General features: G+C 40.9%; 3 protein-coding genes across 3 annotated transcripts; 1 reads left to right on the top strand and 2 right to left on the bottom strand.

Annotated features, from left to right (window-relative positions):
- The first annotated feature begins 509 nt into the window (after window positions 1-509).
- Window positions 510-15,355, top strand: ankha (ANKH inorganic pyrophosphate transport regulator a). Its single transcript, XM_033639078.2, has 12 exons — window positions 510-1,061; window positions 2,107-2,323; window positions 2,534-2,652; window positions 2,920-3,003; window positions 3,111-3,281; window positions 3,456-3,590; window positions 4,316-4,408; window positions 4,505-4,597; window positions 11,349-11,478; window positions 11,614-11,737; window positions 11,950-12,049; window positions 14,460-15,355. The coding sequence occupies exons 1-12, from the start codon at window positions 966-968 to the stop codon at window positions 14,586-14,588; spliced, it is 1,491 nt and encodes a 496-aa protein (XP_033494969.1). The 5' UTR covers window positions 510-965; the 3' UTR covers window positions 14,589-15,355.
- A 4,650-nt stretch (window positions 15,356-20,005) lies between these two features.
- LOC117264810 (uncharacterized) lies at window positions 20,006-37,344 on the bottom strand. Its single transcript, XM_033639080.2, has 11 exons — window positions 37,028-37,344; window positions 35,511-35,848; window positions 32,757-33,383; window positions 31,134-31,331; window positions 30,459-30,812; window positions 27,627-27,694; window positions 27,376-27,479; window positions 27,129-27,272; window positions 24,133-24,264; window positions 21,393-21,662; window positions 20,006-20,812 (listed from the first exon to the last, which is right to left on the bottom strand). Exons 2-11 carry the CDS (start codon window positions 35,657-35,659, stop codon window positions 20,603-20,605), a joined length of 2,256 nt encoding a protein of 751 aa, XP_033494971.1. The 5' UTR covers window positions 35,660-35,848; window positions 37,028-37,344; the 3' UTR covers window positions 20,006-20,602.
- Window positions 37,345-38,846: 1,502 nt separating this feature from the next.
- On the bottom strand, window positions 38,847-41,805 carry otulina (OTU deubiquitinase with linear linkage specificity a). The gene is made up of 3 exons (XM_033638508.2): window positions 41,583-41,805; window positions 41,230-41,351; window positions 38,847-39,475 (listed from the first exon to the last, which is right to left on the bottom strand). Exons 1-3 carry the CDS (start codon window positions 41,691-41,693, stop codon window positions 39,055-39,057), a joined length of 654 nt encoding a protein of 217 aa, XP_033494399.1. The 5' UTR covers window positions 41,694-41,805; the 3' UTR covers window positions 38,847-39,054.
- Between the last annotated feature and the right edge of the window lie 13,856 nt (window positions 41,806-55,661).

Raw genomic sequence — 55,661 nt, forward strand, 5'->3', positions numbered from 1 at the left:
AAAGTAGACTCATTTCATTTCTTTTGCTCTGTCCACCAGGGGTCAGTGTTTCACTAGATATTGCTACCAGGGTTGATTTGTTTATCTGACATATTTCTGTCCCCAAAGCAGGGAACAGTGTAAACATTAAAAAAGTTTAAGACTTCTTTGGGACCAAACTATCATTTTATGTGGTGGTATGTTATAACTTTTAAGTGTATGGGGGATTGTCACCATGTAAATCCAGCTGTGCGCTGTTTTATTCAGACTTTGCTCCAGAGTCAAGTTAAATTTTAACAAAATTTTGGTGTCTTGTACAAACAGAAATAATAAAAAATATATGTTTATTCACCATCTGAAGCAGTACCCAATCAGAACAACAGTGTTTCTGTGTGGCTGCTGCAATGTAAACACACATTATGCGGTGCTGTGTGTTCAGGCAGTAATAATAAAAGCCAGGTTTAGACTTGCTGATGATGTCACGGCCGGGATGCCTGGCCCACGTGCGGGCAGCAGTGTGTTCCAGCCTCGGGGAGGGTCGACAACAAGCGGCACAGGCGCAGTCTAATGCGGAGCGAGATAACTAATCCAGACCAGTGTCGGATTATCGTTTTCATCCACAGATATTTCATCGTGAGATACCGCGGGACGCCTCCTTCGCTCCAATCCGGCGCTGTGTTTGATGTCACCTTGCGTCTCCCCCCACCCCCTTGATGATGATTCGCGAGGAAGATGCGCCGGTCTGAAATTTCCGTTGACCTTCGCCTCCGCTCAGCAGCATCGAAGCATTGTGAAGCGCTGCTGCCGCCGCCGCCGCCACAGGAGTGCCCCGGCTCCTGCCGCTGCCCCACTTAACCTCCCCTTCTCTCGCTAGGAACACCCACAGGTGCTGTGACTGCCTCCTGAAGCCTGCTCATCTTTGATTTTCTCTTCAATCAATCAAGACCGAGGCAGATGCCCCTCGCTCTCTCATCCCGGCTTGTACTATGGTGGAGTTTCCATCTCTCAGTCCTTACTGGCCTCTCATCCGCTTTCTGGTGCCTTTGGCTATCACCAATGTTGCCATCGACCTCGGGGAACAGGTAACGTTTGTGTTTTGCTAACCGTTGTTTTTCGCCCAGTAACTGTAGCGGTGCCTGTTTGCTAGCAGCGGCTAAGGGTTATTAACGGTTTCCTTTCCCTCGCTGTGGGAATTATGTCTCAGTGTGTCAAACACTGCTGTTGCACAGCGGTCATTTTTTTAACACACACACACACACACACCGTTTGTCCAACACGGACACCGGGAAATTTCCCCGTTAAACACGGCTGGCTTGTGTTTGTAGCTATAGCTAGCTTAGCTGGCAGGCTGAGAGGCACTGTGAAGACACCCATTAGGTTTTATATACATTATTTAGGAGGAGCAGAGACAGAAGGAGGCCCTTGTTTATTCTGAGAAATGTCACTTCTGTCACCAAATGAGCCACTGCGGGTTTTTATGTATCACCCAGTCTGAACAGGACAAGCAGCTCACATACCTGCCTGTGATTTGTTTGACATTTGATTAATCAGTACATCTGACTGAGGGCCTGTTTTGGGATCATGGCGGATCATGTGCACACATTAAACCCAGTGTCATGTTTCCTGCTTTGGCCATTTCCTCTTCTTTTCTCAGCCATATATGATCTGCTGGCTGCCCTCTCCACAGAGACCCCGAGCAGATAGTGTGAGAGAGTACAAGAAAAAAACACATTGTAGCCGGGAGATGTTGGGATTAAGCTTATGTAATGTCTCTGTTAGCCGGTATAAATAGCACACAGTCCTGCAAAAGGAGAAGGGCAGCTGGAGTAGTACTTGTGAATGGAAATAATTCAGGGATAAAGAGTTGTAGGTGTTTCCTGTTCAGACTTCTGCTTTGCACTCAGTCAAAGGTCTCTTTTTTTTATTGTGTCTGCAAAGCACATGCAGGCATTCAGTTTTAATGCAGCACCATTTGGTCAGAGATAAAGTTAGGCTAAGTCATGGTCATGTGGGCTGGTCACGCTGCCATACTGAACTTCTCCCCCCCCACCCTCCCCTCCTTCCCCATGTGCTGTCTCATTCCCCTGTCACCTCTCCCTTGCACCCACTCTGTAATATCTCTCCCAGGCCCTCAACAGGGGCATAGCCACAGTCAAACAGGATGCAGTGGAAATGTTGGCCAGCTATGGCCTGGCCTACTCCCTGATGAAATTCTTCACCGGGCCCATGAGCGACTTCAAGAATGTAGGTTTGGTGTTTGTCAACAGCAAGAGGGACCGGAGGAAGGCTGTGTTCTGCATGGTGACGGCCGGGGTCATCGCGTTCATCCTTCACATCTTGATAGGTGTGTGTTTAAAGGGTTGTTTGTGCACATGTGATGACATGCTGAGCTTAAACCGCATCCTGTAAAAGTGGAGTTTTGGAGTATTTGTGGCAAACCTGAAGTTTCATTATTGTGTGGCGACCTGTGACAGCTTTCTTTCAGCTCAAAACAACGGGTAGAGACGATCTCCTTAACCTCCACTCACCCGTTGTTTCCTCTTTGTTTCTGTAGCTTACACAGATTTAGGATATTACATCATTAATAAGCTCCACCATGTGGATGAGTCTGTGGGGCACAAGACAAGAAAGGCCTTCTTATACCTGGCTGCATTCCCTTTGTTGGATGCGATGGTGAGTGGTGAGGATGGTGAGAATTATTCTACATGAGAAGTCTGACGTTTTATCATGCAAGCATGGATTTAAACACACCTGACCTATAAATAGCTGGTTTTTAATCCTCTGTCCATGCTGGTGACAAGTGATAGTGTATTCACTTCTTTTCATATATAGCCAGCCATCCAGCTTGTGGTTGAGGAAACGGCCAAAATAGAGCTTTTGTTTTTAGTTTAAAGCTTGGTGTCTGAGGATAACATCTCTGTCCATTGTTCTGTTCTGAAGGCATGGATTCATGCAGGGATACTTCTCAAGCACAAGTACAGCGTCATAGTCGGCTCAGCCTCAATCTCTGATGTTGTGGCCCAGGTAATGAGATCCATTCCTTTCTTTGTAATGTAACGCAGAAGGCGACTATGGAAGAGTTTTGTAGTCAATGATCATTGGAGTTGAATTGCCGCTGTTCTGTCCCGCAGATTGTGTTCGTGGCCATTCTCCTCCACAGTAACCTAGAATGTGTGGAGCCTTTACTCATCCCGATCCTTTCCCTGTATATGGGTGCCTTGGTCCGTTTCAGCATAGTGGGTCTGGGTTACTACTGTAACATTCACGACAACATCCCAGACTCCAGTGGACTTGATGTGGGCGTAAGTGCTGCCTCTTTATTGTTAAACCCTTTAGTCTTTGGTGAGGAAAAAAGACAAATATGACAGAAATACATTAGAGATATGGACGTTTTACCTGCACTAAAAGAGCCAGAGGAATTAGTTGAAAATTGTAGTAATAAAATAAGGAATTAAGCAATGTATTGATCCCTGCAGGGCGATGCCACTATCAAAAAGATGCTGAGTTTCTGGTGGCCTCTGGCCCTCATCCTGGCCACTCAGCGTATCAGCCGACCCATCGTCAACCTTTTTGTGTCTCGCGACCTCAAGGGGACCTCTGATGCCACAGAGGTGGGTGTATCAGGAATTTAAATCCACCAGTACTGTTTATTTAGAAAGCATTTTCCTGTCTTTTATGTATACTAACTAACAGTCATGCCTGATTAAAAAGAACTAAAGTTTGTTTTTTTTACATTTAATCTGGATGTTATTAATAAAGCTGCCAAAAATCACTTAATAATAATGCTTGTATAATTATAGGCTATTTTCCGAGTGCCAGTAAGAGAGACTTTACAGCTTTGTGAAGCCAGTGGACTAATTTTTCCCTCAAGTTATTGCAGATGAAAAGCCAGATGCTAGCAAACTCCTGCTGGAGCTTTCTGGCTTACAGAGACCCTAACTACTAGAGACAATACAAAGCTGTTTACCAGAATGAACTGGAAATCATTGACAACACTGGCTGCCAGTGGTTTGGGTGATTCACCATGTACATGTGGAACTCAGGGCATGATTACACTGAGTGAAAACATTCCTACATGGCCCTACTGTCCCTGCGTAAAGCCTCACACTGCCCGTTGTTGTTTGGGGCACAATGACGAGCTCAAGGCTGTTATCCAATCGTAAACTTGTGAAAAACCACACGCCGCTGGGAAAGTGAGAGACACACATGTTGCTTTCATGTCTGCTATTGTTAGACACCTGCCATTAATTTAGCTGTGTGTGCCGCGTGCGGTATTTTCAACATTAAAGTGGTGGTGTGCCGATGACTTATAGCTGCTGTGTCTTTGTCATTCCAGGCTGTGGCTGTCCTCACAGCCACATACCCTGTGGGTCACATGCCCTACGGTTGGTTAACCGAACTGAGAGCAGTGTACCCTGCATTTGACAAGGTAATTCAGACTCCCCCGACTAATGTGTGCTGCACTGCTAACAGTTGATCACAGATGGGTTTCTTTATGGCACTAATGTTGCTCTCTTACCAACAGAACAATCCCAGCAACAAGCTGAATGCTGGCACCCCCGTCACCAAGTCACATATTAAAAAGTTTACATTCTGCTGTCTGGCTCTATCACTTACGGTAAGACAAGGATGAATCTTTGTTTTTCTTCTTATTCATGCACTTTTTTAACCCTCAGAATGTGGTACGAGTTAGCTCAGAAAGAAGGTGTGGTCAACAGTTTGTTTTTGTGGGCTGTGTGGAAAACAATGCTGAATGTCTGGCTGGAATTTTTGAAGGAAAAAAAGGAGGTTGGTGATGAAACTATAGGCCAATTGACATAAAATGAATCAGCAACAATTTTGATGACGGTTTGATTTTTCTAGTTCAGTGGTTCTCAACCAGGGGGATCATAGAAAAAATAGGGAATAGTTTATTTTTGCTTTTTAGTTCACTATAGATGTGCACTGTGAGTAGGAGTCATAAGAGCGACTACTGTGATCATAGGTTTCAGTTCCTCCACAGTTGCCTCATAAGCTGTAGTTGACTACTGTAGATTTCTGGTCTTAATCATATCTAATGACCAGAATCTTTCAGATGGAGGTCCCTGAAGCAAAATCAAATGGGACTCCTTGAGCTATTGTGTATCATTTGAGGGGTCCTTAACACAAAAAAGACTGCGAACCACTGTCACAGATGGGAGGCTTTGACATTGTGCTTGCTCACTGGAATAGCTACAGTGACACTAACTGGAACTGAGCCATCATTAATGTTATCAATTTCACCTGTGCTTCTTCTCCTATGACAAATCAAATTGTCAGCTGTGGGGAAAAAAGGTCTATTATTAAATAAAACTGCCAACTTTTTTGGCCTCCAGCTTCACAGATGTGAAGATTTGCAGGTTTACTCTTTGTTACATCACCAAAAATTAAATTGAATATCTTTGAAGAAATTGTAAGCGGCGTTTTTGACTGTTTTCTGACATTTTGTAGGCTAAACAATTAATTTAAAAGTTGCAGCACTTATTACGTTTGCTGAAATTATTTGTTTCAGGCATTGCTCTAATTTAGATGGTGCTATTTAAACATGTAGACCCAAGCTGGAAGGTGATACAGCTAACATGAAGTTCCAGTATTCATTTCATAATAGGCTTTCCTACACTTGCAGTGTATTTGTTTACAGTCTAAGGTGTCCTTCATTGAGACTTGACCTCCCCTACAGTAGGTGTTAGGTGTCAGTTGCCCTACCAAGGTGTCCTACAACAACCTCATATCCAAAGCAAGTCATTTTTCTTTAAGAAATTCATTTAAAAATGCCTGATTATACAGCATACAGCGTTTTTAAGCAGATGTTTTTTTAGCAAATATTATGGCTTTTTTAGGGTGGGGGTTGTAATTCTATTTCTGTACATGCTGATAATAAGGTAAAAAAAACCCATCACCAACAGGCAGAACATTTTCCCCAAAACACAACACCTCTGCTTTGTTTATCTTTTTCTAATCCCATCATACCACAGATTGTAATATAAGTGAGAGTAGGTCAGGGTTCAGCTGAGCACTGACACAACCAGTTCAGTGTTGTGCCGAAACATGTCTGACATAGTTTTTGCAAAGCTTGCTAAAGGCAATTCCATCAAAGGTTTCCCACTATACAAGCTCTGAACCTGACTGCTTCCTCAGAAACTCTGACAGAACGTGGGGGTTCTAAAAAAAGGTCCCACGTTCGAGTTAATTATGATGGTACAGCTGTACGCTAATGTACAAAGTGATGGGGGCTTAAAGCTTTAGTTGCAGGCGTACTGAATGTACTTTTCCTTTGCCGTCCTGTCGCGGTTTCAGGTTGCAGAGAGAGACACATTAGGGTGGAATTTGTGAAGAGGCTAAGGGGCTTTTGTTTCCCCCTAAACACTCCCACTCAAGCTTTAAGAGCGTATTAAAATAGGCATTCACGTAAAATATATCAGTTAACACATTCCAAAAGCCGCTCGCAGGTGTATTATATCTTCTAAGTAATGAGTGCTGTAGTCACACCATGTACGCTGCTGCTTTGTGTTTTTGTTTTTCAGCATACTGTTTAGTATGCCAGCAGACCTGCATGTACACTGTATGATCCAAGTTCTCTCATAATATTTGTTAAGTGAATCTGTGTCAAGTCAAAAGCAGCCTTTGACCCAGATAGTTGTCGTAACAGCCCGTATAAGAAAAACAGGAAGTTTGTGGGTCTTATAGTAGGCGGGGGAGGAGGATGAGGGTGGCACTCCAGATGTGGAATACCAGAGCTGTACACATATACGTGAGCTTGCGTGTGCTCGACACAGCAAAACAAGCAGATAGGTATGTCCTGTAGCAGCGTTGAAAACACAAGCTGACAGCCCGCATGCCAGGGCTTGTTCTGATTACACACAGAAGAAATCCAACAGAATGAAAAAGAGCAGAGGAGGCAGACGAGGTGTATTTGAGAAAGAAGCTGAGTAATGTTCTGTAACAAAATAATTTCATCTTATGAAAGCAGACTGTGTTTAGGATGTCGAGGCAATGAGTGTGGATGTCTCACCTTGTTTAGAGAAACCACAGCTGAGTCAGGGGAGACGGCGGTTTCGCTTGAGCCAAACAAATTAGTTATTATGTGCCTCAATCTTACTAAAATAATGATAGATGGTAAGGCAATACCAAATGAAATCATCAGTTACAAGTAATCTAGTACTATATTTTGGGCTACGGATCTAAACCCACAAAACCACATCAAAGGCACATCATTTCCTACTACATGTGTAGTTCTTTAAAAAGGGTGAGATGGCGAAATGTTGAAATTACTCTGGGTGATTATTCTTTCAGTGGACTCAAAATATTGTAGTAGTGCTTTCATCTTGTGCTGTGTTAGTCTTTCTCCTCCCCTTAGTTTCTCTTACCGTAAAGTAATCTCAGCAACATAAAATAATTTTACATTTATCCATTTGCAGACTCTTTTGTCCAAAGGGACGTACAAATGATGTCAAATCCAAGCCACATTTGATCAAGGAAAAGCCTCAGAGAATAAGTAATGCAATACTCCATGTCTTGAAGCGATTGTTTGAAGAGAAGAAGGGGTTCTGCTGACTGAATTGAGTTGCATTGAGCGGCATATTCATATAGGACTGAAAGTTTGTGAAAGTTAGCTGGCGTCAAACGGATGTCCAGATTTCTTGCAGCCTTTGTTGGAGAGAGTGAGGTGGAGCTGAGGTGGATGCTTATGTTGTGCTGAAAGACTGGCTGGGAACAACAGGAGTGTCATCAGCATAGAGACAGTGTGCATATATGCTACCTCTCTGGTAGATATAGGGTGCTAAAATAATCCTTTGACATGCTGAAATCTAATGTTTTAGCTAGCTACAGGCATTTCGTTAGCGTTTCAGCCCTTGGTTGCATATTGTGGCGCTGGTTATTTTCCCCTTCTATGGGTGTGGTTTTAAGAGTGTGACAAGTTGCACTTTGACTCCATAGCAATAGTAGGAAAAACCTAGTGAGTGGATAATTGGACCAAGAGAGGGGCTATGTATTGAGGGGACAAGGGGACCAAGCACTGATCCTTGAGGTACCCCAGTGGGGAAGAAGTGATGTTTGACATCTTTCCTTAGCACCACTTTGAACAATCCCCATGAGAACTGAGCCCTGTGAGCTAGGACTCACTCAAGAGTAGTGCAGCACTTGAGATGCCTAGTTCAAATGGGGTGTAGGGATGTACCCAACTCAGAATTGTGTCAGTCAAACCAGATTCGTCCCTTTTCTCTGTATAGAGTTGAAGAGTTTGACAGGGTTCGGCAGGACATGCACGGTGACAGTGACTTTTATAAGATCGTACACAGGCAAAGTTAGCCCGAGCGAATGCAACCAAACTACGCTAACAACAGTTAGGAAACAATGTTTTTTACAAAACTAGTTATCAAACAAAAGTCAGTAACTATCTGTTAAGTCACTGTGAGCTGTGAATTTACCACTTCTGAGCAGAAGGCAGAAGATAAGGTTATCTCAGAGTCTGGCCGGGCAGAGCCTTTCTTACTCCAGCAGCACCCTCCATTTCACTAAGACTTACCCCGGGTTTGTGTCTGCAGCATGAAAGCAGAGGAGTGCAGTTTATTCTGGGAATCTGTCCCGTCCCTAGAAGTACACTGAACATTGACTGACAACAAAAACCCAAACAAACACAAAAAACTGCTTAAAGAGATAGTGCACCCAAAAATGAAAATTTAGCCATTATCTACTCACCCATATGCCGACGGAGGCTCAGGTGAAGTTTTAGAGTCCTCACATCCCTTGCGGAGATCGGCGGGGGCAGCGGCTAGCACACCTTATGGCTGACGGCGCCCCAGACTAACGTCCAAGAACACAAAATTGAAACCACAAAATATCTCCAACATGCTCATCCGTAGTGGTCCAAGTGTCCTGCAGCCGCGACATAAAAAAGTTGTTTCGAAAAATGTCATATGAACTCTGGTGCTTGCACGAGACCAGCGAAAGCATGAGCTTTGCTCACCCGTGTTTACATCACTTGACACATGCGCCGCAGGGGGAGACAATAGTAACCACAGTAGCTAAAAGATAATTTGCACTACGGTCTTTTAGCAAAGGACAGCCCAACATGTCTGAAGACTTTGAAATTGAGGAGGAACAGCATTTCTTTGTTGAGCCGTATTTGTTTGAGCCTGAGTATACGGACGCGGAACTCAGGCTACTGGACGAAGCAGCCGCCGCAGCTCATGAGCCTCAGCCAGCCGCAGAATACCGGAGTCGAGCACTGGAAACCTGGTGGTATACTTGTTTCAAATGCAAAGCAATGAGGAAAGTCTTTGCTGCTCAGACTGGGAATTGGTGATGCCTGCACTTGAGAATCTGGACATCAGTACTGACGAGACTGCTGCTCTTCAGAGACCATGCATCACCGATCACCCTGAGTGCGCACATGTGAGCGCGGAGCACAGAGAAGCAGTCAGAGCTACAGGCTACAATGAGGCTAAAAACAGAGTTCATATGACGTTTTTCGAAACAACTTTTTATGTCGCGGCTGCAGGACACTTGGATCACTACAGATGAGTATGTTGGAGATATTTTGTGGTTTCAATTTTGTGTTCTTGGATGTTAGTCTGGGGCGCCGTCAGCCATTAGGTGTGCTAGCAGCTCCCCCCGCCGATGTCCGCAAGGGATGTGAGGACTCTAAAACTTCACCAGGGCCTCCGTCGGCATATGGGTGAGTAGATGATGGCTGAATTTTCATTTCTGGGTGCACTATCCCTTTAACTGAGAGGTCTCTGACTGATGATTTCAAACTGTGACTTGAAGGAAGCAGCCCTGATAGGGTGGACAGGATGATTTGGCGGTTCAGTGTCTGAGACTGCCAACAGGTTTAGCAAGATGAGACCTCAGCATTCTATCACTGACAGCAGTACAAGTGGAAACCATTTTGATCTGAATCACAGATTATGTTGATGGAGAAAATCTGAGACAGACACCATTTTTCCTCCTTGACACCAATTCTGATACCTGAACCTAATTATCTGCCAATACCGAGTGCCGATCCGATACCGTTGTGTTTGGAAAAAAGCTATATACTTCAAACTCTGTATGGATGTGAAATGATTGCTATCATTGTTGTATGGCATTGCTCAGATTAAAGCCTTTGCAAAAGTAAGTAAATACATACTTGTATCCAATATAAAACTATTGCCAAATTGCTGACATATTGCTCACAGTTAACATTACTCAGTTTACCAGAAATCAGTTTTTCTTCCCTATTCAAATACACAAGTTGCTGTGTAGGCCACTTTTTTAGAGTCACAAAGAAGAATTGATTTCTAGAAAAACTGTGGTTTTATCTGATTGTGACCCTGCTTTAAAGTTTGTCAAAAATGACATGGTATCAGATTGGTGCGTAGACTTGTGTTCAGCATTTTGGGCAGTATTGGAGGCCTTTCTGATATTTTTATCAGTTTCGGACCAACTCTAGTGTTCAGGATCCTTTTTTTTTTTTTTTTCCCAACAACGGGGTAACCTGGGCTTGTACTCAAAGCTTGTGTTTAGAGAGGGAAGATGGCAACATGTCCAACTCATCAACAAAACTGCACAAATGTCTGATGGACAGGAAATTAAAAAAGCGATGTTGATCACAGCTGATTGCATGGTATTCAAATGAGGGTGAATTTCCATTTGTTGGAAATTAGAGAACCTGTCTCACCTCCTCGCTTATATGCATGAGCAGAAAGGATGATTGGTGGAAAGCACAGCTGGATTAGCAGGATTGTTTTTGGATGTATCCAGGTGTCAGTGGGCTTGTGTGTATGATATGTGACTGGACAGCCAAGACAGAGATGAGATTAGGTTTATTGACCGCATACAGGAAGCTCCACTGACCAACTAAGAAGGAGGTACAAGCAAGTGGGGACTGCTGTAAAGTCTGGAGGTTTTAAGGGTAGGTTGCATTTTTGCATCAGAGCGAGATTTGCGTTTGCTTTGAATAACAGAAACACCTTTTATGGGTCTCCAGGCCTCCTGGTGCTCGTTCTAAGTTTGGAGTGCAGAGAAACTATCTTAATACAATTTTAAACAAACTGATGTTTTATTCATGCTCAGATCAGTCGGGTTCATACTAATGCTTAACACTCACTAACTTGCTTTTAATACAGTAATAGCTCTGAGATGCATCGGTAATGTTGCACGTGCCTCGGCAACTGCTTCCAGAAACAATAACATTGTCTGTCATGTGTTTGCTCACTCGCTTGTTTTATGTGAGCTTCAAAGGCCCACATTCAATCCGAAACCCCTTGAGTTAATGAACTAATGAAATCTAATGAGGCGTGCCGGGCAACTCTTTTGTGGTGCAGCGAACGCAAAAATTAATTTGCTTTTGTCCGTTTTGTGTCCAGCTTTGCTTTGTGGTGTTTTGGACTCCTCATATATCAGAGAGGATCCTGGTTGATGTCATTGGAGTGGAGTACGCTTTCGCTGAGCTGTGTGTGGTCCCGCTCCGAATTTTCTCCTTTTTTCCCCTGCCAGGTAAGACACTTGATTTCAGATGTTTTTCAGCATCAGAGTCCAGCTGCATTTTCCTTCCTGCTGCGGCTTTAGCCGGGGCGTAACACGGACCAGTGGGGTGATGTTTCCACTTTGTGTGTGTGTGTGTGTTTGCAGTGACTGTTCGGGCTCATTTGACTGGATGGCTCATGACCCTGAAAAAGACCTTTGTGCTGGCCCCCAGCTCGGTTCTACGCATCATTGTCCTCATCACCAGTCTAGTTGTGCTGCCTTATATGGGGTAAGTCAACACTTCAGAGAACAGTGTCAGGGTCACAAAGGTCAGCACTGTGACTCAGGCTTGCTGTGTTATTTCATGCAGTATTGTGTGTTGTTTCTGGTAAAATACTTGCTTTTTTATATTTTTCCTTTTTATTCCTGAATAGATCAAACAGGAGGATGCACTTCCACACTTCTAAAATAATCATGTATTTATAATCCTTTGTATTTCAGGGTTCACGGGGCCACACTTGGAGTTGGATCCCTCCTGGCTGGCTTCATAGGAGAGTCAACAATGGTTGCCATAGCAGCGTGCTATGTTTATCGCCAACAGGTGAGCACACCTGGGTTGAGGATGTTGCAAACAAGAGTGTACACATCTTACTCGGTACTTTCTGCAAATTCCACGAGCAACCGGTTTTAACGAGGCACATCCCTCATGTATTATGCTCATCCTGTTTCGTGTGAATAGAAATGTAACAGAAACTAATCCATCATGAATATGTGCAAGAAAAAAGACCTCTAAAACCTTTTATTTATGACTTCCTATCTTAACTCATACACGTTTGTTGTATTTGACACATATTCCTCCGTAGTTGAAGAGAGATTGGCACATAATGCTACATGTATACTCCATTTTGGGTCTGAAAAGTCACACGTTTCTGTCCCTGCAGTCCATTGCAAGTCGGGAGTCGATAATCCCTTTTGGTATTCCCAACTTCTAAATAGGTCCCAGTGCAGCTGCTCAGGACAGCATAGACACCAGCAGCAAACTTTTGTCTGTGTGGTGAGGTTATGAGGTTCACAAGCATCTACAGAGGACCTGTTACCACAGTGCCGTGAACATAGAAGCAAGAGCGAGAAACAGCGTATAAAATAAGTCAACTGTTCAGCAGCTCAGAATTGTGTAAACAGGTGTTGCATGAGATACACGTTTGCAAAGACTTCTGTTGAGCACAAATCACCGAAATCTGATGGCAGTGGCTAACAGTGGCTAACCTGGCTAGAACTAGTATTGCTAACAACATCTTGGGTTTCCGACTTGTTGTACTGGAACGTGGTCAACTCAGGTGTGACGTTATTCCCAGCTCCGACCTCTGACGTAATTGGAAAGCAGCATATGACAAAGAACTTGGGCTCGATGGATCTTCCAAACTTAAAGACTTTGAATTCTGACTTAAATGACAGTTCCATTGCACTTGTACTGTCGGTGGTATAGACCGTATAATGAAGATGGACGACATGACAGTAAAGTTAAAACATCTCGGATCGCCCCCTGGTGGCTGGCTTCAGTATGGGTCATAAACGCCACTGCCTCGGTTAGCAGATGGGACATAGGCTAGACATAAAGTTCAAATGTCAAATTTTTCCCAAAGATTTAGGTAGTTCTTGTCACACTTAGGTATGTTCAAGTGTTCCTTCCTATGAAAAGTGGGTTTGATATAATTAACAGCTGTTTGTGCCAATTTGTGTGATCAATGGCGCTGCTCACGATTGTTCGGGCGGGTGTATGGGTGGGAACTTGATACCATGAAGATCATGACTGCGCAGACTTCGGCTCCAAATGACGTCACCAGCACACGAAATCAGCAGCTGTATCCAGAATATTCTGGCTTCATTCTTGTACAATAGGAGGAAGTGGAGACACATTGTCCATCTTTATATACAGTCACTAGTCAGAGGAGTTCTGAGTACAGTGTATTGCAGCATATGCTCCTACTAGAAAAACAGCCAGAGTAATTATTTGGATTTATTTTTTAAACTTCTCCATAAGAACCCTTCTTAATTTACTCTGAGTGCATATTATTAATTTCCCAGTTTTAAGTTTATCGTAATCACATCCAAGTCTTTTAAATATCCCAATTTATGTTTCCAGTTTGTAATTAGTGCTGATAAGCAGAAGCGTAACCTAATGAGGTTATTGTGACCAGGAGACTCTGTGTATATACTTCCTTGTACATTTGACGACTGAATCACTCAGGCCCTGTTTAGACGACAACGTTTTTTTCTAAAAACGGAAAATTCTGTCCTTTGCGTTTTAAAAAACTTCTGCGTTTATGACGACGTTATTGAAACGATCCCCGTTCACACAGAGCCGCAAAATCTACTGGAAATGCTGTATTATGCACGCCAGGCCAATGGGTGGCAGTGTAAATTTGCAAAGCAACACTACGGCATGACGCCATGCGCCTGCGCTGAAGCACCTTCCTCTACAACGCGGTGATTACAAACCGAAACAAAGAAGACACAATGGCGAAAGCACGCACAGATAACTTTGTCTGGACGGACGGCGAGGTGGAGTTGCTACAGTAACAGATCTACACTTCAAATCAACAGGGTGCACAAACAGAGCTCAGCATTGTTGTTGTGACAGTCGACTTTCTCGCGCATGCCTAGTGACTGGAACCGTAATGTGCATGTGTGAAAAGTCTCCGTTTTCAGAGGAACTGCATTTGCAAGTTTACATGACAATGGAGATGCTGCCGTTTCCAAAAAATTGCACTCTGGAACCCGTTTTCAAAATGTTGCGTTTTCAGGCACCCAAAACGCTGCTGTCGTGTTAACGATTGGCCAAAATGCAACTAAAGTTTACCGTTTTCAGTTGAAATCGTTGTCGTATAAACAGGACCTCAACCTGTTAAACTGTGCTCCTCCGATTAGTCTCAGCTGCAGTTTGTCGCAGTGCCAGTTCTCTGTTTCTCAGGGACTTGTAAGGATTTCTTTCTTGTCTTTCGTCTCCACAGAGAAGCAATGAGATGTCCAATGAGCTGGTGGTGGAGGGCGAGGACTCTGCCCCGATGAGCGAGGTGTGCTCCCGGACTCAGATGGACGCCATCGAGGAGCTCCAGGAGGAGGAGGAGGAACAGGAGTGAACTCTGACTGCAGGGGAAGGTAAAGCCGACCTCCATGTGGAACTTTGCTGAAGAGGAGACGGCCGAGTGTTACAGTGCTGGAGAGGAGAGAGGACCCGAGTATGGTTTTGGTTTCAGAGGTTCTCCCCGACGGACTAAACTTTGAATAAGAGTGACGAGGTCTCCTTCACGTTGACCTCACACACCATTTAAACGCACACTGTAAAGAAAGCCATGCACCTCCAAGTGTTCATCCATCAGTGTAAATACCGTTACGTCTTCCGATCTTCAACATCAGCCGGTGTATTAACCACTATCATGTGTTTACTGGTAAACAAGGGAAAATGACACAGGAGAACTTTTCCTCCTCAGCAGCGAGAATGAAACGTCTGTCGAGTGGTAGTGGAGTTGCCAAAATACAGAGTTCATTATTTTATGTTATTTTATCAAGATTAAGCGGCAAGGCCTTGCTTGAATTCAAATATAGACATTTTGTGGGACTTGTTGGGTTGTGCAATCGTATTTTACATACAACGGTGTACAGATTATTGTTGTTTTATATAGGTAATGCAATGTGTATATTTAATTGCCCAGAGGGGTCAGGAATCCCTCGTTATATCATTGCGTGTGTTACCGAATACAATTATGATTGTTCACTTTTAATGCAGTCTGGGAGTCCATCTACTTTTGTTTTGCCAAGCATTTTCCTGGTAGTATTCAGACTGTCGTACGTACTGTATATACTGTATAGGCATTCTTATTTGGCAAATAAATTGCTTTATTATTAACCCTTGTGTTTTGTTGTCATTGGCTGAAGGTTTTTTTTTTCCTTTTTAAAGGTCCAGTGTGTGGGATTTAGTGGCATCTAGTGGTGAGGTTACAGAACTGAAATTTCTCCCATATGCCAACTGTGTAGGAGAACTACAGGGGCCGATGACAAAACACAAATATCTAGAGCCAGTGTTTGATTTGGCCGTTGTGGGCTAATGTACATGGCAGACTCCTTGGTTGAAGACCTGCTCTGTATTGTCACGGCAAACACGACCCTGCGCACTTAATACTATTACTTGAGATAAACGCTTGACTAGGGCTTCCGGGGCTTGGCTGCCTGTACATATATTAGCAGAGAGTAAGCATGCGGCTGCCAAGCTAAAGGTAAGGGATGTGGGCCTACCTGTTGCTTTGCTGTTTTGGCCCTCATCCAAAAGCCGTCACTCAATCAGCTCGCTCTCTGTGGTACTACACTGACAGTTCATTTGTGGACATTAAACACACGGTTAACTAGAAACAAAACTTGAGAGGGAAGGGAGGAAACTCAGAAAATGATTTGGTACGTCCCAATACATAGTATGTCAAATGCAGTATGCCAAAAATACCAGGATATTCTAGCACTACTACTACTGCAACAGCATTCTTTATGGTACACCATCCAAAGTCCTAAATAACATCCAGAACTCTGCTGTCTACTCACCCATTCCTGCTCCCACGATCACATCACCCCTGTCCTGTCCCTCCTCACTCCTAAAGCCCTCCATAACCAGGCCCTCTCCTACCTCACCGATCTGCTCCACCGCCACACTCCTTCCCACAGCCTTCGCTCCTCTGATGCCAACCTCCTGACTCTACCACTCAGGACCAAGCACCAGACCTGGGGCGACAGCATCTTCTCCATAGCTGCCCCCTCCCTCTGGAAGACTGCACTGACCTCTCCTGATTCAGATCACTCATCAAAACTTTTCAAAACGGGTTTTAATGTGTGAATGATGTTGTGTGATTGTTTTTAACTCATGTAAAGTGTCTTTAAGTACCATGAAAAGCGCTCTATAAATAAAATGTATAATTATTATAATCATTACTACATCCAGTCCGATTTTGCAGTAACGTTAAACTATACACATTACAAAGTAACAATAGCAGATCTCCATCTCTTGAGTGGCACTTGTTTTTATCTCCAAGGTAAAGTATAAAAGCAAGAGAGTCTAATTTCAGGGCACAATGTTATAAGAAAGTATGTCCCGAGTGTGTGCATACTGCAGTACATACTAAAAGTACAAAGAAAAAGTATGCGACTGGGAACACACCCCCAGGCTCTATACCTAGCTTAGCCCAACCCACCAACCTGACAGTATAACCCAATATGTAGAGAAGTATCCTCCCCCCTTTGACACAAACCTGTTTTGCACATTTGATGCAGGTGACAAAAACACATTACCATAAAGTGTTCCTGTTTTTTTGAGTTAGGGGGCTATGCATGAACACATTCATCACTGACAGGCAAAGTAAATACAGTACAGTACAGTTTGTTGTCGTACTGTAGTCCTACAGTGACATTACTTACTAAGGGTATACTATGCAGGATTATTGGTTGATGTTAATGAACTTCCCCAGTGGCAAAAGTCAAGGTAAAAGCCAACCCCAGTTTCCCTCTTATTTGCCCTTTCACCTCACTGTATTTGCAGCATTTCGGTGCAGTGTTTCTTGAATGCCTCTTGCTCAGGCACCTGGTCGCTACCTTTTTATAAAGCCAGGACATCATCTGAGCACTGTGGGTGCCACGTCCTTTAGTGTCCTGAGCACAGAAAATAAGAAAAATGCAGGCAGAGGGCAGAGAAAAATACACCATCACACACTTCTAGTGAGTCGTAAGAGATGACTGAGAGGAGATTACATCTGTATGAGTCTATGATGCATTGTTTTTTAAGGAAAATGCTGCATAGTATATCTATAAGTTTGGAGTCACTTAAGGTCCTGAACAGGTTTAACTGCCTGTTACACCTCCTACTAAACTGTAAGAACAGAATGAGACAGGGATTTGAAAGGAATAGTGCAGCTAAGAGAAAGAACAGTCAACACCAGTAACAGATTTAGAGGATAGGAAAATTGTATTCAACCATGTTTTACAGATTGAGTCTGAGACCCCAAACATTTGAAATGTCATTTTCTGTAGCATACTTCTGAAATGTCATCAGCTCAAATTCCCGTTTATAGTTTTAATAAAATTAGGAAAAGCTATAACAAGCTCAAATCAATCATAAAGAGAAAAAAAGACTTTTACAAAAATTGTACTTTGATTTCATCTAAATGCCGTCCAAAAATCTGACAGAGAGAGAGAGCATTCCTGCAAACGGCATCATCGATGTTTTACTGTTAACAGATCACCTTCGCCTGCTCTGGAATTAGGGCAAGAAAATGGCCTCTTAATCACTGATAACCAACATTCATTCTTATTGTGCATTATTTCTAAGGCAACATGGAGGACCAAGCGAGCGTTTACTACTGAATCCAGTGGCTGGTGGTTGGGACTGTTGCCAGTATTTGCAGCAACATTGGCACGTTGTTCCCCACAGAACAGCTTGGTTAAAGGCAACATGTTACACATTGAGTTTGACACACACACACACACACACACACACACACACGCACAGCTGCAAACACACACACACACACACACACACACACACAGTCACAAAACACACCTCTGACACAGAGGCTGCGACTAATCCTCCAAGTCCTCCGATCGGGTGTGAGCTGTTGTTAAACCTGATAAATCATCAAACCCTTCATTGACTGATTCATTCGCTTCACTTAATTTAAAATGTATTTTTCTGACACCTTTAAAAACAATAAATTAATAATACACAAATCAAAGTGCCCAAATTCCAGTGTAAACACCAACCATATAATGATTTTGGCGCTGTTGGCAGCTTCAGTTTTTTACAGAGGAAAATGTAAAACAAAAAAAGGTTGCTAAGAAGATCTGGGCTCCCCCCACCCACCTGAATGTCAAAATGACACCCTGCAAACTAATTGGGACTTAACTGAGATGATCCCGCAATATCGGATGCACAAATATGTACACATACCCAAATAGAAAAACTCTGTATACAGTACAGTGTGTACAGAAGTGTGTAAACCACATCTTGTACAGGGTCTCAAATCAGCATATGTTTTTTTTGTTTTTAAACAAATAGAGCGACATTTTGGGAGCTACGCCTTTTTGCTTTCTTGACTTAAGTTCTGCTGCGTTCACATGGAATCAGGAAGACATTAGATTGAATGGCAATGCCATCTAACATTACTGTTACCAATATTTTTTGCTGCCCTCTCCTCCCTTTACCGTCCTGCTCTCTATCCAGTTTGCCATCTACCATCTCCCTGATTCCACGTGAACTCAGCTTTAGATAACAAAGATCTATACCACTCTGAAGTCTGTGCTCTGAAGCTACTATTAGCAGCCGGTTAGCTTAGCTTAGCACGTAGACTGGTAACAGTGAAACAGCGAGCCCGGCTTTGTCAAAAGCTAATAAAATCTGCCTACCAGTACTTATGAAGCTCATTAATTAACACATTATGTCTTGTAAAGGCTCACAGTGACGACAAGACTCCGGGAAGTGACTGCCAAGAAATACTGTGTAAAGTAATGTTGAATTTTTATACTTAAAGGTTCTGTACGTAACTTTCGGAAAATCCTTATTAGTGGTGACCCCTCTCTCTGAGCCCGTTAAGTTAACTGTGGTCAACATCCTGTTGATAGGCATGAGGGAGCACCTGGGCATCAGTCACAACAGTGACAAACACAAGACTGACTGTGACTGGCCGACATCTTGTTGATAGATTGCTGGAAACTAAATTACAATCGTATTTAGATTAATGTTACTATCTGTATGTTCCCATATTGCATTTGGATCATTGGCGTCATGATACTAGCTTGCTTGCCATTTGCAAATTACTTTATCAGCTCACGTTGCAAAGCAAGCAACACCAGATCCATGCAGATTAGGTTTGAAGCTAGTTAGCTAAATTTAGCTTTGGTTATGGTTAGCTCGTTGGCAGCCCATAAGCTAGCTGTAACTTAGCTATTGATCTAGTGTTGGTTGATCTGAGCTGATAAAGTAACTTGCAAACCAGTCCCAGGAGTCTGAATGCATCAGCTGACATTATCCACTCAATAACGTATGTGCTACATTAGCTAACTAGCAATTCATCTGCGTTAGCAAGCTAAATTTATCTAACGTTAGCTACCAAAACCCACAATATATTTCACATAAGTGTTTCCTCTTCGATGCTTTTCAGCACTGAATTTGACAAATTTACTGTTTATCAGACGACAAATGAGACAAGAATTAAGGCTCATTTATGCTCCCTTTACGTACAACAGATGCGTTCATTTCGCATGTTGTAAATGTCACTGCCCTCATATGTTCATGCTTTTTTTATGATAGCGTAGATAATAGATGGCACTAGAGAGTCAAAAGTTTCTGACACCAACAAACATGGCAACGGTAGAGGGGATCCTAACATTGTACCTTTAAATAGACTGCGCTGTAAACTGCGGTGGTCTGTGCAGCAATGATATACATCCACATACATACATGGATGGAGAATTCTTTCCACCATTTGTTCCATTTTGCCAATAATTAAATTTCTTCATTTCATCATTTCCTTCAGTTGCATCTCACGTGAAATACGCTACACTGCCTCCATGATCTCCAGTGGCTCAGTTTCATTTGTATCCGTAAGCTTTCCGAAAATGTGCACAGATACAGACGAAATGAACTCAGAGTGCAGACAGAAGGCTCTGTCCAAATGTGTCTTCATATCTAACATTGAGCATAAATAAGCCTTTATCCAGTGTACCATGTGGTCATTTCTGCTGCAAGTCACATCTTTTGACTTTTCCTGGAAAATTCGCTCTGAGTCCCTTCCACTGAAATCAGTACACAGGCTGCTGGAGGAGACTGAGAAAGTCTCAGTTTTTAAGTTACCTTACAACCTGTTCACTTATTGGCAACAAAAAGGATGAATACTTGTTAAAAGTAACATAAGGAACCTTTAAGTTTTTGTTCAGATAAAACAAGATATAACAACATTTACTGGACAGACAAGAGTGGTAGCAATCTTCTCATCTAACTCTCAGCAAGAAAGCAAAAGTCCCAAAATGCTGAACTATTCCTCTAAGTGGCGTAAATCTGTTCATCTTGATCGACCTGAGGAGTGTTTTGTTTGTATGGCAGGAGATTTCTCTGCAGTGGCAATCAGCTTGAGTCGAGCTGCTTATGCAGTTCTGCAGCTTCTACAACTGGCACATTGTAGTGGCGATCATCCTCTGTGACGAGGCACACGGAAGGCCAGTCATCTTTATGGTCGTCTGGGTAGTACGTGACAAACTCCTCTGTGTCGGCCTTGTACAGTCTGTAAACTTGAATGGTGCACTGCAAGGCGTAGCCCAACAGGAACATCTCCACCTGCAGAAGAGCGGTGAGATAATAGCACAGTCACACAAGAGCCGAGATTAAAATACATGGTGTTAAATAACCCACTCAAGCACATATTTACAGGCGGGGATTCTTTACAGAGACCGTGCCTGTAAAAGCTTTAATCAAAGGAGTGAAAATAACAATTAAATCACTCAGCAGCTCGTCCTTCCTGAAGTCTCCTCACCCCTGAGGGCGATGAAGTGGAGACGCTGTGGCTCGAAAACAAAAAAACAGAACGAGCGTCAGCATGTTTTATAGTTCAGATCTCAGATAAAAAGAATGTTATTCACCCCGATCTCATGACATCTAACATTAGCGGTTGTTTTGTTAGTTACCAAGCGTGCCACCAGATTATTCAGCAGAAATGCATTTCTGGATTTAAAAGCACAAGACAATCCCTGCAGCTAGTTTGTTGTAAGTGTTGTTTACCATAAAAAGGTTCATGTAAATGCTCCCTACCTGCCAGGAAACTACTGTATGTAGCCTATAAAATGTCTTTATATGCCTGTTAAAGCGAGTCTGCGGTCGGCTGGGCCACAAATAAAAAGAAGCACTGGGTTTCTCCTACCTGCTCCAGCCCGGCGCTGAGGCCCACGTGGCTGAGGTGGTTGTCGAGGAAGGAGCGCGGGCAGTCTGATGAGTCCCGAGCAAACAGCAGCCAGCAGAAGAGCGGGACGTCTCCGCCGGCCTGCATGCAGCTGTGCAGCTCCACCGCTCTGCCCAGCATCAGCAGCTTCAGCGCCTCAAGCAGCCCCAGCTCCTCTTCTCCTCCCTGAAACACTCGCTCGCACAGCTGCTGCCGCTCCACAGCAGAGGAGCAGTCCACTGCTGCCTGCCACTAGAAACAAAATCAATGAAATCAATCTATACTTAATTTTTTAAGCATCTAATCATTGGAGTCATTTGGCATGTACACGTGAAACATTTTGCTGGTTATAGCTTTACAAATGTGAGGATTTGCTGCAGTTTTCTCTTCACTTTCACTTTAGACTGTTGCTGTCAGAGAAAATCTAGTCTTGCATACCTCCATGTGCTGTGTCAGCGCTAGAGAAAGGTCTGAAAGCACACATTCTGCTATAGGGGAAAATAACGCTCTGGCTTGTTTGTCTTTCTTTAAAGCAATTACAGTCATCTTAGGTGGTGCCAAGCACTGGATGCAGCGACTGTGCCCTTGCAAATAATGTCGGGAACTTGTTTTCGTTGTACTTTTGCACATGGAGGCGAGCACCGTCGTTAAAATGACTAATTCTCCACAAAAGAAAACAGCACAAAAAAAACATGTGTCAACTGTGTGACTCAACTTTTGCTAATAAAAAAGATTATTTGATTATCGGTGCCCTACAGGTGAAACCTGAATATATGGTGTAAGCTCAGTACAGTTAAAACCGCAGACAGTATGCTGGCTGAATGAGGCTCTTGATGAACATTATTACGATGCCCCCGACTAAGAATTTTCCTAGTTGACCAATAGTTGTCATTTAAGGTCATGAGTTGACTAGTCGCCCGCATGTTTATGATATCAATTTAATTAATAAATGCTATATTTTGGGCAGGGCAACTCAATGGTTTGAGTTGAAGGTGTGAGAAAAAATAGTATCAGTAACATTGTTAACACTGTGCTACATTACAGAGAAATACAAAACCGTACTAATGAACCTTCATTAATATAGGCCTATATCTTATCTACAAGTGCACGTCACACACTGAGCGAGCTGCCTGTTAATGACACTGTTGGCAAAGCAGTAATGATTGTGCTAAGTGGCTAAAGGACATGTAGCTACTTCCATGTTTCAGATGATATGTCATGTTTGTAGTCGACCAGTGAAGATGAGTTTACATATCATCTTGTGTTCGTGCTTCACCTTCTCAAAATGATCCCACACTCTGGATTTCCTGCCCGACGTGTTATTAACTAGCCTGTGGAATAACCGCAGGTACCAGCCCGGGAAATTAGGGGCCGTACACACGTTATGTCTTTAACCACCTCAAAGCGCAAGGTTAGGCGCTGGGTGCTACCCTTGTGCCTTTTCTGTGCCAGCTTTCAAGTGCACGGTGACAGGTTGCGTCTGAGGTTGCTAAGCAACCTGAACAAGCACCAAATCATAGCCTATGATAGTCTTTTTTTTGTTTTTCTTCCTGGGTCTAAGTGACCAATTAAATCTTGCCGACTAATGACCTTTCTGGTCGACTAACAATTGGTTGACCATTAGGGGGCAGCACTATTACGATGAATTCACAAAAGCTCTTGTTAAGTGAAAAAAATACTTGTATTGGTAAAGTCAATGTCACTGGCACATTGCAATACCAGAGTAACATGATGTGGCAAATTATCTCTGGCTGGCCAAATCAAAATGATGGAGCAATATCTTCCTGCGAGATGGAGTTTAGGCTTTTCTGAGGCATGCTGACAAGTTGTTTTAGTCGTTGTAGATCTTTACAGCAATTCACAGAGAGGAGAAAGCATGTCTTATTGCACAATCCAAATCTTCAGCAAAACTAGCCATTTTTAGGGATTAGGCTGTTAGCTTAGAGGTTGTTGTTTCCTGTAGCCAAGGGAATTTTGAAAACAGTAACATACAGATAACTGAAGGTGGTAAAATGCCAGCCTGATAGCTGCAAATAGCAGGCTTGTAGCTACAGTCTACATCCACTGAGTCAGACTAGACAAAATAAGACAAAACTCACAAAAATATTTTGTTTGACTAAACTGAAATTTACTGATGAGCTATTGGAAGTGTCAGATGTGTTTTTTCCCCATTCCCTGCATAAACATTAGTGAACATAAAAAGTGATTTATGTGCAACCAGCTCTGACCTGAATAACAGCACAGAGTTTATTCTGAGTGCAACTGTATGGAATCCATAATGTCGGGCACAAATCCAGCACACAGCAACCTCTCATAAAGCAGAAGAGGTTGGACTTTTAAAAAACACGTGTGCTGTAAACACAAGAATTCCTCACAAGCTAGCAGCAGCAGTGAGCGACTATAAATTCAGCTCAGGGCCTCATACTGTTACAGTAAAGAGGCACTGTGGTTTTTACAGTTGAATCGGTTTCTTTGAGGCTGAGGGTGCATCTATCCCTCCAAATCCTTTAGAGCACGACTAGGCGGTGTGCTAATGACACAGAGGCAGAGCAGTGCAGCATTTAGAAGACCACCTCCCTTTAACATATGGAAGCAATCACAACTGAAAGCTCTGTGGAAGACTATCAATACCCTCAGTGTCTACGGACAGCAAAAAATAGTCCTGTGGTTTACTCGCTGTGTGTTTAAATACTTTCTCACTGTATGCATGTGCAGCCAGTACCTTATTACGGAGAAGCTCCATGTAGCCTTTTAGCTGCAGGGTGGCATCTCCTGTCCCGTCTCCCTGCAGGCACTCTCCAGGAAATGTCCACTGGCTTATCAGACCTTCCTGTGCCTCCAGTTGCTTCGGGAGCTGTAATTAAAATGATGAGATTTAAAGTGTGTTCAAATGAGCTGAAGCAGTGGCATCATTAATGCATAGACTGTGTATGAATTCATTCACTGTTGATTACATCATTGCTGGTGCATGGTAAAAATATGCTATATAAACATCTGCTCGTGGACCATCCATAATAAATACCAACATGCATGTGAATAACTACGTACTTTGTTGCGATACGCTGCTCTGCTCACATTAAACATTATTTATTGCACCACAACTCAGGGATTTGGATTATGCCTGTCGTGATAAGGCAACACAAACTATATTCCTAATACTCCGTATAAAACAACAACAGCTACAGGCTGCAATCCCATTGCTGGTTTGGGCACCCCAGGTCAAAGTTTCATGTACTGTGAATAGTTAAGTAAGTAGAAGATGGACTTAAGTTAAGGATGAAACATGCTTTTCAACACTTTAAGCAAGATTAGTGTCTTATTTTTGTTTTGTACAATTTTAGGGTGAAAAAAAGGAAAGGAGCACTATGCAAAAGTTTGAGCACCCCAAGACATCTGAGTTCTCAGACAACGTTTCCCAGGGTCTCAGACCTTAATTAGCTTGTTAGGGCTATGACTTGTTCATAATCAACGTTAGGAAAGGCCAGGTGATAAAAACTCAGACTCCTGAAACCTTGTCCCAACAATCAGCAGCCATGGGCTCCTCTAAACAGCTGCCTAAACCAGCTACAAAAAGTGTTAAGGAGCTGTGATGCTTGCTAAGGAGGCGCTACTACTGCAGGGGTGCACTAACTTTTGCTTCAGGCCCTTTTTCTTTTTTGTTAGCTTGAAACTGTAAAAGATTGAAAGTAAAAAGTAATCTTGCTTAAAATATTGAAGAAATGTTTCATCTTTAAACTCCTGCATGCCACTGTATAGTGCTTGGTTAGTGACCATCAGTTGTACACTGGACTACTTTTCACAATGCATTGTGGGATACTTCATACACCATATAAGGCATAATAATTCTCATATCACGATTACAGTGACTAAAATTGTCATAGTTACTGGTAATGTGATTGTATTGTTAAAATGTGCTGAAAAATGCTGACACACAAACTGAAATAATTACACCATGATCTATATTAAAACCACAAAAAAATAATTCAGCAACACTTTTTGACTGCATAAACATTTAAATACAAGCATAACCAACACCTTATGTCAACGTATATAAAACCATATCAAACATGCATTAACATTAAATATAGCCTGTCTCTGAAATGCGTGCTCGAGTGTCTGTATCACTGTACATGAAGACAATAGACCATTAGCATCACTGGGTTTGCCTGCTGCATGCCCACTCTGTAAACAAGGGAAGAGCAAAACAAACATGCTGCAGCCGCAGCTGGGAGACGGCTGCTAACTTTGGTTAATGCTGGACAGTAATTACAGTGAGTTTTTCAAAGCACGGAAATCAAAAACACTTTTAAAGATAATAAAAAATTTGAAAGCGTAAACTGTGAAACCTGTAACTGTTTCATACCTACTTACAGTAAATTTAGTATTTTGGGGTTTGGAAATGTTGGTTGGACAAAACAAGATACCTGCTGAACTCAATTAAGGCCCTGGAATGTAAGTGTTTTCTTATGTTTTGTAGACCAAATGATTAGTTGAGAAAATAATCTACAGATTACCAGTAACAAACATCATCATTAGTTGCAGCCCTTGTATACAAATCCCTTTTACAGCACTCTTATTTTAAAGTCACCCAACTAAACACAGTAAAAAGTCAACGACAGACAGGGTATTAAAATCAGACAGCTTAAAGCTATAGTGCGTAACTTCTGTCACCTTCCAGCGGATAATGTGTTATTACAACTAATAAGCCGGTGGCACTTCCATGTACACAGAGTAACATTCGCCAGTCGCCACACACCGTACACAGAGTAACACTTGCCTTTGTGGTAGGATCCACTTCTGAACCGTGTCTCGGCTACTTCTCCGCCATGTTGCTTTCTCTTTCTACCTGCGCTCTACCTCTATATGACACTCTCCGCTCTTCCTCCCCCTCCCTTCTTGTTGTGAGGATGCATTTCCTGTGCACCAGCGCAGTAATGTCGCTGGTCGACACGCATACTAAGAATGATATATATTGAAAAATAGATGTTAGAGGAGCCGATCGGCTTAATCAGCATTGTGTCATCTCCTCTAGTAGTGGCTTGGGTGAAACGGACATTTACGGACCTGTAGAAGTTACGCACTATAGCTTTAAATATTCAATATGCAACATTTAATATAGCAGCAACTGTTTGCTATGTAAAGATATAGTCGGGTAATGGCATCCTGAGCAGAGAATGAAGTCACGCTACCTCCGTGTGTGGTTTGCTGTGGTAAGCCAGCCTGGCCGCATGTTCATGTTAGTGCATGTGTGTATTCCACTGGTTAATTTATCACCATGGCTTCGCACTGCGTTCATATGGTGATTACTGCTGATAACAGGACGGCTTCTAAGCGAAAGTTTAGCGGCCACCCCTCTGGTTCCACCACCACCCGTTAACACACTGTTCAGCACTGTTTATGGAGTCAGCACCAGTAGCTGCTAGCCGCCGGCTCGGCCACCTCTATGTTGAAAGCTATGTCCAGACACTCTGAATTTCACATAGAGACCCTTAACTTGACTAATAAGCCAGTTACAGCTAATCAAATCTGGTAGCAACAGTTGGACTTTTCAGTCATTGTCTGAAATCAATGATGCATTTGTTAAAAAATTACTAACAAATTCGATGGTATATCTTCACGTTTATCAACGAGAATGGAATGCCTGACATGCATAGCAACAGTAACCAAGGGCCATGGGGCAATGGTCAACTGATACCATCCCATTAACTGAGTATTTACCATATTAATGTCCTCGTCCTGCAGCCATGTGGGCAGTTGGGTGCTGTGGGAGAGCACCTGGAACAGTGTGGCTCTGAGGGCGCAGTAGTTGTCTCCCCTCACTCTCCTCAAGCTGCCAAACCTCTGGGACATCTCTTTATAACCCTGCAGCAGCAGCACACCACAACACCATTAACGTGAAAAAAACAACAACACAGCAACCAGCTTTAATCTGAAACACTTCTTCCCAGGAGCCACAGACACCGACCTTTCTAATGAGAGCACTTTTGGCAGTATTTCCTTTCCACTCTCTCTCACTATAAAACAGAATATCCACCGCCGGGGCCAAACTGCATCTGTCCTCCTTTAAAACTGAGACAGAGAGAAGAGAGTGAGAGGAAATGAGGGGCAAAACAAAAAGGACTATTGTCTGCGTTTTAAATTACGAAACAAAAGTAGTGTTGTTTGAAAACTGTGGTGCAATTTCACAACATGGATGTGTGATTTAGATGTACTAACGTGTAGTTTCTGCTTTATTTTTCTGTGATGCAGACAGCTCCTCTGCTCCTCTGTACAGGTCTTCTTCACTGAAAGGAAAAAACAACATTTATTCTGCAAGTACAAAACTTAACCCATAAGACTGGCAATGATTTATATTTTTCTTATTGTCAACACCTCTCATTAAAAGACCAAAATCATCAATGAACTGATCTGACTAACAAGTGTCTTTGTGTGCAGAAAGACAGATATATCTTACTCCTCTGTGCCATAGAGCTCCATTTTTGTGCCAAAACTGCAAAGCTGCACTGGGTGATGCGTTCCTTTAATTCAATGAACATGGGCAGTGTAGTTTATTTTGAGTTAATCCCACACACACCATCCTGCTGCTACAAATACTCATTAGCGTACCAAATTGGTATTAATCCACAGCTGTAAATAGTCTCCAAAGAATGCACTATTTACTCCTGTTTATGTAATGCTTCCTCACAAACATAGTGCCAGGCTATTTTAGGAAATAACTTGGACTGTTTTAAAAAAAAAGTGAAAATGTGCTGCATGTTTGTAACCCATGTTCAAAGAGTTACAGGAAACCACTGACAGAACAGGGAAGACAGGCAGGGTGGAGAGACAGGCTTTGGTGTTTTTATGGAATTTGTTGACAATAAAAAACATACGGAGAAAAACACAAACATTTTCTCCTGAGCTCAAAATAAACATAAAACTATTTTTCAATTTGTTAATCTTCCAAAACCATGACAGTAAACACCAAAATATCTACATAACTTAGTATTTTCTAATTACAAATTACAACCACTGTCACATCTACTCTGTAACAACGTGATGATGTGAAAGCTGAGGATTGAACACATGGTACTGAGTCTATGTTGCCACACAGTTTTGAACAGTCTCTTCCTGTCTTGTGTCCCACTTTAACATCCTGTCTCAGAATAACAGAGGCATTAATACATTCTGACAAGGGATGAAAGGGTGACCAGTTTCTCAATAAACCACTGTATAACTCCAGATGGTTGGTAGTATGATCTTTTAAACAGCGTTTGATAACCGCATGGGGATCTCAGTCTCGATTAATTTTGCTTTTGACAGTCCGACACCCAATAACCAGAAATGTTAACTGTTACATTTTATCATTGTATCAGACAAAAAAAGAAAGAAAAAGATTTGAAATACAAGACGCCTTTCCTTTTAGTGTGGTGCTGCACTGACACAGTGAGTTTAAGCAACACATTTCAAAACGCTATCCAGTAAGAGGTGGTGAAATTAGGACATTTTGTGATGTCTTGCCTTTTTTTTTCATTTGCTGTTAGATCTGCTGACAGACAGCCGGCTAGCCGCAATAACATGTGGAAACCCAGTGCCCTCCAGTCTCCCCTGGTTAGCAAAAGTTAGCCTTGACTGCTCTGCACTGCACACCACCCATTTGAAGTGGGATTTGTACTTCTGCATTGAATTGACACCGTACCTACTGCATAAGTTCTGCGTCAACGTAGAGCCGACGCCATACTCTACGCCATGGCCTGACGTCTAGCCTTGCATTGCTATGTAAAAATGGTGTTCACCCTCTTGTCCCCCCCATGTAGCCTCGCTGAGCAAGCAGCTTCATTTTGAGCTGCAAAATCCCTTTCGCAATGTTAACTATGTTAGCACCACTAACTGTGCTGACACTGTGAATGGCTCTATCAGAGCTACAGTAGTAACCAAAGCTGAAGGGGTTTGCAGTGTTAATTGCCAAATGAGCTGTGCCACTAGCTTCCACCAGACCCTGGTGGTGCACAGTGCAGTAAACTTAAGAGTTTCAACATAACTTGAGGCCGACATGCATAACTGGTCAACAATATTCTTGGTGGTTAATTTACTAACAGTAAACCACTGATATCCCATGCTTTGAAAAGTTTAATACTGTCCAGCATCAAACAAAGTCAGTAACAGTCTCCCAGCTGCAGGCGCAGCATGCAACGTTTGTTTTGCTGTTCCCTTGTTTACAGAGTGGGCGAGCAACAGGGAAACCCAGTGATGCTACTGGTCCATTGTGCACATTAACAGTAGCACTTCAGCAAGCATTTCAAAGACAGGCTATCTTCAGTGTTAATGCACATTTTAATTTGATTTCATATGTTTATTTTGTGGCTTTGCTATTTCTTTTAGGTTTAGGCAAACAAAAAGTGCGGCTGATTTGATGTATGACTTTCAAAATAGAACTTGGTAAAATGATTTCAGTGTGTGTTTTAGTATTAAGTGGACATTTTATAATAATAATAATAATAATAATAATCTTTAATTATATAGCACCTTTGAATGAATGAACTAAGAGCTGGAGCTGACAAGTAGCGCCAGATCTGAAGATCTAAGGGTGTGAGAGGGGATCTCTGGCAATAACAGATCACATAAGTAACCTGGAGTGAGGCCTCTCAGGGCTTCATATTAAAATCTATTGTAAAAGCAATATGTAGCCAGTGTAAGGAAGCCAGGTTTGGTGAAATGTGGTCATGTTTCCTGGTTTGAGTCAAAATCCTGGCAGCAGAGTTTTGGATGAGCTGAAGGCGGGAGGGATTTTTTTACTGATGCCAGAGAGCAAAGAGTTATAGTAGTCTAATCGAAGGCGTGGATAACACTTTCCAGATTTTTGGTGGAAAAGAAATGGTCTAATTTTTGAAATGTTTCTGAGCTGATGACAGCAGGATCCAAAGCTTTCACCACATTTTAACAACACCATGATAATACTGACATCCGCAATCATTTTTGTGTCTATAGTCATGATATGAAACTTAAACATAGCCAAGACATGACTTGATGTTAACTTTATAAAGCAACTACAAAAGGATCATTACAAACCTGTTCCCTAGGCCGTCTTCAGCAGCAGAGTCTTCCTTCTCTGTGACTGGTATCTCTTCGGCCTTTTCATCAGTAGATGTGCTCCCTGCTGGCTGCTCCTCTTCCCCAGTAACCTCCTGAACTTCAACATCTTTTCCAGCCTGAGTCTTGGCCTCAGCAGGAGCGCTCTCCGCCTCCTCCTCCTCCTTCCTCTCATCGTCCTCCTTCGCTTTGGGAACATCACCATCTTTGTCCTGTCCTTTCGGCATAATTTCCTCCCCAACATCCTGTTTGATGCTCTCCAAGGAAGTGACCTCTTTCCAGCTCGTAGTTGTACACTCACGATCTGGCTGTGCATCCTGATTGGACTTTGAGCTGCAGAGAGAAAATACATCTTTGATACTTTCCCTGACTTACATATAAATCTAAAGTTTACTGCTTATGTCTTAAATGTGCTACTTAGATGACATGTTATATCATAAAACAGCTGTAAAAGGATATAAGAAGGTACAAAGAACAAAAGGATAGTGGCGTGCACTCAAACAAGAGGTGAGTCTGACAATCATTTTGCTAAATCAACAAGTTGTAGTGTCTACACGCCCCCTAGTGGTCACAGGGAGGCTCACAAACACACAGGTTCTCAGTTTATGTAAACAGGCGTCTTGTTTTGATATCACTAACTCTGAACCCACTGACCTCTCGCTGGCGTCTGCCTGAGTTGTGGTCTCTGGCTCCCTGACAGAGTTGGTGGAGTCTCGTTCCTCACCACTGTGGTTGAGTCCCTCAGGCTCTGAACCAGGAGAAGACTCACAGACATCATGGCTTTTTACGACTTCAGGACCAGGCTCCTTGCACAATGACAAACTCCCATTCTCTGAATCCTCTGCCGCAGCACTAGACACAGGACAACAGGAGAGAGATATTAATCATTTATAAAACAGGATCAGTCTGCTGATGCACACCTCTGATCGTACAGAAGAGAGGTTGTGTGATATGAATCTTTTATTTTTGTAACATCACTGTGTTGATAATATGGAACTAATCAGAGTGGAATTTATGCTCAACAAATCAAGGTACTTCATCACAATGGCAATAATGACATCAGCGCTGTTTAGATTGGTTCCCTATAAGCCTCCCTTTCACTACACAATCCTGTCTGCCACTGGGTACTTTCTCCTGGGAAAATCTATGCTTTGATTTACAGCCCAAAGGAAGTGCGTCAGCCATTGCAAAACCAAAACAGGAAGTGGATAATGCTTTTGTTTACCCCGGCTGAAGCTATCCCCTGTTATCAAAGAGTATCTGTCTAAGTTCTTTGCAGTTTCTATCCCCAGTAGCAGAGATGGCAGATCATAACAATCTGAGCCTGTCAGTGGCAAAAACGTAAATTAATGGTGCAATCATGCCCCGACTGGTCACATTGCAGCCTGTTTCACCGCCGCCAGCTGCAGCATTCTCTCTCAACACTGGACTGATTTAAAAAAATGTTGTTCCCATTAGTCAGTTAGACACAAAAACTTTAATATAGCAGCAAACCACTATCTGCTATGAAAAGATATAGTGGAGTAATAAGAGAATAAGTCACGCTCCCTCTGTGTGTGTGTTGTAATCCCAACTTCTCTGTCATTTGCTGTGATAGATGGTGCAGCTGCGCGTGCATGTTAGTGCATGTGAGTCCCTGTGTGTGTGTGTATCCCACTAGATAGCTAATCACCACTGCTCTGTGCTGCACTCACACAGCAGTTATTGTTGATATCATGCTGAAGTTAACACAGAAGTGTAACGTACACCCCCTGGTTTCCTCCTGTTGCTGTTGCAGGTGCTATCTATAGAGACAGTACCATACTGCCAACTCCATCTTAAGAACGACGGTCAGGCGACTCACTCTGAATATCTCATAAAGCTTATCTAAGTGAACTAAAGAGGTCGGAATATGAAATAATTCAACAGTAAAAAAAACAAAGGAAAGTCTGAAAAAATACTCCCACAAACCTGTTGTGTAGTTGAAATGCTTTTTCTTTCTTTTCCTTTTAATCAACCATCCAACACCTTATATTTAACCTGCTAGCAGACCACCATATTTGGAACCACTGTTCTATAGCTGTCAGATTTACAGTATATTGTTTAATTAATATAATTAATTAATTAATATATTTAAAAATATGAAAATGCAAACTGAATGATATGAGATGAAAATAGCTCAGCCCTCATGACACATATTCCATTTCAACCTCATGACGTGCTTTTTAAAATTCACATCCACAACAGCAGCAGCAGCAGAGGCAGAAACTTTACAGTATGTTTTGTTAAGTGACTCACCAGCTCCGAGACTGTTTGTCGTTCTCCTGCCTGACCACAGAGATGGACGACACCTGACAAGCTGCTGCAGTGAACTGAATGTTTGGCACAGATAAGACTTCATTGTTTCGACAAAACTCCCCCGATGGCTCCACGGCGGCGTTTTCAATACTGACTGTGGAGCCTGCTTCTTCATCATCACCATGAGCAGTGTCCAGTGTAATGTGCTCTCTCGTTGTGTTCGCCTCAGTGTGGTTTTCAGGGCAAACTGCCTCGGCTGTTAGTGAGCTGCTGTCAGGGATTCTGTCCTGCACCAAGGCTGGATTTTCTTCTTCTGGCACCGCATTTGTTGCAGTAAAAACTTCCCAGTCAGCTGTAGCATGTTTCTGCAGGGAGTTTAAAGTGCAGTGCACATGTTCGGCTTGTCCACTGTCGGCAGGACAGTTCTTCGTGTCTTCATCTTGTGCTCTGGTGGAGTTTTCCATGAGTTTGGACCGTTTGCTGGGAGAAGGCGATGCTGTTTGTATGACCTCCTTCTGCAAGGGTCCATTCTCCTGAGTGGTGTTGGGCTCCATCTCTGCGACCTCAGGGATCTGCTTCACCTGCACAACCTCCTCCACCTTTATATTGGCCTCATCAGGCATTTTCCTGAGTGATTTAACACAGAGAGGATGAGTAATGTCACACCATACAACAAAATCATCATTTAAATCCCAACTCAGCTGCACTGGTATCTTGAGTAACAGCATTTTTTACGAACAGGAAACCCGAGGAGATACTATGTGATCACAGATAAGATTTTGCTGCAAGATGTTTCAAGGAAGTGGCACATCTATAATCAAAACAGTCATCTTTTATGTAGTTTCTCTGCACTAACCACTAGTGCATGAAATGACAAAAAAACCCGGTATGACATCGGGGAAGTCCCCTCACCCTGTCCTTATGTACTCTTTGATTTGGTCACATAATAACACACCCTACGCAAAGCTTTGGGGGGAAAAACCAAAATGTTATTTTTTATACCTCCTATCTAGCAGTGTGCCACATCTTTAAAGGAAATTTTATGACCTCACATTTGTCTGAGTCAAAACCAGCATTTAAATGCAGACAGCACACACACACTTCTAAACTTCCTTAAAAAGTTAGTTTGGTGTTGAAAAGTCCTTAGAAAATGTTCCATACATCTGTTACTGAGTAAATTCTAACTCCCACAATAATCCAAGTCTGAGATTAGACTAGAATAACCGCCTTGCAGCTGTGTGCCTCCGCCAACCAGTCAAGTTGCAGAGTACATACATGTCTGTCCAGACTCATATGTAGCCATGACAGTTAACAATGCTTCAAATACAGATGTTGCTACAAAGAAGCTACAAATTCTAAAATGTGGAAGCTTCACACTCATCTTCAACCCTGCAGCACAGAAGCTCTATACATAATGTCAAAGTGGACATCCGAGAAAAGAGTCACCAATTCAGTATCTGACCAACTGTCTACCCTTCTGTTCCTGAGGTATGACATTGAGTCATGGAAAGAAAAGTGTCCCTGCAGACCATTATGATGTCATAGCAAAGCTGACCTTTGACCTTTTGGATGTAAAATGTCATCACTTCATCATTTTATCCTGTTAGATATTTATGTGAAATTTTGTCATAATTAAAATATGAATTATTGACTTACGGCCCAAAACATGTATTGTGAGGTCACAGTGACCTTTGATCATTAAAATCTAATCAGTTCATTCTTGAGTCATAGTGATGTTTGTGCTTAATTTGAAGAAATTCCCTCAAGGTGTTGAGGTAACACGTTCACAAGAGTGGGAGGGACGGAAAACCCGAAAACACAATGCCTTTAGCCACGGCTATCACTGGCCTGGAGGCAAATGTGTGTGTTTCCTTGGATAGCGGAGGAGTGGCCCACCCTAACATTTACATCCTAACCCAACAAATTCCACTCCTCTTGCCTAAACCTAACCAATCCAACCAACAAAGGCAACAAGTACTGGCCAATCATTGGGAGAATAGAGCAATTAATGTCTTTGCTATACTTGGATTTACAAATTTATGGTATACGTCATAAAAACTGCAAATATCTACCAAGCAGTCAATGGTGTAAATTCAAATTATCTTTTACCATTTGCATCATGTTAGAGCCACACAAAGATAATATTGCACAATATTATCATTTATCATTATTTGTGCAGCTTATTTTGAGCTTTCCTCGTCTCTTATATGTTTTTTGTTTTATTTTTCTATATTTTATTACCTACTCTACGTGCCTACGTGCTGCCTGGGGACAAATTGTTTCAAACTGAATTGAAAAGTGGCATTAACCGATACATGAGGTATGTTATTTCATTGGCTACTGGGTTTTTTTTAAATAAAATGTGATGTGGCCTGTTAGCAGCAGTGAATGCTGCAGTGTCCTCCTGGTTTCTGGCTTCTTTTTGTAGCCTCATTCTAAAACTGCAATAAGTGACAATACCACCAGTGACAGTGTGTATTTTTCGTATCCATTGTCTTTATTCACTGGTGTATATTTTTGTATTTGGCTGCTGCCTTTTAACCAAATCGACCTTCTGAAACATTGAAGGTTTACTCTACTCTCTACTCTACGTCTGTGGGATCACGTAAATACCTTTGAGGATGTAACTGACTTTGTTTATTTTCCCCTGAAGTTTGCATAAGGAAACACTATGTCACCTGCAATGAATGAAAATGATGCTGGAGGTCTCCAAACTCCCCCCCAAAAAATTTGTTACTGCAGAAGTATTCTCACCTGATCTCGTCATCTCCATCAGGACCGCAGGTGCCCACCACAGCTGTCTCACCAGTGGGCACCGTGGCCTTCGAGTCATCTTTCAGCAAACCACTTCTTTCCTCCGCACTGCCACAGGGACTCTCAGCGCGACAGCAACTGTTCCCCATCTGCTCGCTCCCTCTGCTTGGGAGGTCAGACGGGTTGTAGGCTGAAGGGCGACCTCTGCTCCAAAACAAACGCAAGCGACCAGACGAGTCGCTGAAGCCCGAAGACTTCAGGAGTCCATGATGATGAAGGTCAAGCTGCTGCTAAAGCCAGGTAGCAACCATGTCTATGTCTTGTTACTGGGTTGATACCTAGAAGCACAATGTGCAACATCACCACATGAATGAATGAAAACACTCCTCACTGTGTGGCACAACAGGCAGTAGTGGAATGTAACTAAGTACATTTAGTCAAGCACTGTACTTAAGTACAACTTTGAGGTACTTGTACTTTACTTCAGTATTTCTATTTTATGCTACTCCACTACATCTCAGAGGCAAATACTTGTGTTCCTTTAAGGGTTAAGAAAATCATCTTACTTCTTAAGCTAAGTAAACTCTTTAAAAACCCTCTTGGATCAGCTGGAAAATGCACCGTCACAAAGCTGAAAAGGTGTCTGTTTTTCTGACACCATGAACAGCAGATTTTTTAAAGAGGCATGGTTCTCACAGGACAGTCACGCTACAAACACATGAGGATCCTATAGAGTACGATGCATTGCTGTAAATTAAACTACCCGCACATATATAAAGGAGTTAAAATTTGCAGAACCTTGCACATGTGGAACAGTAAAATGCAACATACACATTGACGCAGCAGCAATATTAATAAAAACCATTATCTATAATACTAGAACACAAACAGGGAACATTTTACTGCAAAAAGCTTCTGTGTTAGTTGTCTGTACCCTATGTGAGCCACCTTTTAATGTGACCATCCCAACTCCCACCTATGTATTAATGTTACTGTTTTAACAGTATCCTGTTATGTCACACCTGTCAGGTGCATGTATTACCTTTGAGCATGGAGAGGTGCTCACTAACACAGATACCAACAAATTTGAGCCCAAAATTTAAGAGAAATATATCTATTGAGTGCATTAAAAGAGTTATAGGTCTTTTGCTTTAACCTGTGAAAATAGGAGCAAAAATTAAAGTGGTGCGTTTGAGTTTTTAACCACTATAAATGCTTAACACTAAGGGGACACAATTCATGGTAACACCTGTCGACATACAGTATGTGGTTATAGTATAAAGCACGTTTGCAGTGACATTATAACTGAATTTATAAACCGGGTCACAGTATTTGGTGTGACACCTGCTGCCATGTTTTTACAGTAACGTCATACATTTAGTGTCAAAATGGCTCAAATCCCTGCTACACCCCATTGTTAATTTAAATACAATAGAGGGAAACACCGACAATGACAGCACACACCGCAACGCACATTCAGCTGTCACTCCCATATTAGTAACGACACAGAAACATACCTCGGTCGAGTTCAGCTAGAGAAACACTCCGCAGGCTCGAGACCATGTAGCTCCGAATCCTGTTTCACTTTTGGTTAGCTGGAAAACAAGCTTAAGTTAGCTAGCAAGCTAGCTAAGGTAAACTTAAAATATAAACACGCGCTACTAAATACGGACCGCCGCTCTTGTGAGTCACTGCCGCCACGCTGGTTACCTTCTATACTCACTACACCGTTACCGTTCAGCGCGTTACACTTCATAAATAACGGGTATTTGCTGGGTTTTATGCGGAACATCTGTTGGTACGGACCCCTAGCATAGCCGGAGCAGCAGGTCACGGCTCGGTCCGAACGCATGACGTCATACTCATGTGCGCCGGGAGTTTTGCTGCGTTCACGTGCTCCTCAGAAACTCGTAACTTCACATTAACTCCTGCTTTTTTTGACGTATAGAAAGAAAATTAATAAGGTGGGTTGATCAAGTTTTCGAAAAGATCACTTAAAATTATTCGATTATGTAAACTAAATCAAGAGGCACAGTTTACAGCTTGGCAAATGTGACGACGCTGCTTTGCTTTACTTTGTATGGCCTTTGTGTTAAATATCCTTGGGCATGGGAACGTTTGTCAGACAAAACCAGGAACTTGAAGGCATCACCTGTTCCTCTGGCTCCGAGAATTACACACAGTTATCTGTTAAAGACTGAACAATAACTTCAACTTTATTATTATCCCGAAGTAATTTTGCTCTACAGCAGGCATCAAGACACAAAACTACATACAGGACAATATCATAAATAAATGTAAAATTCCCCAGCTCAAGTGAAAACTAAGTTAACTGATTAATTAGTTAATTTAAAATGTAAATATTAATTAGTAAATAATTAATTGATAATAGAAATAGTCAGTTGAAGCCCTACAAGATGTGAATATAGTACATTATTGGCTAGAAAGTTTTGGGGGATTTTTAGTCCTGTTTTGTGGTTTGAAGTTGTCATTTATTTGTTAAGAAAATGCTATGTCTTACAGTATATTTTGCACAGTGTCTACATCGTCATGATTAAATGACAACATATATGAGACAATAATAAGAGATTAGAGAGACTTTATTTTCATCCATCCGCAGATAGTGGAACAAAATTGTGTTTCCCTGGTCCCTGGTGCAAAACAAAATAAACAAACATAAACAAGCAAAAACAGAACAAGATACAAGATGAGGTACACACATATAGTGCAATAACAAACAGTTGAAATGTAATAATAGAAAACATTAACAATTAAACAAACAATATAAAACTCATTTAATATCTGAGGTATTATTAGTGAGGGAATAAAGTTGGCCATATTCTCCAGTTGTGGGAAAAGAAACAAGTAAACAAATAAACTAACTTAAGCTGTCTGAAAAATTAGGATTTTAGTTTAAATGTTTTGTATGATAATAAATTATTTATTGATGCTCTGTGTTGTGGTAGGTTTTGTATCTGAAGCTTAACCCTCTCAATGTGTTTTCATGTTAAACTTTGCAAATCTGATCATAGCAAAATATTTAATTTAGATATTTTTTTATTACTGCCACTCAACATAGTTGGTGGTAATTGTTTTGGTGCAGCATGGTTGCTCAGCTCCAATGCAAATCTACCTTGTGGTTTTCTCTGGCACTGGCAATACTTTCATATGCCTTTAAAGAAGGATGAATGTTTTGCAAAGGGGCAAAATATATAGATATTAAAACAAATTAATGGGAATTTCTATTGCAAAAAAAAAGGCCAATAAAAAATAAGGGGTGACAAAAATATTCTTCTCTCTTTTCATGGGGAAACAAAATGGGTGTAAGAACAGAAATGCAGTGAAAATAGCAAATCCATTTTTATTTTCAAACACTCTTGAACCATTTTATACAAATCATAACTGCAAAACTATATTTTACATTATTTACATCAAAAGCACTTCATTTCCCTGTAAGGAATTTACAGTAAAACCTGTTTTAATTCATAGTTCATGTGTCCGTCCAAGTATCGTCCAGCACCACTGCGATGCTAATTTTCAGTCACTACAAATTCTTCAGCTCCTGTATGTGACTGATCAGCTCCTGCGGCAGTCTGAGCTCTGACACTAGATCCATGCAGTGCTGCACAAGGTCGTTCATGTTTGAGTTGGAGGAGCAGTCAGTGGAACCAGAGCGGAGCTTTTGTTGCTGGTGAGGAACGTCCACATCCATATTTTCTCCTTTCCTGCAGCAGTCTGTTTCTTTACACCCCTGTCCTCCACAGCAGTCTGGACCCGCCTGCTCTACCTGCAGCTCCTCCATGCTCTCAGACACACTGCTCACACTGGGAGGAGGATTCTCCAAAGCCCTCCTGATGCCCTCTTTGATTGTGTCCTCATGCTGTGAAACCCGCTGCAGGAGGTCAGTCAGCGAGGCTGGGAAGGGGCTTCCCGGATGTTGGATCTGGCACCAGCACAATATAGCACTGTGACGCAAGACACAAAGAGGCAACAGTGTCAGAAACAATGGCACAGAGAAGTGACTGGGACAGGAATCAGCTGGACAGAAAAGAGTCTCCAATAATGAGCAGAACAAAAGAGGCTCACGATGTTTCTGTGCAAAAAAAGAGACTGAAAGAGTTTTTTAAAAGAGTGTTTTTTTTAAAGAAGTGAATAAAAATTGAGAGGCAGGGAAAAAGAGATAAGAATAACATAATGCTCTTTTACAATATATATGATTATGAGCAAAATCACAATATGCTGTGGTTGATGTTTACTAACTGGACAACCACAACAACAAAATCCTGCAGCATAATTTTTAATATTTAAAAAGTGACACAAACACATCAAACAATATACTGAACTGCTCAGCCCTACTACACAGTTTTCAGTTTCTCTCCTCATCCATTATAAAAGGCTTTACAGAGGGGTGCTAACACCTGCCATTAAACATATATTCAATGCAAGTACATCAACCATCATTTCTGTCCCTATTGTTAGAAGCAGGAGTCAAACATTTTTTTTAATCAGCAGACATGAAACCATATTAATATTATATTGTGAGATGTTTGGGATTTTACTTATTGAAATATTGTGACATTGCCTAAATAAAATTTCCTGAACTCACTACACCTTTCTAGCTGAATGGGGCTGTGTTTCAAACCTCAGTGTTTTTATACATGGCACTAAGTGTAAAGTACAGAAGCGTAATGCAGTCATGTTTCTCTGAATGAACAAGATTACTATCTCGAGTTCAGATAAACAAGATCAGATTTTTTTCTTGTTAAAACTTTTCTCAGATTTCTGAGATAATAATCTCGTTAATTCAGAAAAACAGAGCCAACAGATTTTTTTCTCAAGTGAATGCATTATGGAAAGTGTCCAAAGCACAGAGGATTAAATGCTGTCCACCACCCTTTATTGAGATTAAATGTTTGTTCAAATTCATCCTCTTTTTTTAACTTATTCATTATTCATTAGATTTGTTTTAATCTGACATTTAACTTCAAAGATGTTAAGCTCATTTCCTAAAGTGGAAAAAGGTGTTTGTAGAAAAACATGTCTGTAATCTTTAAAGTAGTACACTGAAGAAAGTTTAATTGTGGTGTAGACAGAAACTTAGGTATTATAACACTAGTATCAAAAACTATCAAGTTATACCTGGCACACATAATGAGAAAATATTTTATTATCAGTGATTTGCGATCTTATTTAAAACCTTGGTGATTTTATCACTCAGCCCTAGTTTAATTGGAATCAAAAGCACATGGCCATACAGAAAATACTGTCAGTGAGACTTGACTTTTCACCCAAAATTAAGATTGACAATAATCACTCTGTGGCAACAACATATATCACTTTACTGTTCAAAAATGGTTAATATAATACAGTCTATCTGCTCAGATGGAGGTTACTTAAACCAGTGGTTCCCAACATGTTTGGCTCATGACCACTTTGAAATGAAGCAGTGTGTCTCTGTGACCTCTTTTTAAAGACCATGGGGCAGCTTCACCAAACTCTGACTGACTCATGTTAAGGACGGTTTATAAGGGACAATCAAGTGCAGATATCCAGTGTTTTACAAGAAAAACAAATAAATAAACTTAACATGATTTTGTGTAATATATGTCATGTCTTATACCTTTAATCAAATTGGCACTTCATGGTTTTATCCACTGTCCTGAATCCAACATTAGTATGAGGATATATCATATGTGGGATACATGATGTAATGGTTTACCTTACAATCCCTTTGAGTCGACCCACAGCTACAGTCTGAGCCGCTCCTTCCCTGAACCCGAGGTTAAACCCGACCTGCAGCGAGGCCTCCTCTCCGGCATCAACTCCGTCCACATACCCGTCCTGTCCGTAACATCCGTGAGGAGAGAGGAGACTCACATTAACATGCTGAACTCAGCTTCATAACTCTGTTACACACAACTAGTTACTGGAATACAAACATGAGGCAGCAGACTGAAAGTTACTACGACATTATAAACACACAGATAAATATTCGTAATAAAAGAGAGCGAATACATCACATTTAAAGGATAGTTATGGAGGTACGTTATGCTAACGCTACATTAGCTTTACCCTGATTCGCTTCTTCATGTTGGAGGTCCACTCTCTACTTTGCAGACTGAGTTCGTCCCCATCCTCGTCAAACACATCTACGCTACCCGACACAGCTTTGACCCAAGACATGGTGAGTTTAAAATTAATCCTATGTCTAAAAACACTGTTGATATCTGAACAACACTGACACGCAGCAGCCAACTTTGTTGCCTCAGCAGCAACTTCTAGCTAAACTACGTCATCATCCCGCGCCCGAAACAGGAAATCCACCATAAAACAGAATTCTTCGATGGTCCATAACAAAAAAAAAAACGTTACAGCTAATTAATTTTCTTAAACCTGAGTGGAAACTTCACCTTAATAGTTTTTTAATTTTAGGTTTTAATTTAATATTATTCATTTATTTATTTCCATTGTAGGCTATGTTTGTGTTTCTTGACTTTTGCATTGTCTTTGTATCCTCTCTTACTATGTTTTAAAGTAGTTTATTTTCATTTATTTTCTTACAACTAAATAAAGAACACAAAATACACAAAATATCCTTTCCACATAAACTCAACTGGAAAAAATATCTTATGTTTATTGTTAGGCACCAAGGTAAATTACCTGAATATGAAAATCTGTTTGCCAACAAATCTGACTGAGTTTTTTGTTTGTTTGTTTTTTGCTCCCATATCAAAATGTTTTGATTTGAAACTCACAAATGGATCTCTTGCTTGATAACATGAATTTGAATGATATCCAACAACACAAAGCCACTTCAACTGATCTGACTTTAATTGTGGATAAATAGCACATCCATTGCTGCAAATAGAAGGGTTTTCATGTTTCTTTCTTTCTTTCTTTCTTTCTTTTTAAAAATGCATTTTATCAGCATTTTCAAAATCCCTGAGAAATGTCAGTTAAAGACACATAAATAAAAAATAAATTAATTGCCTATTCCATAAGTTGCTATTTTGCAAGTGTCCACTGAATGACACAATTTAAATATGTAAATTATATGTTTGTTTAATTTAATTTTAATGTGTTTTATGTTTACGCTATTTTTTAGTCTTGTTTCATCTTTTTTCACTAGAATTATTGAAGCTTGCAAAAATAAAAGTTTTGCATTTAGGGTGCACCCTTCTTCTGTGGTGTTTATGGCCACACTGTGAAGTCGTGGTGCTCACTGACATCTAGCGTCGTTACACATCAGATAATTAAAATCATGCTAAATCCTGCAGGGGGCGCTACTGCCTCACTGTAAAATTGAGTGTGGCTATACAGACAGCCGAGAAGACTTCTAAACATCAAACATCCTGAGGCATCAGCTGTGTTTACAGAGGACGGGAGAACAATTTAACCACCTGAACATTTACAGCTCATCATCATCAACATCATCGTCATCATCTTCCTGTTTATCTAATTCTTTTCTGCACTTACTCAACACCCTGATTTTGTCTCCTTACATCTTTTATTTTTCTCTTAGGGTTCATATTTATCATCCCAACAACACTGTCACTGTTTGACATTGTTTGTGTTGTCTTTAATCAAATAAAGGCACAAACAATTAATACAGTAAAAACACAGAAGACATTATTTTCATTTTAACTGTGCATACACTGTAAACGTTTATTTTAATTGTGTTCCCCATCAAAAAAAAAAGTCAAAACAGGTGTCAGGTAAAAGATGGAAAATGTGTCATTGTTGTTTAACAATAATGTAACTGTTTATTTATTTATTCATTTATTACGCTATCAGATAAATTGAAAGATTTAACTTGGGCTCCACAAAATGCCTGAAATTAAATATCTAAAATAAAATAATGCATCGTCTCAAAGCTTTTACAGTGCTGTTTTATTTGTTTCTCATTTCATTATTGACAGTTTGCATCTCAAAACAGCAGCATTAAGACAGTTAAAATCAAATCACAAATTACTTAATTTAAATGTGTCTGTGAAATAAAATAAAAAGGACACAGTTTTGTATTTATATTATGAAGACATATCTGTGGTTTTAAACAATGAATCAAAATTGATAAGTTCCACATGAGGAAAATGATGCACAGAAGGTCATATTTTATATACATCCAGCTGATAAGCAAAACATGCAATTTAACAAAACTGACAAACAAATGCAAGTTTGATGTTTTGGTCAGAAACATGTTGTCGAGGTGTCACATGTCGAGAAATCATGTCTGCTGTTGTTGTTGTTTTCTTCTTCCATGAAACACTTAGTGCAGCCTGAACACTCCGGCTGTTCAAATCACTGTCCACTGCATCTTTACAGCTTCCTGTTTAAGTTTTCAAACAAGAAAATGTCATCCGTCATGACAAACACATTATTCGCTCATCAATAATGCATCTCACCTTCCTCTTTTCTCTCCTCACTGTTGAGTAGAGAGTTGTTTTATTTTCAGATTTTCTTAATGCTTCATGGAAAACACAGGAGAGAGCGTGGACACGTGCCTCTCAGCTTTGGTGGAAGACATTTGCAGCCGCCGGACAACAATGGCCTTGAGAATACTCGGAGGCCACGGTGGAGTTGTCTCCTGCTCTGGAAATGGAGGCCTCATTCGCAGCAGCCACACCTTCAGTCCCCCCCGCTCAAAGAGTCGAAACAACAAACCGGGGCAATCACCTGACACATTTCCATCCAATTTCCACTGCAGAATGTGTTCATTTTCAGGCTAATGGCATGTCATTTTGCTGGAGCCTTTGGTCAAGAATTAATCCTGGAATCAAAACAGATTTTCCGGGGAGCAATCTTCCATCAAGTATTGATTTTTTTACACTCACGGAGCCTGTACTCCCTAATTTAACCTGACAGCCAGCAGCACAATGGACTGGGAGCACCTTGGCATCTCACAGAGGGAGCTCTCCTCCTCCTCCTCCTCTCCATGAAGTGAAAGAGAGATTGAGAAGGAGAGAAAAAAGGGACTCCCTGATGTATAAAACAAAGAGCATTGCTTACAGAAAACACAGAGATAAAGCTTCCGTCTCACTGTTTTACCTCTAATTATGTTTTCTAGTATAGTGCAACTTGGGCAGGTAAGGCTGAGAGGGAAAAGGGGAGAGTGTTCTGGGGCCATCAGCTATCATTATGTGCCTGTTGACATCTCCCTGTCTTTGAGTGATTCTCATCTGTGATTTCCCCTGGCCATTTTCCGCAGATGCACGAAGAGGGGTTTCATCATGGCCCCCATAAAAAGGGCCCAAAGTGTCCGCACAGACCCCCACTAATAAGAAAGCAAAGATGTGGCCGACCATGTCACTCCTCTCCCATCCATATCTGCTCTCTCGATGCCTTCAGATATGCAATCATTCTCTTTCCTAGCCCCCCTCCTCTGTCTCTTTTCTCTGTGTGCTGTAAGTATACTATACCGTACGTATAGAGGTCAGCAGGATGAGAGGATGATGGAGGGCAGGCCCAGTTATTTTCCTCGAGCTCTTAAAGCTGCGATGACCCATGAGCAGGAGAGTTGCACTTTGCCAAAGGGTTTTCCATGCACTGCTTACAAACTACCTGACAGGAGGGGAAACAATTTCACTTTTCATCTGCTGCTTTTAACTCATAATCGTCCATTTCAGGCAGAATGGTGGTGTGAAGTTTCTATTTGGTCATGTAGCACATTATTACACATCAGCAGGGCCGTAACCAAGGAGAGCTTTAGAGAGGGCGGACCTCTGAGGACAGACACATAAACCCTGCAACCACCATCACCCGCCCCCTGCATCAGTCCTGGTCGTTCTGCATCTTTTTCTGTGATATTTTTGTAGGTTAACCGCAAGCAGTAACCTTGGGGGCTGAAAAATGAAGCCAATGCAGCAAGTGCCAAAACTGCAGTTCCTCTAATGGCCGCTTAAGGCTGGCTCCAAAACAAAGTCAGTCCTCATAGACCCCCATTTTAAAATGCCCAGCTTTACAGCAGGAATAAACATGTTTAGAGCTTGGTACAAAAATAAAAAAATATCTTGAACCAATTGTCCCCTTCATGACAACTGTATGGGCATGAATGTTTGTATAACTCTACTTAAGTTATGCATAATTAAGGGCACAAACACTTTGAATGGCAGGTGGATGCCGTCTGTTGACAAGTTGCTACCACAGCGACAAAGTTGGTTTGGTGATGTAATCATGGTGTAACCCCAGTCAGTTCATTTTTAATGGTAATGTTTTGGTCATTTAAAAAAGTCTTGTGCACTTGGTTACACAAAAAGACCCTTTAATGCTGTGTTCACACCACAGAGTGACACAGGAACAGGCTACAGGTCATTTTCAGTGGAAAATGGTGACATAATGCTACAAACTGACATCCTACACTTGTCACTGCGAATGGGCGTAATGCGCTATTAATCAAAGTTTAGGTGGTCTCAACTTTTCTTCAGCACTCCAGTGATGCAGTGAAGCTCCAACCAATCACATGTTCTTGTTTCTAGCTTTGCTACCGTGTTATTTAGCTTGGTTAGCTAATGCTATGCTAGCTTTCTGTGTATTGCGGCATACACAGTTATGCACTGGGGTGGTGAATTGTGACATTAAAATGGAGCTCGGACATTTAACAAAAGAATAAATGTTTTTTGACCAGATAGAAAATTAAAGAGGACATTTAGCAGAGGTGGTTTGTGGCAAGGAGCAGACACAAGCTAGCCTGGTTTGAAGTACGTTAACGAGCGTTTGAGCAACACTTAAATGGCAACTCGGTGATGTAGGCTGACCAAACGTCCTCTTTTGCCTGGACATGTCCACTTTTCACATCCCGTAGGATTTTATTTATTTTTACACTACATTTTCACTGAAAGCTGACCGAATCCGACCTGAGCCTGAATACAATTTATAGCTACATTTTTGACCAAACCCGACCCGACCTGTTGGGTACCGTCGGGCTCGGATCGCCACACTCTAGTGTGTGTATGTGTCCCCTATTGGGGCCTATCTGAATTTCTGTTTTTGAGAGATATTATTTTGTAATATAACTGAATTTTCTATCCATACATATAAATTTTAAATATATTAAAATGATAAGGCATCTTTGAGTAAACTGCGAGTATCATTTAAGTAGGCTATCTCGTGGTCAGCCGAGTGTCCTCTTTTTTGGAAATCAAAATATGGTCACCCTAGATAATGTAGCTGGTAACGCTGTTGCGTTGTTGCTCATAGTGTGAACACAGCATAAGGAGTGGGACGTTCAGTTTTTCTGGTGAGTACATTTTGTTTTAATACATGTAATTTGCTGGCAAAAATTTGTGTTAGTATTACAATTATGACAGTTAACGATAGGCTACTGTAAAAGCACCATGCTACCTAAGCTAGCAGCTAGCTAGGGTTAGCTCCACCCTCTCATTCAAAAATGGTCACTTCTGGCTCCAAAAACTGAAGTTGGTAACGACGATCATGCCAAACTCAAGGCTTCAAAACAGGAGTCCACAACGGTGGCTACATTCATTATTCTATGGTTTACCACAGCCCCAAAACTCTGTTGCTGGTTGCAAATGAGAGAATGGCTTCTCGCCACAACACATAAAATAATATAAAACAGTGACTCCCAACCTTTGTTGCTTAATGCCTGAAAATGTCTTCTTGGCTGCTCTACACAGGCAGAGAAAATATAGGAGCTGTGACGTTGAGAGAAAACGGTGTAAAAGACAGAAAAGCTGCAATGCCTTCATTTTAGGCCTATTTAAGCCAACATAACACAGGAAACATACCGAGCAGCAGCGAAGTGCGGCCTGCAGCAAGCTGCCATGCAATGTCTGTAGAAAGCTGCTGCCATTTGATTCTGCAGTGAAGTGCGGCCAAACTAAAAGCTGGTTATCAAGTAACTTTCAGCAACAAATTACAGCCAGTGAACACCTGCAGTAAATCGCTCAACAGTCCTGTGTGACTCCTGTGACATGTTGACTTGTTACAATAAATTTCTTCCCTGCTTTATGCGTTTTTGGCAGAAGACATAAAAATGAAGACACTGCCTTCGGACAGCCTGTACCTATGAACAAAATGTGTTTTTATTTACCCCTCGAGCATGTTCAAATTGCTTAACAAATTAATAGTTAATTGAATTACTACAACCCCAGTGATGCACGATGCTCTTTAGGGTCCAGTTGGTAATCCAACCACTAACAGTCTGGTGGGAAAATACTGAATTAATTCATCAATTTGTGCTGAAAGAAGTCACATTTAAATATAGTGAGTCTGGAATCAGCCCATAATATACCCTACAATGTAGGGTATATTATGGGCTGATTCCTGTCACCTTCTATAATGTAGGGCCTACATTATAGAAGGTGACATCCTGCAGGTTGATACAACCCTCAGATTCACAGAAAAATCTTGAGGACATGACCTCAGTGTTCTCACTATATAGGCCTACTACAGGGGCCCAAAGGGTCGGGGGCCCCTGAGCAAGAGCCTCTGTTTGAAGTGACTGGGACATGTTAAAAGCGGGGATGTTAATTTTTCGTTCATTCTTTTCTTTTTAATTACAATCCTTAAATGGTGAGTATCTGCTGATACAAAGTCCGGTATTTATTTTTACTGAATTTTGTCATTTATTCCCTAACACAATAGTACAGTGTGTACTTAAGCCACAGTAAAGTTCCTTAAAGAATAAGTACCAATAATGCATGTCATCAACTGAAACAATAAGTGTGTTAAGGTGTGTCCTACATTATTATGTGTCTTGGGACTTGTGTCAAAATTAACATACCATATGTGTTAAATCAGAAAAAAAGGGGTCAGCTGGGGCCAACAGCAGGTTTTTTGTTTTGTTTTGTTGTTTTTTTAACACGAACCCCTACTAGCAGGTTAATCCATCCATTAGTGCGGCTTTTAAAGCAGCATTAAAATTTACAGATGAAAAATTAATAATTAACTGAATCAATTAAATATGAAAACAAACATAAAGTCCTGACTACGCCCTGCATATTCAGGGATTGTATAAAATGATTGGGGTGGTGTTTCACTTTATAAAAAAGCAACCACATCCCTACCTTTATTAGTGTTTACATATTGTAAAAAATATTTTCTTTGGTCCTCGCCTCCTTTATCTGACCTCCTGCTCTCCCAATAATAACTTTCATACAGTTCCTAAATAGAAAACCCAGAGGCTCAAAACACCCACTCTTGTATATACAGTAAACTGCTGCAGTGAAACATTAGTTAAAAAGAGTTATTGGTTAAGTCAGGATTTATCTTATAAGGCTAATTTATAATAAAAAGTTTCTTTTTTTCCAGACCTGATGAATATCAGGTGAAAACCAGATGAATACACTTTAAAATGAACCCGAGGACATAATGTAATGAGTCGGATAAAGACATATGAAAATAATGGACTTGATGTTCAAGGTCAACACAAAGAGAGTCATAATTTTCATAGCAGCATAGCTATTGATTTAACACACACTCTGCTGTGGACTCTAACCATTAAATAAATAATGAAACTATTGAAACTATTTACTGACAAAGATTTGAATGTTATGATTGTGTCTGTCCCGTCTTTGTGCTCCTGTCTGTATGTTCACTGTGTGTTAATAAGAAACACTTTCAGTATGTGTAGGACAAGGATGTGAACTCTTAAATAAAGTGTTTCATTCGTTGCTTTTATCTTCAACAATATAGAGAATAAAGGAGCTGTGGAAGAGGTGTTTATATGCTTTACACAAGTAAGATTTGCAATAGCACACAGTAAAAATACTCAATTTACATAATAATCACATAATATAACTCAATTCACATAATAATCCTGCATATGATGTCACCTTATTTAAATTAAAGTATCATCAACAAAATATACTTAACGCAGAACAACTGACCAAATGAGACAAACATTAAATACAGAATTAGATTATAACTGCTGATGCAGAAATGTGTATTTCACTGTTGTAGCTGGTTGAGATCTAAATAGGTTAACACTTTATGCAATTTCCCAGAAAGGATCTGATAAACTGTGTGTGGACACAATGTTTTATTTGTCGTAATTAATTGATTAGTTATATAATAATAATAACATTGATAAAAAATACCATTTTGATTTCAGTTGTTTCTATAAGGAATTTTCTCTTTAAAGAAAGATCAATATCTCTTAAATTTCATTCAACACAATTAACTGTCTCAGGGCATTTCCTATACTTCCCTGTATTTGTTTTCAATTACATAAATATTTCTAGAAAATTCCTAGAAATCTGTAAAATGAAAATTTACCTCTACTAAGCTGTTGGTTAGTCAGTGGTGGAAAAAGTAGGCAACGATCTCTTTCTCTGAAGTAAAAGTAGCAATACAGTGTAGAAATACTCTGTTACCAGTAAAAGTCCTGTGTACAATTATTTACTTAAAGGTACACTACGCAGGATTGTCAGTTACTGTAAACCCACTTGCCAACAAAAGGTAAAGTAAAAACAAACCCAGATTTACTCTCATTTGACATTTGGACTCACTATATCTGCATATTGTGCTGTGTCTGTGTCCTGACCTCATCGCTGTGCGGGTACATGCTCATAAACATCCTGTGCAAAGAAAATAAGAAGTAAACAAGAAAAGTCTCTGCAGAAAAATGCACAGACACACACCTCTAGTGAGTCATAAGTGATGACTGTGGGAAATTACTTCTGTATGAGTCTGTACAATGTTTTTTTTTAGGAAAATCCTACATAGTATCCCTTTAAGTACAAAAGTATTAGAACCAACATATACTTTTGGAGATTATGCAGAATGGGCTATTTCAGAATAATATATAGCCTATTATATTACTTGATTATAATTAATGATGCATCCAGGTCCAAGGACAACTTTACTGTTGCATATACTAGCAGTATACTCCAATAATAACATAATAAATTCAATGACTATTTTTCTTTTTTGGAATATGTTTCTGACTTTTTTGACAGAACAGATGGATAGGAAAGGGGGAAGAGAGAGACAGTGACACACAACAAAGGACCACAGTTAAGTACTTAGATAAATGTACTTTCCCCACCCCTGGTATCAACTGTATGTGCAGGTGGAGAGCAGGTGTGCTCTACCAGTCTCACCTGTATGTTTGCGAGACTTTTGGGAAAGATTCCCGCGCAGCAACAAGAGGCAGAGTTCGAGGCTGCTTGAAAACAGAGACATCACAGCCTAAAGACATGCATTCAAAAACTGGGCTGCTAGAAAGTTAAATGGACTATGAGCCGATGCAATCAGCTGCTCAAGTCAGACAGGTGTCTCTGTAAAGACCCGGGCTATTAACTCCTCTACCTGCAAATACCTCACAGTGTGTCATTGCTAATAACGCTGGGAAAAAAAAGAAAAAAGAAAAAACACACAGGAACAACGGTGAAAGCAAAAGGGATCATATGCATGGCCAACCTCGATTGCATGTGAGGATTGGTAATTGCACCCCCAGAGGCATCTGGGTGTGCAGAGCAGCAAAGTGGGAGACGCCTGAGCAGCTCGGGCTTCACAGTCAGTGTACCAACATCTCAACCTTGAGGAGGAAGTGAAAACAAGAAGGCGGAGGAGCGGGAGGGTGAGGGATACACCGACAGTTCATTTACCCAGAACATCAGCCCACCGCGCATTGTCTGAAAGATAAGGAAAGTGAATGCTTCATGCCTGATGGAAAACAAAGGCAGCAATTTAAAACCATCTGCATCCAACACATGCACTCTCTCCCTCCACCTCTCTGTTTCTGTGTCCTGACTGATATTGAAACATAATCCATTTGGAGCGCCGACATGTCATAATATTTCTATCCAGCCTGCCTCTCCCCTATTCAGGACAATTTCAGGTGGCTGCAGGTTGAACAGGAATGTTACATCGCAGCAAGTCAAACTGGCGTCTTCACTTTGATTCTCTATGGAAGAAGATATTCTGTATATATAGAGAACAGGACTTATAGTTCACTTTAAATCCTCCCTAAAGAGACTTCAGCTGCTCCTGTGGGTTCAGAAAATGATCATAAACCACAAGATTCAGAGGTCAAAACTCTTCTTTACCGGATTACTAGAAACATCATATACCATAAGGGCTCGGGTGTAAATCCTCTAACTACTGTACTGCTCTCTGCCAAGTTAACAAAAGAAGAAGAAAATGTATCTTGTCCACTCTGCTTAGAAGAAAGCAAGAACTTTCTTCAAAAATATGTTTGTCCCTTGTAAAGCACTTTGAACACTTTAACTTTCACTTATTACACTTGGGTCCTCTCCTCCATCCTTCCTCTGTTGCTCCTTCTACTGAGATTTCTTCAAGATTTTTTTAAGGTTTTTTTTAAGGTTTTTCTTTTCCAAATCAAGGATCTAAAGGTAGAGGGTTTACTATGTTTATTTATTTGTTTACAGAATTTAATGTTTTTTGCGTACAAGTGCATAGTGTGGATTGATGCCACACATCGTAGCATTTATAGCTTAATCTAGTTTATAATACGAAGTCCATTAAATGATTTGATAATGGTAAATTAATCTAGCACAACGTGAGCTGACGTAATTTTCAGTGCCATCCCGAAGGGGGGACCAGGGGGCCATGGCCACCCGGGAAGTCTACAATTGCTTGTCCCCCTGGCAAAAATAATTGGAGGAGGATATTAGTGTCTTTACAACCCGGTCTCACTCCGAAGTCGTCGAAATCCAGCGCTTGTGCAGTGACTTGCGGCATCAGACATAGACGAAAAAAGCCGTCCTTTAATGTTGACATGATATGCAGCTGGTCGCCATTATGGTTGAACAGTGAAATCCAGTGAGTGAAAGGCAGCAGGACAAGAACACATCCTGTAAGATTATAAAACCAAACCCTGTTCTTTTTTTCTAAACCTAACCACGAGTGTTAGTTCAACGTGTCAATTTGTGGTGTTGTACCCATGTAGTGCATTTATTGTGAAAGAGACTGTATGTCAATGATAAATTTCCTGTGAAGTGTATTTTGTAACAAGACTGCATGTAAAAGGCAGAACTTGACACAGCATCCCAGAATGTCAACAATCAATGCACCCAGGGTACCTTACACATTGTATCTGGACGTGGAAAGTCCATGACCAAATGTCGATATGTGACGAGGTCGGAGTGAGAATGTGCTGGTCTTTAAGAGGCTGTAGCACACTGATTTTTTTAAGATAGCGTTAAGATGGTGGTATCTTGTGAAACTAGACAACCTAGGGCATCCATTGGTACCAACCATAGAATGTGCATAAAGATGGACAACGCATCTCCACTTATTCCCACTACACAAACTAAAGCCAGATATCCCGGATACGATCTCTGCCATCTTGCACTGGTAAAATCATTTGGAGCCAGAGTCTACTGAGTAGCGCTCTCTAGGGTTTCAAGTTCTTGCCCATACACCTGTCAGTCCAATTGCAAGCAGCGCAATTGACTGCAAGACGATTGGCACACAGCTGTCAATCATGATGTCAGAACCCGTTTTCGTAGCATCAAATAACTAATTAAAATCAAACTAGAAAATTGAACTAAAAGAAAATTGAACACTTGAACACACATCAAATCACTGTTTTGCAAGTCACAAATAAGTCTCAAGTCTTTGCATTCAAGTCCCAAGTCAAGGCTGACAAGTCCCAAGTCCTAAACGGAGTTTCGAGTCCTAATGAAGTCATAATGGGCTCTTTGCCAAGTTTAATGCCAGTTTAAAGACTAATAATATATAAATTAAAAAAAAGTTATATATTAAAAAAATATTTTCATTTATGATTTTAAAAATCTAAGTTTAAAATTTAAGTAAAAAGTTAGTGAGCTGTTAAGCTAACATTAGCTTAACATTGGTTTGCTAACTATTTAAACATTAGCCTTGACTGACCATTCTTTAAATGTCAAACAATTTTGGAAATTATTGTGTGTCCGTCTGTAATGTTTGACCCCCATGTGTTGCAAATTGCAATCTGTTTTCTGTTATCCACTTGTAGTTTTTGTACGCGAATGAAATTATCTTTGGTATCATTTTTTTTAAACTGGGATTAAGTAATGTATCGTTCATGGTTCTCACGTGTAGCTTGACTGGACGTTGTCGAATTGGTGGATCTGAGGAATTAAGTGTTAGCTTGGTAGGAATGAATAGCGTTACTGTCATTTAATTCGGGAAAAGAAATGCTCAGTGTTCCACTTTTTAAATAACATGCTACTAAATCTTTGGGCTTGGGGGAAGTTATCACCAACTCAAGACTCTAGTGCCAAACCCTGTTCTTTTTTCCTAAACCCAACCATGTACTCAATTGGTGTTGTACTGACAATAGTGCCTTTATTTTGAAAGAGACTGTATGTAAATGGAAAATTTCCTGTGAAAACCAAAGCGTATTTTGAAAGAAGACAATGCATGTAACAGGCAGAACTTGACACGGTGTCCCAGAACGTCAACAACCAACGCACCCAGGGTGCCTTGCACGTCGTATCTGGATGTAGAAGGTCCATGACATCGATATGTGACAAAGTTGAAGTGAGTGTTAACTGTACCGGTATTAGTGTGTGCACATCAGACAATTGGTCATTTAACTGTAAAATAAGAAACCAAAGTATGTCAGTATGCGATTTCTTAACTCTCATGCTGACAAAGTTTTAAACTAGCTTATACCTTAACAGCATAATCAAATTTCGGAAATTCAGTTAGGGATTTTAGTTTTGGTGTGCCACCCCAAGATTTTCAGTGGCCCCATCTGGCCACCCCTATAAAAGAAAAACCTAATTTTAATGGCTTTATTTTACTTTATATTTAGCTAATGGTCCTACATTAATTTGGTATGAGGTGACTCAGAAATTCTATAATCATTTACATTACCACAAACTAACTGCAAATGAATCGGGTGCCTTGAACCTATGGGCCCACTGATTTAAATTTCTTTACATTTCCGCAGGTTAAAGTATGACAAGGACGGTTTTTGGAATAGGCTACGACTTTCTTGTATCACAATCTTTCTGGGGATTTTAGCTGTTAAATCTTGGATACTATAAAACTTAAAAACTTGTGCACAAAGAGGAACTTTTTTAGCATCTTATCAGACTCACATCCAAGAATGATTGATAAAAAGCTCAAACCCTGACATTTACTCTATAATTCTGCACCAGGATTCCTTTTTAACTGTGCTGTTAAACCTGCCATGCTGCTGCAGACAGAGAGAATAGAAAGTAAACTTTTATCAGCTGCAGAATACAAACAGTTTGAGAAAACAGATATGGGTCAGGCGCTGCATCTGCACAATTACATTGTTAATGGGGAAGACAATGAAGATGGCGCAGCTGGAAAACAAAAGAACATCAAATAACTGACTGGAGCTGTGTACACCTCAGCCATCACCACTCAAAAATACATCCAGTGTTTTGAAATGAAGAGGGGGTAGAGAGCTGAAAGGAAGACGAAAAAGCATCTTGAACATCAGTTTTCAGTCTAATGTTAATAATTTATGTTGTCTGTGCTTTTTATTATTATTATTTATTTATTTACTACTTTCTTTTCAGCAGCCTGCCCGTTTTTCAAAGGCATCATGGACAGGGAAGCCGTATCAAACTTTTGAGTTTAGTTTCAAAAGGCTTTCTCCGCGTTTATTTATATATTTCTTCTTCTTTACACTTGTCTTGTTGTTATTTGGTGAGGCAAACACATGAAGCTTTGATGAGAAGCAAACCTGACATGTATTCTTCTCGACTGACCCCAAGGAAATCTAAATAAATAGCTAAATATTGTATGTAAGGCGCTTTTTGTAGCCTCCTCTCTCATTAAACACATCAAATAGTCAGTTCATCTATTTGCCATCAATAGGTTAAATGTCGAATAACACCTTAAATTCGAAGGTGTGTACAGGATGATTTAAGATACACTTGACCATGACCTCGCAGAGAGTGAAAGTCAGGACAAATTTGATTTTATCTGACATTTTTCAATCACTGTGTTTATGTGTTTAGTTGAGAAAGATGAAAAGAGAAGTCAGCGATGTTTGAAGAATATTTGTGTTACTGAAACCTTTGAACTCCACAGCAAACACTACCTGTGTAACTTACAGTTTTTAAACCAAATACAAAATATAAACTCAAATCTTGATTATATCTCAATCAAATATCTACCTATCTATCTATCTATGATTAGCAGGCTTAGATTAAAATCAATGATAAATGAATTTATAATTTAACACATTTAAATGCCATTTAT

The sequence above is a fragment of the Epinephelus lanceolatus genome, chromosome 20 (assembly GCF_041903045.1).
Source record: "Epinephelus lanceolatus isolate andai-2023 chromosome 20, ASM4190304v1, whole genome shotgun sequence".
Classification (NCBI taxonomy): Eukaryota; Metazoa; Chordata; class Actinopteri; order Perciformes; family Serranidae; genus Epinephelus; species Epinephelus lanceolatus.

Excerpts from the sequence above, each read along its gene's own strand:
- otulina (XM_033638508.2), bottom strand. The coding sequence starts at position 41,693 with ATGTCTTGGGTCAAAGCTGTGTCGGGTAGCGTAGATGTGTTTGACGAG. Across the intron at positions 41,352-41,582 it reads ACATGAAGAAGCGAATCAGG|GACGGGTATGTGGACGGAGT; the intron begins GTAAAGCTAATG and ends TGTTACGGACAG. Across the intron at positions 39,476-41,229 it reads CGACTCAAAGGGATTGTAAG|TGCTATATTGTGCTGGTGCC; the intron begins GTAAACCATTAC and ends CTTGCGTCACAG.
- ankha (XM_033639078.2), top strand. The coding sequence starts at position 966 with ATGGTGGAGTTTCCATCTCTCAGTCCTTACTGGCCTCTCATCCGCTTT. Across the intron at positions 2,653-2,919 it reads TCCCTTTGTTGGATGCGATG|GCATGGATTCATGCAGGGAT; the intron begins GTGAGTGGTGAG and ends TCTGTTCTGAAG. Across the intron at positions 3,591-4,315 it reads GGACCTCTGATGCCACAGAG|GCTGTGGCTGTCCTCACAGC; the intron begins GTGGGTGTATCA and ends TTGTCATTCCAG.
- LOC117264810 (XM_033639080.2), bottom strand. The coding sequence starts at position 35,659 with ATGGGGAACAGTTGCTGTCGCGCTGAGAGTCCCTGTGGCAGTGCGGAG. Across the intron at positions 30,813-31,133 it reads CAGGCAGACGCCAGCGAGAG|CTCAAAGTCCAATCAGGATG; the intron begins GTCAGTGGGTTC and ends TTCTCTCTGCAG. Across the intron at positions 24,265-27,128 it reads AGGACGAGGACATTAATATG|CTCCCGAAGCAACTGGAGGC; the intron begins GTAAATACTCAG and ends TTTTAATTACAG.